The sequence below is a fragment of the Magnolia sinica genome, chromosome 19 (genome assembly GCF_029962835.1).
Source record: "Magnolia sinica isolate HGM2019 chromosome 19, MsV1, whole genome shotgun sequence".
Classification (NCBI taxonomy): domain Eukaryota; kingdom Viridiplantae; phylum Streptophyta; class Magnoliopsida; order Magnoliales; family Magnoliaceae; genus Magnolia; species Magnolia sinica.
Window position 1 is genome coordinate 60,642,223 of NC_080591.1, and position 72,089 is coordinate 60,714,311.

General features: G+C 40.4%; 1 protein-coding gene and 1 non-coding gene across 2 annotated transcripts; both read left to right on the forward strand.

Annotated features, from left to right (window-relative positions):
• The first annotated feature begins 32,558 nt into the window (after positions 1–32,558).
• Positions 32,559–33,478, forward strand: LOC131234703 (NDR1/HIN1-like protein 10). The gene has a single exon (XM_058231637.1). The coding sequence runs from the start codon at positions 32,625–32,627 to the stop codon at positions 33,303–33,305; it is 681 nt and encodes a 226-aa protein (XP_058087620.1). The 5' UTR covers positions 32,559–32,624; the 3' UTR covers positions 33,306–33,478.
• A 20,010-nt stretch (positions 33,479–53,488) lies between these two features.
• LOC131235825 (small nucleolar RNA R71) lies at positions 53,489–53,595 on the forward strand. Its single transcript, XR_009166345.1, has one exon. It is a non-coding gene; the product is annotated as a small nucleolar RNA R71 (small nucleolar RNA).
• Positions 53,596–72,089: the final 18,494 nt, after the last annotated feature.

Consider the following 72,089-nt stretch of genomic DNA (forward strand, 5'->3'; position numbering starts at 1 on the left):
ATCATCTTGATTAGAGCCTTCTGTGGCCTTAAGAAGTTTTCAACGGTAGTATCAATTCCTACTGTCTTCAATGGCGTGGTCCAATTTAGCTTTAAGTATGCATTGTTTTTGGGTTTATATAATAGAATGATATGAAAAAATGGATGGATGGTGTGGATCTAAGAAATAAATTGTCATGGGGCCCACATAAATTTCACACCCCAAGAAATTTCATTGCTCACTGTGTGGTGCAGGTGAGAGGAGCTCACTGTGTGGTGCAGGTGAGAGGATTAGGTGACACCCGGCCTCACCCACAATAGTGCAGACCTTACCATGGGTCCCACCTTGATTTTTGTATTCTGTATCCACTCTGTCCATCCATTTTTTCATATCATTTTAAAGCATTATACCAAAATTTAAGAAGATCCAATTATATGGTGAGCCATATTCAAGGAAACAATGGTGATTAAACACCCCACCATAAAACACTTCTTAGGGCTCACCTTAATGTTTTGATAGGTTTTATTTTCCATCTAATCTGTTGATAAGTTCATATAACCTTGGATGAAGAGGAAAAAAAATATCAGCTTGATACGAAACTTTTGTAGCCTATTAATGGTCAATCACTATTGTTTCCTGTAGTATGGTCCACCAAATAATTGTAGTTGCTTCATTTTTTTTCGATAATGCCTTGAAATTATTTGAAAAATGGATGGATGGGGTCAATATAGATTGCACACATCAAGGTGGGCATCATGGTAAGTGCCGCATTGTCTTGGGTGAGGCCGGGGTCTCATCGAATCTGCTTCTGTGGTGCAGTACATTCTAAGTCGAGAGAAGAAAACCGGAAGTGTTGACATGCAAAACTTCCATCACCGCATTATGATGTATATATCAGATCCACACTCTCCATCTATTTTCCATACCATTTTATGAAATGAGACAAAAAATGAGGTAGATCCAAAGCTCAAGTGGGCCACACTACAAAAACAATGGGAATTGGATGCCTATAGTTGAAAATTTCTTGGGGCCACAGAAGCTGCTGATGAAGTTGATATTTATGTTTTCCCTTCATCTAAGTCTCTGTGACTTTATGAAGAGGTTAGATGGCAAATAAACCTAACATTGGACCCTAGGAAGGTTTCAACAGTAGTGGTTCAATCCCCACTGCTTTCTTTAGCGCAGTCCACTTGAGCTTTGGATGTGCCTCATTTTTGGGCTCATGCTTTAGAATAATATTTAAAAATTGATGGTCATTGTGGATCTAAAATATAAGTCATTGTGGGGCTTAAATAAGTTCCATACATTAAAAGTTATGTGGTGTAACATGCAATCTATTTGGGATAGAGGAATCACATCTATCTTATTAGTTAGAGTCATCGGCAATGATGTGGACCAATGAGAAGAGACAACATTGAATTTACATATGCCTTCAACACAGAGGATATGCATTCCATATAAGGATGAGTTAGGATTTCAAGAGTGCACTTAGTATGGTTGTTCACCACCTTACAGTCTTCGGTATATCTTTTTTTTTTTTTTTAATCATATGCACTCATACACCCTATATATGCCTGCACACTCACACCACAATGGGTGCTTGAACCCATGACCTTATGTTGAAATTCTTGTGAGTCTACCATTGAGCCCCTATTGTACCTCAATTTGCCTGTAACATGCACATATCTATGATCTAATTCCTCCACTATCAGAGCCAACTCATTATAATTTAGATCTCATGCTAATCATGAAGTGGATCATCAAATCTGAGCCATTAAATCATCATCAAGTGCGATTAGTTGAGTTTAAATGGTTAAAGAAAACTCCAATGGTGGAAAACCTTTTAAAGTCAATTAAAACATTTTAAGTGCTATGCCCAGTGAAAAACCCACTTCATGAATTTTTGATTTAATCTAATCTTTCCTTAAACAAGTTCCATTGTAGAATTAGTGGATCCCTTGTTGGCTCATGTGAGAATTAGTGAATCTTAATAGATGTACCCAGTATTACTCACTTTCAGTGACCTCCAAAAAGCCTCGTAAATTAAGCCAAAACTGCCCAATAAAGATCGAAAGAATTATTAATAATTAATGTGCACGGTCAACTCTATGATCACATGCTCATGATTTAGGCTATTGAGCCCCTAAACCATTGACTTGAACATCCATCCATCAATAATGTGAGTAAGGGTCCATAGCAAGATTCTATATTCATGACATACTCGCACCCCTATCTAGAGTAAGATAAAAAGGTATGACCAACACAAAACTAATATCTAACAACCATAGTGGATAGAAGTAGATGAATGATCTCGATCTTGGATGGTTGGCTTCCAGTGTGATGGAAGACACAAGGACCATAATTTTACATAACAATCCAGATTATCAAATCAGTTTTCTAGAAGGAAGGTGGTACGGTAGACCCAAAAGGGAAGCGGATTGGCCAGTGTACCACACCACCAACCTATCTGGTGTGGGTACGTGTCACAACAAGACCTGCGCTGACTCTCCTCCATCTCAAGGTTGTATGAAATGTTCAAAGGAGATCAAAGTTACATGAACCCCACAATGATTTATTTATCATACACACACCATTCATTTATTTGTAGAGATCATTTTAGGTCTTGATTCTAAATTTGAGTAATTTCCAAGGCCCGAGTGGACCATGTTGGGGGAAAAACCTAACAAGTCAATAAGTCGGCTTACTAAATGGACCAACTCTACTAACATGGCCCGGATCCTTTAGGCGCCGAGCCTAAGCCAAAAGGTGAGACCTTTAAGGAGGCCAATGCACCTTTTAAGGACACTCAAAAGGTCCCTCAGAGGCCGCATAATACCAACTGAATCCATAGGTTGGTTATAGATCAGGTACAGACCGACCACACCTTGGCTTGACCCGAGCCCGACCTGGCCACTAGGTCGACCATCAGTTGGTGATAGGTCGACTACAGATCTACCATACCTCAGCCGATAGCTGTCACGCCCCAGACTCAGAAACCGCGCTCATAAGGAACCTGATAGCCGGTTCTAACCGCAACAGCCTCCATAATACCCCATTCTCGGCTCCTTAGGCAGGTTCCGATCCTAGGATCCCGCAAGGAGGATTTTCATAACCGTATAACTATTTCCAATATGAGCATACCCAAGATCACAACAAGTATATCTATGAATAACAAAGGCACACATCACAAAATCCACTATGAATTTGAACTTTTACAAGTACAAAGCAGAAAAGGAATACATCTAATAACAAAATAAGTAGGAAGAAGATCTGCCACACTGGGGGTCCTCAGCTCAACTCTAATCCAAACTCTGCCGCTACGATGCTAATCTAGGATCACTTGTACATATCAATTATTCATAAGCTTATAAAAGATTAGAGGGTGGTGAAGGTGTGTGACAATGGTGCACAGAAGAATAATAGGAGATACAGGAGGGAAAACATGATCAATGATAATATCACTTGCCTTACCGAGGCTAAACATGAATACAATACAATGAGTATTGGGCGCCTTACCAAGGCGATGCATAAGGGGGGCTTATACACCCGATGCGAATGCAATGTGATACGAGGTGATGTTAATACTCTTATCCAATCCACATATCAAGTACATTTCCAATTATAAGGAAATCACCAGGGTCCATTACACTACTTGATGACTACTGTTCTCCAGACCCACACAGTCAAATGAGCGTAAGAGACCTCACTACCTGCCTATGGACAGCCAATCACTAATAAGGATCAACGATAATGAACCCATTTACGAGCTGGTCATACTCAGCCTAGTAATGCCTTCTTCCACCAGGCGGGTAAGGCGACACCCCTACCCAACCGACTTCACGACAATTGGAGTCGTGGCCTAACAGTATAAGGCCCTCGTGTGTTCATAGTTTCCACTCGATCACAGCGTTGGGGCAGATCCTTAGTACCATGGAAGTTTTAAGAATTTCACCCATTGGCATCCTATGCACCCTGTATGCTCAAGTAACATTTCTGATGTCCACACATACGGCCATCCATGAATGTCCCTATGGAGGCAAGGCCCTGATGAAGTAAGGATGGATCATCATGAAATGTGATGCCAATGCATGAGTCACGCACATAGATTATGCACTAGCTTCAAGCACTCGATGTGCACAAGGGGAGAAACTCCATCCCTCTATCAAGTCAACTAACGACCACACACAATGTAATCCATTCATGCGGATGATGCATATGGGTCATAATGGTGTAAGTGTGCTACTCGGTGATGATGACGGGAATCATACTCCTCCTTCCCAAGGAGGGACAAGGCCTAGATACATAGACATGTGTTCTAAAGAGAAGTCCTCTAGTGGGGGCCCAATACTTTGGGGTAACCCACAAGCTAAGATAGTTATAAAGCCCAAGGGGAAGCAATCCTAATCAAGGCCCCAAGGTGGGCCTTCAACTACCTATAAGAACCCTATGGACCTACCTTAGGGCCACCAAGGAGGACATCCAACCTCAATTGGGTCCCAAAAGGTAGCCCGCTAACTACACGCATGAAAAACAAGGCCCAAGGCCTAAATAATCGGGGCCTAGTGGGCCGTACACAAGGCCCAACACTTAGGAAGCATGGTGGGCCCTAAGCAAGGTTTGGGCCCAACCATACAGATCATGAGTCCACTCATTGTGGTGGGCCTAATGGGCAGCCCATTATTCCAACATATGGGTGATCCTTATATTTAAAACAAGTAAGTTGGGCCTCACATCTTGGCCCAAGTATGGGTTTATTTTAATGGGCAAGCAAGGGTCTAACTACCTGAGTATTTTGGCCCATAAAACCCATCATAATGGCATGATAAATATAGGCCCCAAGGGTCCAATGGGCCTATCAAAAGTTTCAAGATAATGGGCCTAGGAAAACCCAACAAATAACTAAGAAGACTAGTCTAATAAAAACCTAATTGGAATGGGCCTTAAATATGCACTAATTAAGCCTAAAAATCTAACTAAAATGGGGCAAGATATGTGTAATAATGTCTCCAAATTTGGTGGACTATGCTGCCCCAAAATATTCATTTATGGGTAGCAACCATGGGCCTATTGCTGAAATTCCAGCCCACCCACAATCTGGCTTGCTGGAAATTTAAAAATTAATTAATTTATATATTCATTTTAGTTCCTAGTGACCCATACATGTCACAGGGGGTCCACCAAATGAAGGGAGTAGGTTAGACACATAAATCAAGTGGGCCAAGCTGCTGGACTGGACATCCAGCAGCAGCCCAATGGGCTAGGTAGCCCTATAGGCCTGAGTAATTAGCCCAAAACTCACTCAAATGGACCCCAAAAATGGAAATTACAAAGGGAGGTGGCCATGTCCCATATGGATCAAGATTTTATGGAAGTTGGGACAACAAAATTCATTAAGGTGGGCCCATAAGGTGGCCTGGACAACCAGGCCAAGGCTGGACGCCCCGGCCTGGGCGTCCCAGCCTAGTGGGCCACTCCAGGCCGCACCACGACAGTACAGGGGCCCGATGGCCCTGAAAATTTATAAGGTGGTCCTTTCATGGGTGGTCCATACCTCCACAAAATTTTGTGATTTTTGGACAATTAGAAGTATTTTATTTTAATTCAGGATTAAAATTTATTTAGAAAATCTGTTGGACCTAGGCGTCCCAGCCTGATGGGCCGGTCCAGCCCTTGCCATGGTGTGTACAGGGGTCCGTTGGCCCCAAAAATTGGTAGGTGGGTCCTACCATGTGTGGGCCATGCCATTGTAAATTTTTAGAATTTTTAGATACTCAAAAATATTTTAATTAAATTCAAGATGACAATCTATCCATAGTAAAATGTTGTTGTCCATGCAAAGTTTATCCAATAAGGTGGGCCCAAGCTTCATCTAAGAGGGGAGGGATGGATGATTAGTATTTTTCCCTTAAAATACAGCAAGGTGTGGTCCATAAAAGTCTCCCACCCCTCAAAGAAACTAAGCTGAAACTAAGCTAAAATTTATGTTTTCCCTCCATACATTTGGGCTGGACAGTGTAACAAGGTGGACTGCCCACCCCTATTTGGGCCCCCTTTTGGGTACCATTTCATGGCCCATCTGAGGTATGATCCACCACATTTCAAGGTGGGGTCCACACCTTCATATTACACCCTACAATCATCAAGAAAAATAGTAGATTCATAGACTAAATCCATACCAAACATCAGCTAAAGTAGTCCATGTAAATAGTCTAGACTTTTTTTTTTGGACAGCAATACATGGCTAGACATATCAGCCTATATATCAATAATCTCAGCAATTAACTCAGATCATGAACTAAGGTCAGGACACTTGCATGCATTAATTTAGGGTGTCCAAAAACCATGGAATAAGGTAGGGGCATCCCACCCTTGCTGAATTTTAGGACGTCCTAAGCCTACCAAGTGGGCTACATCCATCATCATCCACAATAATAAGACAAAGGAGAAGAAGAAATATAACCCGGCCATGGGGGTAGGGCCCCACCACTAATGGGCCCTCCCAAGATTTAATCTCATCCATACAACTATGTAGATTGTACATGCAACAATAAACCAATGCATACATGATCCATAACTAAAATGGGTGGTTGGGATGCCATCCCAACATGACTTATAGGGTCTAGATGCTCTTGGAATGAAGTAGATAATACAATACATCATCATGGGGTCCATAGAGAATGGCCCCATCATGTATCATAACATGCATGTAGGATGGGCCAAAGGGCCACATCCATGGGGTCAAATGGGATCCCCAACATGGATTGGTGGGTCCTATATGATCCATTTATAAAGAAAAGAGAAGATTAAAGGTCAAGAAAGAAATCAAAAATTTATATTCATCCACATGCAAAGCAAGCCTCCAAACTTCTACACCAAGAAGATCTTGAGCCTAAGAAGAGGTTTTAATGGTGGAGATCTATTTTTAATGGTGGGATTGGAAGTATGTTGGGGATTAGAGGGCTGGAGAAAAGAGGGAGAAATGGATGTTGGGAGAGGGAGAAGTTGCTAGCAAACGGAGGGAAATGGAGAGAAATGAGAAAGATAAAGAGAGAGAAAGGGGTCATGATGAGTTTGTAAGAGATGTTATCATTGCATAGGGAGGAGTTTACAATGCTTAGGCTTTAGGCTAGGCTTGCATAGTGTGTGTTGAGGTGGGTGGTGCTTTCCATAGAATTTGTGTGGTGTGTGTGTAGTGTGTATAGGGACTTGTGCCAAGGAGGTGGTTCACATGCATTGCACAAAAGTGGGCCACATGATTAAGGGTCATACTATGTAATGTTCATAACTTTTGATCCATAAGTCAGATGGATGCACAAAATGCATCATTGGAACCGAAATGATGATGCGAACATGATGGCATAGGTCTCAGGCTGATCCAAGTTGGGTCAACGTGACTGGACTCAAGGATGACCGCAAACGCTATCCAAGGGCCGCGGGTCACCGGGATTCGACCAATAAGACCGCGGGACCAAGAGAAATGAAATGCATACCTACACATACACATGCACATGCAGGAACTCGGGACGGCTCTTACAATAGCCGATTAAGGGTCAGCCACCATCGGTCGACCATAATATGATCAGTGCATAAATTGGCCAGCATGATCCATCCAGATATACTGACACTATAGAATCAGTCGACGATCAGAAGGTGAATCTTGATATGTCATACCGAGCGCTGTCAGTTATCTCCGTCTGGACATTTGCCACCATGTCCGACCCATTGTCGAGCCAAGGACTTGGCTCAATCTAAAGATCTATCTTCCGAGATCTTCGGAAGATAATCTTCGATCTTGGAAATCTAGGAGATCTAAAATCTGGGGATCATCTTGGATAACGATCTATCCCCCCAGAGAAGGATCTCGAAACCATGGGATCATATCTCCTCTATAAATAAGAGACACCTAAAGGTGAAAGGTATGCACACATTCTCACCCCTAAACCCCTTTACAAAATTATTAGACCTAGATTTTAGGCCTGACTTTAGCATTGGAGGGTCCCTTGCATTAGCCAGGTTCTCCTTTGTCTTCTTCCCGTGCAGGTGTTTGAGAGTAGCAAAAGGGGGTGAGCCAAAAACTACATCAACAGTTTGACGTCATCTGTGGGAACGACATTGCAAGTCATTTTTCGCTTTATCACAAATGCTACATAACTTGCCATGACGAGAGGGAAAAAGAAAGTCCAAACTCCTCCAAAGGTGGTCTCAGACACATCCCTGCTGGCAGCAGATCACGCCTTACGATCCATGGATCAACCGAAGCAACTGGAGAGTTGTCAGGACTCCCCAGCCCACTAGGCAACCTCTGGTTCGACCAGGCGTGCTCAATGGAACTGTGGGGGAATGGGAGGTTAGAGACATTAAGGTCGACCTAAATTATATGAGCCAAATGTTGGAGCAAATGCAACCTCAGCAAGTGCAGGAGCCCGACCAGAGGAAAAGATGGCCGATTGATGCTCGACAATTCACCAACCCTCAGCCTTCTGCCCCATGAGCTGCTCATCAGCTGAGCCAGCATTAGGACCCAGTCAAGCTAGATCCGACTCATGTTTCAGGGACTCTCCCACTACCTGCATCTGACTTGCGACATGAAATAGATCGGAGGAGGTGTAGCCTGCCTCTGACCGAAGGAACTACAGACAATGAGGAGCTGTGGAAGACCAAAATCTAGAACCTGCAGAGACAAATCGCAGATATAAAGCAAAATCATATAGTCAACCCTTCTGGAATGGAGGAGACAAAGTCCCCATTCGTGGATGATATAATGTAGGCTCGACTATTGGACAGGTTTCGCCTGCCTCAGATAACACCTTATACTGGGAAGGCCGACCCAACAGAACATATAGAGTCCTTCCGAACCTATATGGAATTACACAATGCCTCAAACGCGATAATGTGTCGAGCCTTCTCACTTACCCTAGCCAATGCTGCCTGACTTTGGTTCAAGCAACTGAAACCGAGGTCCATCAGTTCATTTGCCGAACTCAGCGAGGTGTTCATCATGAACTTCATTAGGGGAAAGAAGAGGCTTAAAGCATCGGCTCATCTAAACAACATAGTTTAGAAGGATGAGGAACTCCTCAAGGATTACATCAAATGCTTCAACCTAGAATCCCTATAGGTTTGAAAACACTCGAACGAGACAACACTGAATGCTATTATATCTGGGTTAAGAGATAAGTCATTTCTCTTCTCCCTGGACAAAACCCTCCATCCACATTGGCTGAGTTCATGAACCGATTGCAGAAGTACGCCAATGCTAAAGAATTCAAGATCTTGCAAGAAGTAGCCCAAAACAGGAATACCTCGACAAAGGAACCAACGAAGAAGGAAGCCAACTCGGCCAATACCAGTAGGAAGCGGAAGGACGACCGACCGAGGGATGAACGCAGGTCGAGTAAGCCACTAGACAGTAAGTTAACCACTTACACCCCACTCAATAAACCTTGGGGATAGGTCCTGATGGAGATCAAAGGTGAACGTTTCGTCCAGTGGCCGAATAAAATGCGAGCCAATCTTGACCGACAGAACAAAAACAAGTATTGTCACTTCCATCGAGATTAAGGGCATAATACAAGTGATTGCTATAATATGAAGTAGGAAATTGAAAGACTCATTCGCAAAGGTCACCTTGACAAGCACATGGACCAAGGAATTGATAAAACCATGACTATGGAAGAGCGCCTGATTGATAACCGACCAACGAAAGAAATTCGAACCATCGTCGGTGGTCACAAGGGCGAACGCAACTCAAACAATGCTAGGAAAACTCATGCAAGGAGCATTAGTTGCCCTGAATCCAAGATCATGGTCTTGGCCCGACCTTCAAAGGAAAAGAAATTGGAAAATTACAATGTGACGTTCACAGAAGAAGACGCACGAGGCATCCATCATCCACATGATGATGCCTTGGTCATCTCCGTCACTATAGCAAACTATAAGGTTTTCAGAGTCCTTTTTGACACAGGATCATCCGCAGATGTCCTATTCACTCAGGAATTTGACAAAATGAGCATCGAACGGTCCACATTGCGGCTCGTATAAACTCCTCTGAATGAATTTTTAGGCAGACAGATTATCCCTGAAGGAATCATTAACTCCCCCTTAGTGCCAGGACGTGCCGAACCAAGCGACAGTGATGGTCAAATTTTTGGTAGTTGACCAATCTTCAGTCTACAATGCTATTCTTTGTCGGCCTTCATTATGCCTTCTCCAAGCCATAGTTTCAACATATCATCTGTCCATGAAATTTTTGACTGACTCAGGGTCGGAATCATGAAAGGAGATCAGCACAACACTCGACGATGCCATGCTACAACACTAAAAGTTCCATCTGAAGTAGTGATGATCGAGTCCCTGGATCCTCACGACGAATCTCCTGAACGAGGCCAGCCTGTAGAAGACCTTGTCCAGATACTACTGTACGAATCCGATGTTTCTAAGACTATTCAGGTTGGCTCATCCTTAATTTAACCGTTGAAAAACAAGCTAGTAGCTCTGCTGTGATGATACACTGACATTTTTGCATGGTCTCATGAAGACATGTCAGGGGTTGACCCTTCGGTCATGACCCACCATCTCAACATCGACCCGACCTACAAGCCAATCTAGCAGAAGCGATGGGCCCTCTGCTCAGAAAGGTACACCATAATTGAGGAAGATGTCAGTAAACTCCTTAAGATAAAGTTCATCAAAGAAGTGTACTATCCTGACTGGGTGGCCAACATCGTGTTGGTTAAGAAAGCCAATGGGAAGTGGCGAGTCTGCGTAGACTATACCAACCTCAATAAAGCCTGCCCCAAGGATAGTTTTCCTCTCCCTAAGATCGACCAGTTGGTTAATAGCACCACCAGGCATGAATTACTTAGTTTTATGAATGCTTACTTAAGGTATTAGCAGATTGTAATACACCCATCTGATAAATCAAAAACTACCTTTATCACCAACAAAGGTCTTTATTGTTACCGAGTGATGCCATTTGGTTTAAAGAACGTAGGGGCGACCTATCAGAGGTTGGTCAACAAAATGTTCGCCCACCAAATAGGGCGAACGATGGAAGTTTACATCAATGATATGCACGTTAAGAGTGTTAAAGCTACCGATCACATGACGACCTTGAGGAAATGTTCCTTATCCTCCGAAAATATCAGATGAAACTGAACCCGAGCAAGAGCCCATTCGGTGTGAGCTCGGGCAAGTTTCTCAGTTTTTTGGTCAGTCAGCGAGAGATCAAGGTAAACCCCGAGAAGATCCAAGCTTTGCTCAACATGGACTCGCCAAAGACGATCAAAGATATTTAGAGGCTGACTAGAAGAGTCAAATCGCTTTGTGTCCTGAGCCATGGACAAATACCTCTCCCTTTTCAAGCAATTGAAGGGTTGGCAGATGGTAAAAAAGACAGAGGAATGTGAGGTAGCTTTCTAGCAGCTCAAGGTGTACTTAGGATTACCGCCCATGCTCTCCAAACCCGAGCCAAGTGAAACACTGCTAATCTACTTTAGCAATATCCAACGCAACTGTAAGCTCGACCCTGATCTGCGAACATGAAGGAAAGCAGTTCTCGGTCTACTATGTCAGCAAAACACTTGTCCCGACAGAAATGAGGTATCAAACCTTGGAAAAAGTGGCCCTAGCATTGGCCATCTCTTCCTAGCTCTGGCGGCCATACTTCTAAGCTCATTTGATCATCGTTTTGACCGATCGACCGTTGTGGCAAATACTCCAACAGCCGGAAGCCTCAAGACATCTCACTAAGTGGGCGATCGAACTGGGTGAGTTCGACATCTAAGATAAGCCCAGGGTCATGATCAAAGGCCAAGTCGTGGCTGACTTCATTGTTGAAGTCACACAGCAATCCAAGCCAGCCATAACCAACCTTAACCAAATCAACTCGCCTAAGGGGTCAGCCATTCAACAAAATCAGGAACAATCTGGCCCCGCTTCACTTCCCGACCCTCCCCATTGGTGACTTTATGTTGATGGCTCATCCAACTCTAAGGCAAGCAGGGCAGGGGTCATCTTGGAAACTCCTAATCACATGTACATGCAGTATGCCTTGAGATTTGGATTTCAAGCCTCCAACAACATAGTAGAATATGAAGCTTTGCTCCTCGGACTTCATCTAGCAGCTAGTTTGGGGGCCACTCATCTCGACGTATACAGTGATTCGCAACTAGTCATCAACCAGATAACCGATATCTATTAGACTAAAAAAGAGTGACTGAAAGCCTATATGTGCAAAGCTAAAGAGTTTAGGTTATAAGCTATAGGTTTAGGGAATTGAGAATAGGTTAAGGTTTAGGTTTAAGAAATTAGGTTCGGGTTCGGGATCGGGTTTAGGTTTGGGTTTTCAAGTTTAGATTTAGGTTGAGGTTAGGGAGTTGAGATTAGGATTAGGTGTAGGTTTAGGTTTAGGGATTTGAGAATACATTTAGGTTTTAGGTTTAGGTTTAGGTTATAGGTTATAGGTTTAGGTTTAGGTTTAGGTTATAAGCTATAGGTTTAAGGAATTGAGAAAAGGTTAAGGTTTAGGTTTAGGAAATCGGGATCGGGTTTAGGTTTGGGTTTTCAAGTTTAGGTTTAGGTTTAGGTTAGGGAGTTGAGATTAGGATTAGGTGTAGGTTTAAGTTTAGGGATTTGAGAATACATTAGGTTTTATGTTTAGGTTTAGGTTATAGGTTATAAGTTTAGGTTTAGGTTTAGGTTTCGGTTTAGGTTATAAGCTATAGGTTTAGGGAATTGAGAATAGGTTAAGGTTTAGGTTTAGGAAATCGGGTTCGGGTTCGGGATTGGGTTTAGCTTTGGGTTTTCAAGTTTAGGTTTAGGTTTAGGTTAGGGAGTTGAGATTCGGATTAGGTGTAGGTTTAGGTTTAGGGATTTGAGAATACATTAGGTTATAGGTTTAGGTTTAGGTTATTGGTTATAGGTTTAGGTTGAGGTTTAGGTTTCGGTTTAAGTTATAAGCTATACGTTTAGGGAATTGAGAATAGGTTAAGGTTTAGGTTTAGGAAATCGGGTTCAGGTTCGGGATCGGGTTTAGGTTTGGGTTTTCAAGTTTATGTTTAGGTTTAGGTTAGGGAGTTGAGATTAGGATTAGGTGTAGGTTTAGGTTTAGGGATTTGAGAATACATTAGGTTTTAGGTTTAGGTTTAGGTTATAGGTTATAGGTTTAGGTTTAGGTTTAGGTTAAGGTTTAGGTTATAAGCTATAGGTTTAGGGAATTGAGAATAGGTTAATGTTTAGGTTTAGGAAATCGGGTTCGGGTTCGAGATCGGGTTTAGGTTTGGGTTTTCAAGTTTAGGTTTAGGTTTAGGTTAGGGAGTTGAGATTAGAATTAGGTGTAGGTTTAGGTTTAGGGATTTGAGAATACATTTAGATTTTAGGTATAGGTTTAGATTATAGGTTATAGGTTTAGGTTTAGGTTTAGGTTAAGGTATAGGTTTAGGTTTCAGTTTAGGTTATAAGCTATAGGTTTAAGGAATTGAGAATAGGTTAAGGTTTAGGTTTAGGAAATTAGGTTCGGGTTCGGGATTAGGTTTAGGTTTGGGTTTTCAAGTTTATGTTTTGGTATAGGTTAGGGAGTTGAGATTAGGTTTAGGTGTAGGTTTAGGTTTAGGGATTTGAGAATACATTAGGTTTTAGGTTTAGGTTTAGGTTATAGGTTATATGTTACAAGTTTAGGTTTAAGTTTAGGTTAAAGTTTAGGTTTAGGTTATAAGCTATAAGTTTAGGGAATTGAGAATAGGTTAAGGTTTAGGTTTAGGAAATCGGGTTCGGGTTCGGGATCGAGTTTAGGTTTGGGTTTTCAAGTTTAGGTTTAGGTTTAGGTTAGGGAGTTGAGATTAGGATTAGGTGTAGGTTTAGGTTTAGGGATTTAAGAATACATTTAAGTTTTATGTTTAGGTTATAGGTTATAGGTTATTGGTTTAGGTTTATGTTTCGGTTTAGGTTATAAGCTATAGGTTTAGGGAATTAAGAATAGGTTAATGTTCAGGTTTAGGAAATCGGGTTTGGGTTCGGGATCGGGTTTAGGTTTGGGTTTGCAATTTTAGGTTTAAGTTTAGGTTAGGGAGTTGAGATTAGGATTAGGTGTAGGTTTAGGTTTTGGGATTTGAGAATACATTTAGGTTTTAGGTTTAGGTTATAAGCTATAGGTTTAGGGAATTGAGAATCGGTTAACATTTAGATTTAGGAAATCGGGTTCGGGTTCGGGTTCGGGATCGAGTTTAGGTTTGGGTTTTCAAGTTTAGGTTTAGGTTTAGGTTAGGGAGTTGAGATCAGGATTAGGCGTAGGTTTAGGTTTAGGGATTTGAGAATACATTGAGGTTTAGATTTAGGAAATTGGGTTCGGGTTCGAGATCGGGTTTACGTTTGGGTTTTAGGTTATAGGTTTAGGTTATAGGTTATAAGTATAGGTTTAGGTTTAGGTTTTAGGTTTAGGTTATAGGTTTAGTTTTAGGTTATAAGTTATTGGTTTAGGTTATAGGTTAAAGGTTTAGGGAGTTGAGAATAGGTTTAGGTTATAGGCTTAGGTTTAGGTTTAGGTTTAGGGATTTGAGAATAGGTTTAGGTTTAGGTTAAAGTTATATGTTAAGGTTAAGGTTATAGGTTTAGGTTTAGGTTACGTTATAGGTTTTTGGTTAAGGTTTAGGTTATAGTTATAGGTTTTTGGATTTGAGAATAGGTTTAGGTTATAAGTATAGGTTTAGGTTAGGTTATATGTTAAGGTTTAGGGAATTGAGTTTAGGTAATAGGTTCAGGTTATAGATTATGAGTTATAGGTTTAGGTTAAGGTATAGGTTATAGGTTTTGGGAATTGAGAATAGGTTTAGGTTATAAGTATAGGTTTAGGTTAGGTTGTCGGTTAAAGTTTAGGGAATTGAGTTTAGGTTATAAGTTTAGGTTATAGGTTTAGGTTGTAGTTATAGGTTTTGGGATTTGAGAATAGGTTTAGGTTATAGGTTAATGGTGTGGTCCTTGCAAATACAGATATAAACACGGCCTGCTCTAATTGGCCAGGCCCTTCCAATGCTGTCCATAAGAAATGGACAGCTTCATCATGGTCATAACAGCGGTTCCCATCTTCCAAGGACCCCCTCTTAACATCCGGATAGCTCCGACGCACATCTGGGTCTGCTCCATCAATTTCGAGTAAATACATAAACATTGCCTGTCCAAATGGCCAGGCCACTCCAATGTTGTCCATAAAAAATGAACAGCTTCATCATGGTCTTAACAGCGGTTCCCACCTTCAAGGGACCCCCGTTCAATATCCGGATAGCTTCGACGCACATCCGGGTCTGCTCCATCAATTTCGAGCTAATACATTTAAAAATAACATAATTATATCTAAAAGCATCTAGATACCTGGGGAAGGCCTCCCATATTCGTATTGTTGGTTACTCATCCCTTTGTCTACAAGGCACAATTGACCAACAATTTCTATCACTACCTGTACTCTGAAACCAACACAAATATAACTGGGAAACAATATAAGGAATAAGAAAAAATGAATTTACCTTTCAAAAAAAGGATAAAATAAATTTATAGAGCTTTAAGCAAATGGGAATTAACCATCATAACTATTTACACTTTTTAGGTCATGTTGGAAATGTGGAGTCCAAGGAAAAGAAAGGAACAAAATATATCTAGCAATGGTTTAGGTTTAGGTTATAGGTTTAGGTTTAAGTTAATGTTGTAGGTTATAGGTTTAGGTTATAAGTTTAACTTTGTGATTTTTGTGACTACAGCATGTCCCTAGTGATGAATGTTAATACATTAGTTAGAGTTATCAGTTTTACTTTGGATCAATACTAGTTCAATCACTGAATATCATGTGGGGACACAACAAATATTATTGATCATTGATGTTTTACATAATAACATAGAATACATGTCTTGGTATGCATGTATCTAAAAACAACAACACATGCACAAATATCCTTGGTAACTTGTGAATTTGAATACTATATCACCCTTATGGCACTAGGTCATCAGGTGTTTATCCTGGAATTGGAAAAATGCTTATGCAAAAGCATTCTTATATGCGAATTAAAATACTCATTAATCACTTCTTGAATAATGTAATTTCTACTTCAAAAGCATTAGCTGAATGCATTCTAGATCTTCCTTCAAAATTAATATGTAAAGGATTTTTTATTTTTATTTTTTGTAGTGATGAGTTGATTTTGGTAATCAATTTTTGATCTATCTAATTCTACTCTAAATAAAGCAGACCTTATGAGAAGCATTTACCTTGATTTTTCATTTTTGGTGCAGTTCTATGTTTCCACACCAAGATTCTGCTTTTGCAATTACAAGTGGTGGTTTATGCTTCTTGCCTTGTTTGGCTTGTGTATGTTTTTTGGCACCACCTCAGTGCCTTTCAATGAAAGTTTATTGTTATCTTTCAAAAGAAGTAGTGGCTTGCGTTGTAAATGATGTCAATGTGTGTCTCTACCATGGCTGGTCCCAAAGCCAAGGTAAAAGAGTAATAGTCATGTCAATTACAATTGCATGTCTTATCATGAATGAAACATCCTAATTAAATCTAAGATGAACAAAACATTGGAAAGCCATTTTCCAAAAAAAAAAAAAAAGAGGAAAGAAAGTCAAAGAAATAAATAATGGAAACTATATATAGAGTGGAAAATTGAACTTACCTGACACGCATGCCTTCTTCAATATCTGTTGGTGAAACTTTATCGCCCAAACCAACAACAAACTGCGAGTGCAGAAAGAATTAGGTCCATCAAAATGTGCCAAGATTCTTAAGTTATACCAACCTGAAATAACAAAACATCGCATAGAAAATATACCTTGGCAATTTGCTTAACATTTATTACATACTTTGCTTCCTCAGAATTCTGGTTTATTATTTTTGTGCATCTTGCAACCTTCTTAAAACATAAATAAACACATATGTAAGGTCAAACAACGTACCATGTAGTCATAATCACAACAACAGGCAGCCCTCATAAAGATTACTTGAAGAGGCTACTCCTCTTGCATCATTTGTTTATCAAAAACAAGATTCCACTAGCTGGGTGCAGCTAACCCAGTGTTGGAATCTTTTATTCCTGTTGTTTAAATGAAACAAAATCTTCCTATTCAAAAAGTTTTATAATGCAGATAGAGGAGCAGATGCTAAGAAAAGCCCATAAAAGGGTATTTTCCTGTAGTGCAAAGATAAATATTAACCATGTTGGAGACTGCACGGCTTTGTACTTGTTGTTATTGGAACTAGTTCCAAACCATCATTTAGTTGTGTTTAGCGTGGATGGGCTATGTTAGACAAGCTTAGACCCTGTTTGATAGATGCCTAAAAATGAGTTCATCTCATTTTACTTAGCAGTAATTATGTATTAGAGATCCTAATCTCTGACACATAATTTCTGTTAGCAACATATAAACAACATATCTGGTCCGTTTTGCACATCTAAGCTCTTTCCTTCCTCATGTGAAAAATCATGTTTATCAGCACTCAATTCCACTCCCATGCTATTCTTAGCTTCATGTGCCTCCACAGCATAATGAGCATCTCCATATCGTTGCACATAATGTGCTTCTGAATTTTGGGCAGCTTCTGTCAACCCAGTGGCAATGTTGAATCCTATTTCAATTGTGGAAACATTCTTTACATCTAAATCTGAATCCATATTGTTCCTCTTATCTTCATTCACACATGAGATATCCTATGTATCTGGTGGCGAAACCCTTACGGGGCTAACATCTTCTAGGATGTGCCTTTATCATCGTCAGCACTGTCATCAGAAGCATAATCCTGTATGAGTTTGAATGGACTCCCATCTTTAATAATTACCCTTGGTATCTCCTCACTATTGCCACCTCCAGCAGGCAGTGAAACCTTGACAGGACTTGAATATTCAATGAGACGCTTATTAGATGCCACCTCCTCACTATTTGAGTGAATTTTGATTTTAACATCTGAAGTTATTTACTCTTCATGTTCGGACTAATCAGATTGTCCAAAAACAGTTAAAGGTTGTTCATAATATCAAAAATATATAAATGAATAGAAAACACAAACATCAGCTTGATCCAAAACTTCTATGGCCTCCAAGAAATTTTAAATGGTAGAGGTTCAATCACACTATTTCCTGTGGTGTGGTTCACTTGAGCTTTGGATATGCTTCCTTTTTGTTCTTTAGACCTCAAATTATCCGTTAGCATGGATGAATGGAGTGGATAAAATAAATAAATAACGGTGAACCCCACAGAGTTTACTCTGGTAAAGGTAACGAGTAACTCACTTAAATGTAGTAGAGAAAGGTTTCCTTAAAACATTCATAATCAGTGTGGGAATTCCCATTGATTTCTGTAGAAACCAGTGTGGGAATTAAATTCATTGATTTCCATTATGCATAAACCCAAAAAAATAGACTTGGGTCAACTTGATCTTGTCAAAACATGAAAACCAAGAATTTAAGCAGAAAATGCACATAAATTGGTAAAAAGAGAAAATTTTAATCACTATAAAAACTAGGAAGTTGATATCGTTTACATGCAAACTAAACTGTGAAAAACATAAACACCAAAAATACAGAAAAATAGTCAACAAGTTCCTTTCTTGCATTGAAAGGAAAAGGAGAGGCTGCCATGCATGCTGTCCTGTTGAAAACCCAAGTTCCTTTCTTACATTAAATTGGAAAGAGTTGGGGCATAAGCTACCACCAGCAAGACCTTTCCAAAGGCTCCTAATCTTTTTTTATTAAATAGGTGCAAACAAACAGCAAAAAAATGCATTTCCATTTAGGTCTTGTTCAGTTAGTACAAATCAAGGAAGCAAAGCAAAACAAACATGCAACATAGGCAAGAGGCAAACTACATCATCCAAACCCTTTGCATTTGTTTGTTTTGCAAAATTTAAGTCTTAGAAAATGCTTTCCCTTTGTATTTGAAACTGTTTGGATTGCAATCTCACAAAATAAAACATTTTTCCTCCAAAATTGTCATTGAAAACATTACATCAAAAACAAACTCGTTTCCTTCATTTGAGCATTTGAAATATATATATATATATCTATATATATATATATATATATATATATATATATATATATATATATAGGGGTAAACCTTATCGAGGGAAATGCAAAGGCAAACAGTTTGCCACAACATCATCCACTTCCCAAGCAAGTGTAAACATATTGTCAACATAAATTGAATGCCTCTCCTATTTTAGGGGTCATTTGGATGGTGGTTAATGATTTACTAACAAATCATTTACAATATTTGAATAGCCTGCAATTGGTATTAAAAAAAATAATAATAAATAAATAAATAATTGAAATCTACCTCATATGTTTTCATTCAAAAAAATAAAGCCACTGCCCTCTCCTTATTTACTAGTAAATGGAAACTCACCTTTTTGGTGGTAAATGAGAAGTGGGCTTCGTTAATAAATCATTTACAAGTAGAGAATGATTGCAAAGATCAAAGCAAAACCAATCTAATGAAAGAGATAATATGACATTCAACAAAAAATGCACAACATAGTCAAATTTTCAATACACAAATCATTGCACAATCAATGGATTCTAAACAATGCCAGCCATCTAAATGATTGGACTTCTTATCCAAACAGATGCACACATTCTTCACACCACAGCCCATTGACAGTGAGGCCTGCCAAACAGACAGTCTAGATCATTAAATATGCCCTCTAAATATAGCAATACTTGCCAAACCAAAACGCAGATGCATGCATGCAAATGCAGTTTACCATATTATCAAGACTTCTCTAAATTCCTCATCCATAAATTAATAATTAAAAAAAACTTTAAAGTTAAAAACATTTTACAAAAGAGAAATGAAATAGCAGGATACCTCAAATGCGTAAACGAAGAAGCAGCTACTATCCTTGATTTTGGAAACTGCTAACCTGACCATGCCCTCAACGAAACCCTAACCACACATCATGATGGGGCCCACAATCTCCAAGCACTTGTTGCCCACCAATGCATGCACCTAATCTATCACACTCAAACTCCCCTGCCCAGGCACCGCCCCCCGCCTTCTCTTCCGTGACGAAGAACCGCTGCGGCATTCCCCATGAAGGCCCTTCATCTCTCCAGTAACCGCCTCTTCCAGATCAATCTCCATCGTTCGATTATTGCAGGCCGCAATTAGCAAGAGGAGGACGCCGGATTCGGTACAGAAGTTGACGACATCCGAGCCGGAGGGAGAGGGGAGGGTTCGAGAGTGGAGATGGAGAGAGAGAGAGAGATTGAGCGGAGAGAGAGGGAGAGGCGTAGACAGAGAGAGGGAGAGGCGCAAAGAGAGAAGGAGAGATGGAGGGAGAGCAAGTGGTTAAGGCAGGCGCCCTAACCCCTCTTTGTATCAGACTCGGATCAGTTACTTACAGGTGAGTAGTGAGACTTGCTACTGAAGTGACATCACCAAGTTATGTGGGCCCCACCATGATGTATGTTTTGTATCCACACCGTTCATACATTTTTAGAGATCATTTTAGGGTATTAACCAAAGAATGATGCAGATCTAAGGCTGGAGTGGACCCCACCACAGAAAACAGTGGGGAGAGTGATGCCTATCATTGACCTTCCAAAGGTCCATCATGATGTTTTTTTCTGAGATCCAACCTGTTCATATGTTAGTGAAGACATGGAAGAAGGGAAAACACAAATATCAGCTTGATCTGAAACTTTTGTGGACCTTAGAACTTTTTAATGGTGGGCGTCACTCTCCCCACTGTTTTCTATGGTGGGGTCCACTCAAGATTTTGATCTGACTCATTCTTTGGATCATCCCCTAATATGATCTCTCCAAGTAGATGGACGGTGTGGATACAAAACATACAACATGGTTGGGCCCACAGAACTTAGTGACGTCACTTAAGTAGCAAGTCTTTGTACTCAACCTGTCAGTAGCTAATCCATGTCCCCATGGAAATGGGGTGGGTGACGTTAGCAAGTCTTGTGGGTCCCATCATGAGGTATGTGTTATATCCAAACCGTTCGTCCATATGAGGAGCTCGTCGTAATGCTTGAGATGAAAAATAAGACAAATCTAACTATCAAGTGGACCACACGATCAAAAGCAGTGAGGGATTGAATGTGTACCATTGAAACCCTTTTGGGGGTGACAAAAGTTTTGGATCAATAAGAAATTTGTTATGGTCGGCCTTACGAATTTTTTAACGGTGGATCTGCCTAATTTTTGGGACCACGTCCTAAAATGAGCTGAAAAAAAGGATGGACAGGATGGATATTTATCAAATCGTCAAGGTGGGCTCCAACGTAAGGGTAACACTTAAAATACCGCGGGAATACATCCATAATTTTTATTTGAAATCCAACCTATTCAAAAGTTTAAAAAAACATAAAGTTAAAACACAAATATCAGCTTGATCTAAAACTTTCGTGGCCCTTAAACAATTTTTAATGGTGGGTGTCACTATCCCCACTGTTTTCTGTGCTGGGGTCCACTGGAGCTTTGGATTTATCTTTGGATATTGCCCTAAAATGATCTCTCCAAATGGATGGAACATGTGGATATAAAACATACATCATGGTGGGGCCCAAAATTGAGAGGTATATAAATATTAGGTGGACCACACCACATGAAAACAATAGTGATTGGATATCCATCATTAAAATCCTATGTAAGGTCCACTGTACTCTTTATTTGGCATCCAATCTGTTCATTAGGTCATACAGGCTTAGATGAAGGGCAAAAACAAAAATCATCTCAATTCAAAACTTTTATGACTCCCAGAATGTTTTAAATGGTTGATGATCATTCAACACTATTTCTTGTAATGTGGTCGATTTCAAATTGGGATATGCCTCATTTTTGGTCTCATGCCATAAGGTGATCTTTAAAAATAGATGGACGGCATGGATTAAACACATACATCATGGTTGGGCCCACAAGCCATTGGATTGGGGGGGGGGGGGGGGGAGCCAATTTGTTCCCCTTATTTGTGGTGTGGTCCATTTAATCTTTGGATATGATTCATTTTTTGGATAATTCTATAAAATGATCTCGAAAAATGGATGAACGGTGTGGGTTGATCCTAAATTTTCGGTAAATCCAAAACCCAAGAGGACCATGCCACACAAAACGATGTCGAATAATGATTTCCACCGTTGATACCTTCCTTGGGCCGACAGTAATGTTTATTTGTCATCCAACATGTTCATAATATCAAAAAAATATGAATGAAGGGAAAACACAAACATCAGCCTAAATGTGGGCCACACCACATAATATAATGGAGGGGTTTCCTTAGAACATTCATAATCATATATTAGGCCTGCCTAAATGTGATTCACATATCCAACCCATTCATTATGTGTGTCCCACTTGGATGAGGGGTCAGACTAATTTTCAATTGCATCCATATCTGTATTAAATTATAAACAGGTTGGATCTTAAATAAATATCGCGGCGGGCCTTAAGAAGGTTTCAATGGTGGGTGTCACTATCCCACTCTTTTCTATGGTGGGTCCACTTGAACTTTGGATTTGCCCCGTCAGTCAGATGCACCATTCCATGGTGGGCCACGAGCTTAAAAATAAAGTCAATGCATGACTTGGGTGGGCCACACCACATACTATAGTTGAGAGGGTTACCCTCCCATTAAAACATTTCATAATTATTTATTGGGCCCACCTATATGTGGTTCATAGTTCCAGCCCATTCGTTATGTGTGTCTCACTTGGATGAGGAGTCAAACCAAGTTTCATACATATCCAAACTCATGTGGGACCCACCAAATGCTTTTATATGTGGGGCACACACAGATTAACCTCATGAAAAGTTCCCATGAGGAGACCTTATAGTACCATTTCACTATTTAGGTAACTCCTTCATGGGTGTTACTCTAACCGTGTAGGGCCCACCTTGATATATTTTATGTATATCAACACCGTCCATATATTTTCCATCATATTTTAGGATGTGATTTCAAATCATAAGAACTCAATAATCTCAGGTGGGCCATACCAATCAAAACAATGATGAATAACTATTAAAAACCTTTTAAAAGCCACAAAAGTTTTGAATCAATTTGATCTTTGTAGTTTACCTTCATCTAGATCTTCTTTACATTATCAACAAGTTGGATTGCAAATAAACATTACTAAAACCATACGATGGGCTCTTTATAATTTTTAATGGCAATGTACTATATTATCATTCTTTCCAGTGGTGTGGCCCACTTAAGATTTAAATCTACACAATTTTTTATACCTGGCCCAAAAATGGGTTGGAGAAACATGGAGTCGGCAAGAATATACAACACATCATCAAAATCTCACTTTTGTTATCTAAACTTTCAATTTTTCTTATAAAAATACAAAATCTAGTTTTCTTTTTTAAAATATATATTTTTCTCTACAATTTGTCAATTTTTTCACAATTTTTTTAATTTTTTTAATTTTCTTTTTCAATTCAAAATATCATTTTTTACTCTCACTTTTGTTATATAACTTTTTAATTTTTCTTGTCAAAATACAAAATCTAGTTTTCTTTTTTTTTAAATATATTTAAATTTGTCAAATTTTTCACAATTTTGTTTAATTTTTAAAATTTTCTTTTTCATAATATCATGTTTTTTTTCGAAATCTTGTTATATAACTTTTTAATTTTTCTTATCAAAATACAAAATCTAGTTGTCTTTTTAAAAAATATTTTTTTTACAATTTGTCAATTTTTTCACAATTTTGTTTAATTTTTTAAATTTTCTTTTTCAAAATATCATTTTTTTATTGATTTTTTTTCTTTTCAAAATTATCAACATTATTTAAAGTTCTTAATTTTTTTTTTTTTAAAATCTAGATTTTTATAAAATCATAGTTTTTTTTTTCAAAGTTTAAATTTTTCGTAAACATTATTAATTATTTTTCTAAGCTTCTCAACTATTTCTTTTTTCGAAATTCATAATTTTTTTGAGCTTCTTAATTTTTGACCTGAACATTAGAGACGGTCTTTGACAGTCTCAGATTATAAGTCAAAGACGGCCAATGACCGTCTCAGATGACCGCATATAAGACAGTCAAAGACCGTCTCTAATGCAGACGACCAATGACCGTCTCAGATGACCGCATATAAGATGGTCAACGACCGTCTTAAATGATTTGTGGACGTTCAAATTTTTAAGACAATATTAAGGATGGTCGGAGGCTGTCTAAAATTTTAGAGACGGTTTACAGCTGTCTCTAAACCGTCTTTAAACCAAACAATTTTAGAGACGGTCCAGAACCGTCTCGAAATCTGTCATTTTTTTCCATTTTTCATGTAGTGACTATTGTGATGGGTCTTATGGGCCAAATACTCAAGTAGTTGGGCCCTTGCTTACCCATTTAAAATAAATCCATGCTTGGGCCTAGATGTGAGGCCTAACTTACTTGTTTTAAATGTAAGGAGTACTCATATGTTTGAAATAATGGGCTACCCATTAGGCCCACCACAATGAGTGGACTCATGACCATTATGGTTGGGCCCAAACCTTGTTTAAGGGCCCACCATGATACCTAAGTATTGGGCTTAGTGTATGGCCCATTAGACCATGGATTGCTTAGGCCTTACTTTATATGCGTAGCGGGCTACCTTTCGGGACCCAGTTGAGGTTGGATGTCCTCCATGGTGGCCCTAAGGTAGGCTCATAGGGTTCTTGTAGGTGGTTGAAGGCTCACCTTGGACCTTGTTAAGACCGTTTTCTTCTTGAGGCTTTATGAGTCTCTTAGCTTGTGGGTCATCCCAAAGTATTGGGCTCCCACTAGAGGACTTCACTTCTCTTTAGAGTACCCGTTTAGGTATCTACACCTTGTCCCTCCTTGAGAAGGAGGAATATATTGTGCAGGTAGCACACTTACTTCATTGTGATCCATATGCATCATCTATGCAAATTGATTGCATTGTGTGGTTGTCATTGAGGGATAGAGTTTTTCCTCCTGTGCAAATTGAGTGCATGAAGCTTGTGCATGATCTGTATGTGTGATTTATGCATTAGTATTGCATTTCATGATGATACCGCCCTTGCTTCACCAGGGCCTTGCCTCCACAGGGACGTTCGTGGATGGTTATATGTGTGGACACCGAAAATATTATTTAAGCATACTGGGTGTATAGGATGCCCGTGGGTGAAATTTTCAAAACTTCCATGGTACCAAGGATTTGCCCCAACGCTGTGACCGAGTGGAAACTATGAGCGCATGAGAGCCTTATACCTTTAAGCCACAACTCCCACTGTCGTGTAGTCAGTTGGGTAGGGGTGTGGCCTTACTCGCCTGATGTAAGGAGGCATTACTAGGCTAAGTCTGACCAGCTCATATTGAAAATGATTATACTATTATGGAAATCCTCCTTGTAGGATCCTAGGATCGGAACCTGCCTCAGGAGCCGAGAATGGGGTACTACGGAGGCTGTTGCGGCCAGAACCGCCTATCGGGTTCCTTATGAGTCCAGTTACCGAGTCTATGGTGTGACAATGGCCTCCAGAATTTTCTTTTCAGAATTTTCATTAAATGCTCCATATGATAAGCGGCTCCAGTTCTTTTTTATTGGAACCGCCCGAATGGTTGTACATCAATAAACATATAAATGGTCATGATCATACATAGATGTGGTACGTATATAGACCAATGTCCGTAATGTCCATCTATCGATGTTGATCTCGTAAACGTGTGGAACTTTTCTAAGTCCCACAATGACTTTTTCGTTAGATCTAAACTGCCCATCAATTTTTCCAGATAAATCTAGAGCATGATCCAAAAAATGAGGTACATTCAAAGCTCAAGTGGATCACGCCACAAAAGGCAATGGGGATTGAACAAACTACCATTGAAACTGTCCTGAGGCCAACCGTGAGGCTTATTTTCCATCTGACCTTTTCATAAGATCACACATACCCGGATGAAGTTAAAATACAAATATCATCTTGACCAGAGCCTTCTGTGGCCCCAAGAAGTTTTCAACGATAGCATCAATTCCTACTGTCTTTAGTGGCGTGGTCCACTTTAGCTTTGAGTTTGCATTGTTTTTGGGTTTGTACAATACAATGATATGAAAAAATGGATGGATGGTGTGGATCTAAGAAATAAATGTCATGGGGTGCATGTAAATTTCAAACCCTAAGAAATTTCATTACTCACTATGTGGTGCAGGTGAGAGGATTAGGTGAGATCACACCTCACACATGATAGTGCAGATCTTACCAGGGGGCGCACCTTGATTTTTGTATTCTGTATCCACTCCATCTATCCATTTTTTTAGATCATTTTAAAGCATGATACCAAATTTTAAGAAGATCCAATTATCTGCTGGTCCATATTCAAGGAAACAGTGGTGATTGAACACCCTACCATTAAACACTTCTTAGGGCTCAACCATTTTAAAAAAAAAAAGGAAAGTGGACCGTGGCCATCATGTATATATAAAAAGGGGGAGATGTACAGCCATTCAGGCGGTTCCAATAAAAAAGAACCGGAGCCAGGAAACAGTGGTGATTGAACACCCTACCATTAAACACTTCTTATGGCTCATCTTAATGTTTCGGTAGGTTTTATTTTCCATCTAATCTGTTGATGTGTTCATATAATCTTGGATGAAGAGGAAAAAAAATCGGCTTGATACAAAATTTTTTTGGCCTATTAATGGTCAGCCATTGTTTCCTATAGTATGGTCCACCTGATAACTGTATTTACTTCATTTTTTTCGATAATGCCTGAAAAATGGATGGATGGAGTCAATATAGATTACACACATCAAGGTGGGTATCATGGTAAGTGTCGCACTATCTTAGGTGAGGTCGGGGTCTCACCGAATCTGCTCCTGTGGTGCAGCACATTCCAGGTTGAGAGAAGAAAACCGGAAGTGTTGACATGTGAAACTTCCATGGGCGTCATTATGATGTATATATCAGATCCACACTATCCATCTATTTTTCCATACCATTTTATGAAATGAGAAAAAAAATGAGGTAGATCCAAAGCTCAAGTGGGCCACACTATAGAAATAGTGGGAATTAGATGGCTATAGTTGAAATTTTCTTGGGGCCACAGAAGGCACTAATCAAGCTGATATTTATGTTTTCCCTTCATTCAGGTCTCTGTGAATTTATGAAGAGGTTAGATGGCAAATAAACCTAGCATCGGACCCTAGGAAGGTTTCAACGCTAGTGGTTTAATCCCCCTTGCTTTCTTGTGCGCGGTTCACTTGAGCTTTGAATGTGCCTAATTTTTGAACTCATGCTCTAGCATAATGTGTAAAAATTGATAGTAGTTGTGGATCTAAAATATAAATCAATGTGGAGCTCAAAGAAGTTCCATACATTAAAAGTCATTTGGTGTAGCATGTAATCTATTTGGAATAAAGAAATCCTATCTATCTTGTTAGCCAGAGTCGTCGGCGATGATGTGGACCAATGAGAAGCGATGACATTGAATTTACTTGTGTCTTCAACATAGAAGATCTGCACTCCATATAAGGAAGGGTTAGGATTTCAAGAGTGCACTTAGTATGGTGCTCCACCACCTTACGGTCTTCGGTGTGCCTTTTTATTTTTATTTTTTTCAAATTCATATACACTCACACACCCTATAAATTCCTGCACGCTCACACCACAATGGGTGCTTGAACCTATGACCTCATGTTGTAATTCTTGTGAGTCTACCACTAAGCCCCTATTGTACCTCAATCTGCCTTTAACATGCACATATCTATGATTTAATTCCTCCGCTATCAGAGCCAACATATTATGATTTAGATGTCATGCTAATCATGAAGTGGACCATCAGATCTGAGCCATCAAATCATCATCAAGTGCGAACGAAAATTTTAATGGTTAAAGAAAACTCCAATGGTGGAAAACCTTTTAAAAGTCAATTAAAATATTTTAAGTGCTATGCCCAGTGAAAAACCCACTTAATGAATTTATGACTTAATCAAATCTTGACCTAAACAAGTTCCATTATAGAATTAGTGGATCCCTTGTTAGCTCATGTGAGAATTAGTGAATCTTGATAGACATACCCAGCATTACTTACTTTCAGTGACCTCCAAAAAGCCTCGTAAATTAAGCTAAAACTGCTCAATAAATATCCAAGACCCTCACATGTCTTAAAGTTAAAGGATTATTAATAATTAATGTGCATAGTCAACTCTATGATCACATGCTCACATTTTAGGCTAATGAGCCCCTAAACTATTGACTTGAACATAGATCTATCAATATTGTGAGTGTATAAGGGTCCATGTCAAGATTCTATATTCATGACATACTCACAAGAGGAGGGCTGCCTATCATATGATTAGGCATGTACAAGATAAAAATCTCTAATTGAACTCCTAGACTGACTTTCTAACTAATCCAAGCCCAACTTTGTCAAGCTAATAACCCTCCAATCTGAACTGGGAGCTCATCCAAACTCTCGAAGAAGTTCCCCAGAGAGGCACTACCAAGGCAGGCTAAAGCATCCGCAGGAGCATTTACTTCCCTCGAAATATGACAAAAGGAGAAAGAGCCTCTAGACATAATGCCCTCAATTCTCCTTAACCAGTGCCTCCAAGACCAACTCTTTTGGGAGCAGCCATAAATGAGATCAATCACAACCTTAGAATCTGACTCCAACTCTACCTTGGAAAGGCCCTGAGCTAGGCAATTAAAGAGGCCGTTCCAAACAACATGCAACTCCGCTCTGTTGCTAGACCCTTCTTCAAAGCCCATCACAAATGCAAAAATGAGATTCCCATCTAAGTCGCTGCATATCCCTCCACCCCCTGATAGACCTAGGTTCCCACATGCTGAGCCATCAACATTTAGCTTGACCTAGCCAAACCTCGGCATCTTCCACCTCACAACCTCAAAGCGAGCTTCATTCGACGACCCCTGCTCATATGGAAACAGCAGCCTCAACCACCATTTAACCCGAGCCACCGTGGCAACGCTAGACCTGACCTTACCATCCATCTTAATGGAGTTCTTGGATTGCCAGATCTCCCAGAGGATAATGCTATGGACCACCTTAATGCGCTAGATATTACTGTCTCTAGAAATCGCCAGCCACCACTGCTTTAATCTAGCTTCCACAGAGAGGGCCATCAAGGAGGGGATCTTGAACATGGCTCCAAAACACACTCTAGACTTTAGATGCCAGCACTCCATGGAGGAAGACATGAGGAAGAGTTTCCACCTGTGGATGACAAACTGCGTCCTCGTAGCAGCACACACACCTTAACGCCAGAAGAATGCCCCTGGATTGAACTCTATCCTCCACAGCTACAACCTCCTGTAATAACCTCCAGACAAAGGTTTGCTAACTTTGGAGGAAGCTTCCCCTGCTAGACCCCTTTGGCCTAGCTCTTTCGCTGGGCTGAGGACCTGCAGAGGTCCCACGCTGATTTCGTTGAAAAGTTGCTTGAGGGATCAAGGGGCCAGAAGCAGTGGTTCGCATCGTCCGACGTCGCAAAACCACCCTGAAAAATAAAATCCAACACGAGCTGCGGCAGAAAATTGAAGGCAGATGAAGGAGGAAGAAGCGCTTCCTTACTCAACATATATATCTTTCACTTGAAGCCCACCAATAGCTTTAGGAATTTGCGCTTCTGCCAGTAAGTTCAGTGGCCCTAACCCAGTCCAATTATCAGACCACAAATTCCTATCCCCACTACCAATCTGCCACTGAGTGTTGTCTTCCAACAAAGGGAATAACTTCCTGACAGATTTCCAGAAGGGAGAGGTAACCGCCAACGCCCCTGCCCTGCCAAGAGGCAGGAAGTCTTGGGGGTGCTTCGCCGTCATCAACGCTGCCCACTAGCTAACAAGCTGCCCGGATTTCGCTGACCATGCCAACTTCAACCTGAAGACCTTCATGACTTCCTTTAAGGCTCTGATCCCTAGCCCCACCCCTCCACTGTAGTCTTGCAAATCTTCTTCTAATTGATCCAATGGTGCTTCCTCTTACTGTCAGCCCATCCCCAAAGAAAATTGGAGATCTCTCGGGACAGCTACAGGCACCTTGGACGCTCCTAGGACATGGATTGGGATACTCCCTAGGGCATGTTTGATCAGGCTAACTCTCACAGCTTGCGATAAAAATCTCGCAGTCCAACCATTTATTCTATTATGGATCTTATCCAGTGAGAATTGGAAATCAGCTCTCTTCAATCTAACCTTTGAGATGGGCACTCCCAGATCCTCAAACCCAGACCTGGCCATCTTGACCCAAAATAAAGTCTCTCACACAAGATGACCGCAAACTTATAAGATCATTTAGACCCAAGTCAATTTTCACTCCGTGGGGGCTAATCACAGGATTTAAAAAAAAAAAAAAAACCACTAAGTATAAGATGAGATTGTTCAATTAGTTGATGCTAGCACCGTGGGCCAACCATAGTGGACATAAGTAGATGAACCGTCACAATCTTAGATGGAAGGCTTCCAGTGTGATGGAAGACACCGGGACCGCAATTTTACATAATAATCCAAACTATCAAATCAATTTTCTAGAAGGAAGCTCCAGGACCAGTGCTGACGCTCCTCCAGCTCTTGCATGAACGGTTCAAAGGAGATCAAAGTTACATGAACCCACAATGATGTATTTATCATACACACACCCCGTTCATCCATTTGTAGACATCATTTTAGATCTTGATCCTAAAAATGAGTAATTTTCAAGGCTCGAGTGGACCACATCATAAATACCAGTGCGGATAATGATTCTCACTGTTAAAACATTCATAGGGCCCACCATAACGTTTACTTTCCATCTAATCTGTTCATAAGGTCAACACAGACCTGAATGAAGAGAAAAAACAAATATCATACTGTTCCAAAATTTCTGTGACTCCATGAGGGTTTCAATGGCAGGCGTTCAATCCCTCCTGATTTTTACAGTGTGGTCCGCTTGATTTTTCGATAACTTATTTGTCGGTTCAAGCACTGCAAGAAGCTCATACATCATGATGGGACCATAGAACTTGGTGGCGTCAACACACTAGCCACATCGGTGTAACCTTCAGAGGGACTACAGTAATGTTTATTTGTCATCCAACCCCTTCGTAATGTCAAAATATCTTGGATGAAGGGAAAACATAAATAGCAACTTGATCCAAACCTTCCACAGCACCACAAAGTTTTCAACGTTAGGATTTGCGTTTAATCCCTACTCTCTCCTTTGGTGTGGTCCACTTAGCTGTGGATATGCTTCAACGCTGGTTTCATGCCTTCAAATGATATGGATTAACAGATGGATAAGGTGGATTTTTTTTTAAAAAATAAAATAAAATAAAATAAAATAAAACATACATCATGGTGGGCCGACAAAGTCGTCACACGCGGTGTTGGGACACGACGTAATCCTCGTCGTGGAAAGTCGCCACCGTACTTTGTTGAATCTGTATTCTTTGGGCTTAATCCTCGGACCGGAACCGCTGGAACACCGGTTTTATGCAGTTCACAGACCACTCAAGCTCTTTTTTTGGAGCCCACTATGTTCTAAATGTGGAATCAATTCCGTTCATCAGGTTCGATCCCCCTGCAATGAGTTAAAAAATTCACTGAGATCCAAAAGGATTCAGGTGGCCCACACAACAGGTAACAACGTGGATGGGACCCAACGATAGAGTTGTGTGTGGGGCCACCATGATGTCTATCTTCCATCAAACCCGATCATCAGATGTGGTTCGATGAGAGAAAGATACAAAATAATCCTGATCCATGACGCTGGGACCTCGCCACGTGGAAGTTTTATACTCAATTTTGCATTTTCCTATTGGGATTTTTATTGGGTCGATATTTTGTATGTATGGTGAAAATAATGATTCTCACCTTGTGGACGGAGTAGATATAATATATGATTTCGAAAGAGCATGGGTACATGAAACAGGGTGCGGATTCAGTCCCATCCAGACCTGACGAGAGTTCGATCGTAACTGTAGGGCTCACTTTGCTATATGTGTTGTGTATCTATGCCGTTCATCCATTTTTGCAGATCATTTTAATGACACAATCCCAAAACCGAAGCATATCCAAACCTCAGGTGGACCATACCACAGGAAATAGTGGTTATTGAACGCCAACCGTTAAAAACTTCTCAGGGTACACCGTATTGTTTATTTGACATCCAATCTGTTTATAAGTTCAAAGAGAACTAGATGAATGGAAAATATAAATATAATCTTGATATAACATTTTTATGACCCACAATAAACTTTTAATGGTCAATCACCTCTTTTCTCTATAGTGTGTTCCATCTGATATTTGAATCTGCTTCGATTTTGGGCCCACATTGTAAAATGATGCGGAAAAACGGATGGACGGCGTGGATATATAACAAATACATCAAGGTAGGCCCACAGTCATGACCTTACCGAAGTCGACCAGGTCCCGCTCTGACTGTATACGCGCCAGGTAAAACGCGTCCTATAGATGACTCCGGTCCTCTTTAGCCGATTGCTCCTTTTGCACGACGTGTATATTAGATTACCACGACGGGCCGAAGTAAGAAAACGCGGGCCCGAAATTTCTTTGAAAGCGAACGTCTCAGACACATATTAAAGGAGCCACCCCATTTCTTCTTCTCCACACCCGACCCCTCTCTCTCTCTCTCTCTCAGCCTCCTCGTTTCTTCTTTTCTCCACACCCAACCTTTCTCTCTCACCCCATGGCTGAGGCAAAGCAAGTCCCTTTGAATGGAGCTTACTATGGTCCACCTATCCCTCCCCAACAAACCCATCACCGGCGCGAGCGAGGGAGCGGATGTTGTGGCCCATGCTGCCTACTGAGTACCTTGTTCAAGCTCATCGTCACCATCATCGTGGTTTTGGGCATCGCCACCCTCGTTTTCTGGCTCATTTTCCGCCCTTCCAAGATGAAAGTGTATGTCGAGAGTGCCACGCTTACTGAATTCAATCTCACCGACAACAATATTCTCCATTACAATCTTGCACTAGATGTTGCTATAAGGAACCCCAACAAGCGGATCGGCATTTACTACGATAGGCTTGCAGCTAGAGCTTACTACGAAGGAGAGCGGTTTGGTTACAACCCTTTGCCGGCTTTTTATCAAGGGCATAAGAACACTACCAATCTCCATCCAGTTTTCTCTGGGCAAATTCCCATTTCACTGGGGAACTCTGATGTTGTGGATTTCAATAGGGAGAAAGGACAAGGGTTCTTCTCCATTGATGTTAAGATCTATGCAAGGCTTAGATTTAAGATCGGATCAGTCAAGACTAGACGCTTCAAGCCAGATTTTGAGTGCGAGTTGAAGGTCCCTTTAACCACAATTGGCAGATCCTCGGCCATTGGATTTATTGGGACAAAGTGCGACGTTGATTTCTGATCACCACCGCATGTTTCTTTTTTTATTGATTCTGTTTATTCATTGATTATGCATTTTTACTTTCTATTTTATCCCATGTTTTGAATGTTTATTCCTTTATTGTTTCCCTTAATAATACTAGACCTCATTTGCATTGGGGCCCACCATCCTGATGGTTTGGTTTGTACATTCAATTTCGATTGTGGATGAGTGCATGTTTGTGGTCATCATCTATTCTCTGCAACAAAGGTTGCATATAATTCTATTTAAATGAAAACCTAAACGGAATGGGAAGATTACTTTAAATATGAAGCCGGAATGTGGTTCCAAACAATCCAAATTCACCCAATTTTCGTTGGATATAGCACGTGAGGCTCATTGGTGGGCAACTACTAGTCGGTGTGTCCCACGTGAGTTTTCTTCTGATTATTCTTTTAGCTTTATTTTTTGGACTCATCCAAACTCTAATATTCCTCCCTTATAATTATAAGGGAGAGGAATCCTTCGTTGATCCATTTTAGAAACAAAAGGATTGTTTGGACTCATAGAAAAACTCACGAGTATAATCAAGTAATTACTATCATATAAATAAACTCAAGAAGAAGCCAATTCAAATTTTATGTGGAAAAACTCTTGCTAAAAAAATCACCGCACAAAGTGACAAGTAATGTACTATATATGAAAGCAAAATTACAAGAGATAATAAATCTTACCGATTCGAACAACCCTCGAATCTCATTTGAAATCCTAACTATGCCCTTAAAGAACACCTTAGAAAATCTTAATCCTCTCCCTAATCCCGATTACAATTGGTATATATACTACCCGACTAGAATAGAAAACAAATTGCGCACTTACACAAAATTATGCACGCCTTCGATGAGACCTTCGATGTCATCGAGTAGCAACTTCCAAAACTATCTAGCAATCAATTAGGATTTTTTCAGATTTTCTTGATGGGATTAAGCATATGTCGATGGCATCGACATTTGCTCGATGGGATCGAGAGGTTTGTTGATAACATCGACAGGCCTTGTAACTGACAAATTTAAGATATTACACAACAATCTCTACCATTTCTTTAATCTTTATACTTCATTGCTCATTTGTCATCACTATCTCTAATTGCCTTCCATCATAACTTCATTATCACTTCTCGTGCATACTCTATTCTCATTAAGACTTCGCCAAGCCCAGAAAAGTTGTACAAAACTTAAACATTTCTATGGGAGCCACCTTTATATGTATGTCAGATGGATTCACGCTTGTATGTATCTTCTCAAGGGCACGCCTCCTTCATCAAGCACTTGTTGGATAAAATGATGATGCACATTAATATGTTTAGTACATGAGTGATAAATAGAGTTCTTTACCAAATTAACCACGCTTCACTATCATAATTAACTGCATGGCCTCCTACTTAAGCCCTAATTGATTTATCATCCCCCTTAACTAAACATCTTCTTTGAATTCTTTTTCCATATCCATATACTCAACTTCGGTTGTAGAAAATGCCACCAGAAACTGAAGCTTTGACATTCAACGACCTCTTCAGCCTGCAAACATTGTTCCCTGCCCCTTGTATTTTGAAACCTTTTGGCTTCTTCATGTAAATTTGTTATTCCCAATTCCCCACATAGGAAAGTTTTATTCACATCCATTTATTATAGCTAGAGATTATATTGGGCAACTAGTGTCAATACGAATTTGATGGATACTTACTTCACCACGGGCGCGAATATCTTAGTGAAGTCAACACATTTTCTCTGAGTGTATCCCTTTGCTACCAGTCTTGCCTTGTACTTATCATATTTCTAGTTGAAGATCCACTTACACCTTATCGCTTTACGGCTGACAGGAAACTCGATAAGTTCTCACGTCTCATTTCTATATAGGGAATCCATCTTGTCATGCATCATTGCTTTCCACTTTTTGGCATCTACATTATTACAAGCCTCCTGAAAAGTATACGGATCTCCCTCATTGATTATGAGGGCAAATGTAATATTTAAGTCATCCTTGTATCTCGCTAGTAACCTACAATCTCTTGGAAGATTCCTTCTCATATATGGCTGCTTCACTTACTCATGTACCTCTCCATATATGTCTCAGTATTAGCTTGTGTTCATATTTGTCTATCTAAACATTCACAATTGACTTTTTGTCCTCCTCGTGTTCATCCTTACAGAATAAGGATCCTTTGTCAAATCTAATATCACGCTTAAGGATGATTTTTCATGTGACCCAGTAATATAGCTTGTACCCTTTCATACCATTTCTATAGCCAACAAAGACATACTTTTTAACCCTTTAGTCCAGCTTATCTCTCTTAATTGACGATATATGAGAGTAAGCATCGCAACTAAATACTTACAACCCTAGGTAGTCTACTTGTTGACCACTCTATACTTTCTCAAGAATTTTACAATTTATAGCCATAGAAGAGGACCGATTCACTAAGTAGCAAGTCGTGTTAACGGCCTTAATCCAGATTTCCTTGCCTAACCCAGCATTACTCATTGTGCGTCAGGCCCTCTCTAAGAGAGTCTGATTTATCCGCTCAGCCGTATCAATCTTCTCAGGTGCGTGGCACACTATGTTGTATCTCATGATCTCTTCATCCTTATAAAATCAATTGAATTCCCCATCGTTATTTGTCCTCAGCACTTTCACATGTTGCTTTTACTATTTTTTTACAATTGCCTTTCATTACTTGAAGTTGGTGAAAACCTCAAATTAACTTTTCATTAAATAGAGCCAAGCTTTTCTACAGTTGTCGTTAATGAATGTAACAAAACATGATGATACTCCATTAGAAACTCTGGGCGATGGCTCCCATACAATAAAATACACATAATTTAGAACCCCCTTATATACATGTTTCCCAAATTTAAAAAATAACATTGACAATTTACCATATATACAAAGCTACTAATATTAATGTTTGTAAAAACTAGAATTAAACAACGATCAAAAAGTACCTTCATGCTCTGCTCACTCATGTGGCCTAGGTATGCTTACCACATACGTACAGAAGTGGAATCCACTGTAGCTACTGCAACTCCTGTGCCTTCATGACTACGAGTGCCTCCTTTGAAACTTTAAGGACACAATTGAACTTAATGAATTTGCACCTAACTGCATCGAGTGCTCTGAGAGATATCAGACACTTCCTTAACTAAGGAATATGTCTCACATCTGTTAAGATATGCTCGATTCCATCAAACATATTGATGCACACTGATCTAACACCAACCACATTACATGCATTATCATTCCCCATAAATACGTGGCCACCATCACACTCATTGTAGCTGGTGAACCACTCCTATGAGGGGTCATGTAATATAAAGTTCTTGTATCTAAAATCCATTCATCGCTGAAATATCTAAATTTTGATGTGGGCAACATGTCACTACCACCCGCCTCCTCACTAGATTCAACAATGTTGGCCTCTCTAAAAGAACTTTATGATATTTCCTTCATTGACTTAAGATTTTGACAATTCTTCTTCATGTGCCCTGTCATGTCACAGTTTCAGTATTTCTGCTTACCTTTGCCCTTGCCCTTAGATTTGGATCTTAATCGCAAAGATTTATTATCTCACTTAGAATTCTTGCCCCTCGTAACCAGTGCATCTGTAGAAGCACTCATGTCACCGCTTTTTTTTCATCGCTTAAGATTGAAGTGTTGAGATAACAGTCTTAACGCTAATGGTCATCCTACCGGTGTACAAAGAGTCTTTAAACAACCCATATGATTCTGAAAGAAAATTCAACAAAATACATGCCTCATCTTCTTCTTTCATCATCTCATCCCCATCTAATAATTTATAAACAAGACTATTGAAATTATTAATGTGGGTTTTAACATCAACCCCCTTGGCCATCTTCAAATTAAACAACTACAGCTTCAGATACAAACAATTTTTAAGAGACTTCTTCACATTGATGTTCTTTAACTTCCCCCATATATCAGCTACAGTCTTCTCTCTCATAATTGTAACGTGTCGAAAAAGTCTATACAAAGACTCGAGTACCACCTCAGGCAGAAATCACTAAGGACTAATCCTTTAGAAATTAGACGAAAATTAATTAAGTATTAAACTAAATAATCAGTGGAATTAGCTTGAACCACTTTCTATATGAATTGCAAGACCCAAAACTATTAGAATCACTAGCCCAACATTACCTAGAAACCTAGGATCAATCTCAAAACCCAGTTGCTCTCAAGAGCACATTGAAACTCCGTATCGGACCTGGACCACGCGTCGAAAGTTTGATTACCGCGAAACTATAAGGTTATGACTACCTTACCGGGCTTAACAACCATCTTCGGAGTCGAGCCCGAATAGTACCCAGAAACGCACAACTAGAGCCCTGAGCAAAATGTGTGAGAAACGCGAATATCTTTAGAAAAGGAACTCAAACTTAAGTAAATTGGACCATTCACTTGCGGGCAAAATTGAAGACTTTAGACCATCAGATTCTGACTGAATTATACCCTTGGATTAGAAAATTTTCCCTACACATGTCAGTATACTTGTGGTCCTGATCGAGTGTCGATGACTGTTGAACTAATCAAACAGGTCCTCCACGATCGATCTACAAATTCGATCGGACCGAAACCTTAACCTGACTTAAATCCATGGTCAGAGAACTTACTCCATGCCGTATGTGAGTAATGGACCTCCAGATGAGTCCTGTTTGCCCGAAACAAACATCCTTTAGCTATAACCTAAGTATACCATGGCCTTGGGGACATTTACATCACTTCTGGGCCTATATAATGCCCTTAACCCACCCCTCTCTCATTTCATCCGAATTTTCTCTAACCCTATGAGAGAGAAGAGAGAAAAGAGGAGATAAGAATGGAGATCGAAGGGAAACCTTTGGGGTTTGTTGTAGTACTCCCGTTCTGCTACTCCACTCATCGAATCGCCTTTACGTCTAGCTACTTAACTCATTTCAACTCCATTTTTGAGTAAGAAATCCTAACCCTAATCTGTTTTAGGAATCCAAATAGAGAAATCGGTAAAATAGCTAACTTATTTCAATGTTTAGGTAGTCGTTGTGCCGTAGACAAAGATGTGGTGTATGAACTGAGTTTGTAACGAGTGTACCGACGAAAGGTACAAACTATAAACGTTTAGGTTATAGTTTTTAAGGCTTTTAATGTCAGTAATGATTTATATCTGACTTGATTGCTGCCATATGATCAATTACGACTTTTTCGATATATCATGTATGTGTAAACTAGGTTGAGTACAAAATGCATTCCATGTGTTTGTTGAAATGTTTGAATGAATAGAAAATTATGATTTATGCTTGCCATGACTATTAATCTAGAATTCATGTTTATTGTACTTATGACAACCCCTTTGTGAAAGGATTTGCCATAATATATGTTATAACTAATTCATTACATGTACGTTGAAATGTATAGTCTAAGAGTTTGATAAAATGTCTGAATGAGAAATTGCTTGTTGAAATATATTTAATGAGGGTGTTGAGATAGGATTCTCAATTACCTTATCTATAGTTACAGTTTCCTTCATGTAACCTATCTTGCTACTATGTGATTTATGGATGAAATGCCTATGTATGATAACATGTGCAATATTGTTGTTAAAATGCCCAAATGAGAATTGTATTTGAATTGGTTGTTAAATTTTGTTTTAACTATCACATATGAATGCCTATTATATTTGAGTATGACTAGGACTAATACGTAGTCCAGGCAATCGGTAACAGTTTCCGATCAAGTGGCCGAACTAGTTACGCCACAACGGATACGTACGATGAATCCAACTCATACGGTGATTATCGGCAGTGGTTAGGCCACGAAGAGTGCGTATGCACTCCATGTTGATTAATTTAGTGTGCGTTCATACCAATCAAACTTGTTAAGTAACCCAATTGGCCTAATGTGTGTTTACCATGTATAGACGCTACTGCTTGAATCTAAGGTACCACTTACCTATGTAAAGCCCATTTAACCTTGGAACCATGATTAGCTAAGACTCATGAGCCAAGCATGGTGGTATGAGACGCTGTGGTTGAGCTGTCGGCCTACGCTGGGGTGACGAGCCTCCCCGTAGTGACTAATGAGCAACCCAAACTCATGAGCCGAATATAGTGGTATAGGACACTGTATTCAAGTTGTCAGTCTACGATCAGGTGACGAGCCTCTCGTAGTGACCTCGAGTATAAAATAGGCCTACATGGATGGTGACAAGCCACCCGTAATGACCTCGAGTGTAAACTCATGAACTTACATATCCACTACCTTTAAATTAGGGGTGATGTTGCCCTATAACTTGCCTATCGTGTGTGTTTACTAGGATTGACGACCTTAGATGGATTATCGTTTGGGTAAGTGATATAAAGGGAGGTACCTTAGCTTCCTGAATATGCTATATGAATAAGCTTAATTAAGTACTCAGCTAACATGATCATGCACCGCACTGCATGTGCTTCGGCGATGTAAGCATAGTGGGAGTAGCATGCACGACCGTGAGATGGTATCACTGAGGGAGTACAGGCGAGGGCATGCATCATTACAATATACCATCCTTACATTAACCAGAGTAGTTAGGGAATGTTTGTTGTATTGATTTATCATTACTGCTTGACTGAATTAATAACATGTTAACTTTTGCCTTATAGTACCACTGAGTTGATCACTCACTCTCACTTTGGGATGGTGTTTTAAAACACCAACCAGACTCTATTGTAGATACAGGTGGCGACGATGTCTACACTACTGATTGGGATTTCATAAACGAGGAGGAAGAATTCTCCTATGTTTAGCATCAGGCAGGTCTATGTAAACCATGTATTGATCAATGGGATTACAGGGACTATAAGGATTAGTTGGACATTTATATTTTTGTATTTGTAAATTTTAGATTAACACATGTATATATTCAGCATGGTAACATACTCATACTCTGGGGATTGAGAAACACTTCTATACATTATATACCTATCTCATTCTTCCGCTTGCTTAACTTAATTATCTCTGGAGTATGATATGCTATTTTAGTATAATCTCACTCATGTTTAATGCACTAATATGGACAATATTTAAACATCATTGTCTATGTTACATAAGTGATGCGTTGGAACTCGAGAGTTGAGCTTCTACTCGACCTCCGATTTTTGGGGGTTTACAAGTTGGTATCAGATCATGATTTAGATTAAACTGGACCTGGGTTATGGTAACACGATGCACACTGATGTACTTTGATTTAGGAGGGGGCGATAAAATGTAGAAACAGTCGTAGGATCCAAAGTTTCACCAATGGGCGAAAAGTGACCGTTGCATATAGCCCATACGCGACCGAGACCATGTAAAATGATCTCAATTCCTCCTTAGGCCATTAAACGATGGGTTTAGACTATTACCCGATACATCCCCAACTTGAAACACGCCAAAAGGCGTGAATATGTGCGAGATGGGGCAAGAAAACACACTTCACGGCCGTAGGGGCCTAAACCACAAAATACGTTGGGGGGGGGGGGCGCACCACGCCGAACACGATGCATCGCGGTCGGGTCCAGTAGGCTGCTGCGGGCTAGCAAGTCCGGCAGCCTGTCGCCTCTCCCACACACATGTGGGGCCCGTTTGCATGTGGGTCCACCCTATTTATGGTCCATTTACCCTCATTTGCTCATTTCACCCTTCCCCTAGCTTTCAAACCCCTCCAAATTTGTAATTTCTCTTTCAAATCTCTCCTCCATACATCACAACCTTCATCTTCTTCCTTTTCTTGCGCCCACCTCCACCATTCTCTCAAACCCATCTCCTACTACCTTCAATCTCCTTTATTTCTTCTCATTTGAGTACACAAACCCACCTTCATGTCTCAGAAACTTCAACATCTACCAACCCATCTTATCCTTCAATCTTGCTTTACTATCATGGCTCTTTTTGAGCTAGTGGCTGCCATCTTTTCCCTTTCCACACTCATTTCCCTTATAAGAAAGAAGAGGGCGCCCACAGATGAAGTCGGGCCTAGCTGCCCTACCCGTCCAAGGAAGCAAAAAGGCATCGAGGCTAGCACTAATATTGAGCAGGAGCGAAGAATGAAGTGGGATCTCGATCCCTAAATTCCTCTCCAAGGAGCTCTATCGGCGGGCGTCGAACATAGTAGGTTTCAAGGCCGTAGAGTTATCTTTGAAGTACATGTGGATGGAAGACTATTTGAGCTTTATCCGGTGATGGACCTCCTGTTGGACACCGGGTGGGGTCCCATATTTGAAGGCAAGTCACGTGCATATGAGAGCACTGTCCGAGCCTTCTACGCCCACATACAAGATCTACTGTTGGAGCCTCTATAGTTCACTATCCTCGTGGAAAGGCGGGAAGCCATTGTCGATGTGGACGTGATAGCCCAAATTATGGGGATTCAACGTGGAGAGATACATGCTAGCGAGAAGAGTCTCAAGAGTATGCGTGAAAGAGATCGCCGCACGTGATTTCTTTATGGCCAACTGGTTCATTGGAAGCGAGGCAATTACCTCCCAGTGAACAAGATGACTTATGACTTCCACCTACTCTACTACATATTTACATACAATGTGTATCCTAGGTGAAGCAACTGCACCAAATGCACACATTTGATGGTGGACTTCTTATACAGTGCTGGGTAGGGAGACAAGCTGTACCTGCCTACGTACGTACTACTACAGATAATCCAGATTGCACGCGTCGTTAGGACGTATATTTTACTCCCATTCGGCCGACTTATATGTAAGCTTGCTCATGAATTCGGCTACAGACTTAACGTGGATGAGCTTGCGCCGATCCATTTCATCAATGACATCACACTCAATAACATGGGCATTGGGTCACAACAATGTCAAGCTCGACTTGATGAGTACAGTGATGTGATAAAGGAAGAGTTAGGAAACAATGAAGAGGAGGAGGAAGAAGAATTTGAAGAAGGAAGTGTGGGAGAAGGAAGTGACGAAGGGCGAAATGATGATGAGGAAGAGCAGGAAGAGGAACAAGAGGAGGCCCAAGACTCTGATGGGGGCCCTTCTCCTATTACACATGAGCACCACCGTGATCGAGTTGCCTTAAAAGCCCGCTTGACTCAGATTAAGGAGAGTCACACCGCCCTGAGGCAGGAGGTTAGAGAGACCCAGGCCAAAGTGAAGCGAGAGCTTGAGGAGAATAAGGCCTATATGAAACAAAAGTTCAAGAAGATGTCCTGCACTCTGAAGACTCTCCTGTGTTTCATGCAGGACAAGGGTGCTCCTCCTCCATCACTAGAGTCGGACGACTAGTCATATGTTGTAGTCATCTTTGGGTTTTCTTTGTGATAGCCTTGATAGGCTTGGTAGTATGTTAGAGTTGTTGATGTGTTTGAGTGTTTAAAGCTTTGTTTAGATTAGCTCACATGCATCTGCTGTTATGATCCATGTAAGACTACATCTCATGTATTGTGATGATTTTAGTTAAATGAAATGCATGAAGCTCCTTTGTTTGTGGAATGTGTAGAATTCTTGACAAATTAAGTGTTATTATGCTAAATCTTACACGTGTTGCACCCTATGTTGTGTATAGGGAATGCCTCCGAAAGTCACTCGGAATACAACACGTCTTGCACTTGGTGGATCGTTTGACGGGGCACCTCCCCTAAGCAATAGCCACATAGACCCCAAATTGGGCCCTGACAGTGACACTATGCCGGATTCACAGACGGCCACTGGCCCTACCAATGGGCCAACACCTTTTACACCACCGGTTCCAGAACAGAACCATGTGTCTACCTCGACACCACACATGCCTCAGGCAGCTTCTCCTCCTGATAAGTTGGAGCAGATGATGCTCGTTATGCAGCAGCGGAAGTAAATTTGAACCACCATTGAGGGGGCACTTGCCCAGAACATGAGCGTGGCCCTGCCTATACCACCCGCGCACCCTGCTAGAAACATGAATGCCAGCTGTTTATTTGAGCGATTCCAGCGCTTCAGACCTCCCACCTTTGTGGGTACTCATAGACCCGAAGAGGCCGAGTACTAGCTTGACCACATCTCTATGGTGGGACAGCATCCTACGGACAGTTGCTGCTGGGTATGTATGGACGTGGGAAGCTTTTGAGACTTACTTCCATGGGAAGTACTTCCCCCTCACTTACCGCAATAAAAAGGAGTGAGAGTTTCTTTACCTTCGACAGGGATGGATGACCGTGTCGGAATATGAGAACAAGTTCACAGAGCTGGCCAAATATGCTCCTTTGATACTAGCAGACGAGCCAATGCGAATGCAACAATTTTCTGAAGGTCTGCGGCCTGAAATACGTATGAAGATGTGTTGCGCTAGCATTCCCAACTATGCTAAGCTAGTGAACATGTCCTTATGAGCTAAACAGGATGGGGATAGACTATCCCGTACACGTGTACTCATGGGTCCGATGCCTCGACCTGATTTACTGAGCAGACCGTTCCTTGGTAAGAGGCCACCTGCAAATTCGCCTCCCAAACTTACTGCTCCACCAGCCCAGCTGAGGCGATCAAATGTGTGGTGCACCTACTACAAGAGGTTGGGTCATATTGACACTTACTGCTTTACCAGAATGAGGGACAATGGCTTCACCCCTCCTCAGAAGATTAACCGTTAGATGCCACGATCTAGCTCAGCTCCACCTCTACGATCAGTACCGCCTGCACAGCCATCTCACCGACCACCTGCACCTCGATTTAGGCCACCTCAATGACCTATGGCAGTGCAGCTGAATCGTCCTCAATAAGCTCGAGTGTACTCACTTGCAGTTGAGGCTTCCGAGACAGCAACCACAACACCATTGGCTTTCGAAGTCACAACACATATCCAAGGTATACCAGTCTTCCTATTGGTGGACACCGGGTCCACTATTTCAATAATATCATGCGCAGTAGTCAAGTGACTAGTATTGGAAACTACTCCTATGGTTGGGATGAGACTCCTTACATCCACAGGGACCTTCTCAGACATTACCAAGATTTGTAAGGGTTGCTCGATAGACTTAGGAAGCAGAACAATACTCATTGACCTAATTGTCACCCTACTATGTCAATACGATGTCATCCTCGGTATAGATTGGCTCATCGAGATGAAGGTAGAGATCGATTGTGATACTAGAATGGTGACAGCCCATGGACCTAAGGGCATGACCTTTACTTTCCTAGTTCAGGTCAGTTGGTACTACCGCATTAGTTGTTATACTACCTTACTAAAGAATGTTGATGGGCTGACACTTGGGAACACGCCTGAAGTCTGAGATTTTACAGACGTGTTCAGGATGATACCTGGACTACCTCCTTAGCACGAGATCGACTTTACTATCGACCTTATGCCTGGTGCGACACTCATTTCGCTACCGGTGTATCACACGCCTCCATGTGAAATGGAGGAATTGAGGAGACAGATCGACAGTCTGTTGGAATCAGGCTTCATACGACCGAGTGTATCTCCTTGGGGAGCACCTGTGTTGTTTGTGAAGAAGAAGAATGGATCACTGCGATTGTGTATTGATTATCGCAGGTTGAACCAAGTAACAGTGAAGAATAAGTATCCTTTACCCAGGATTGATGATTTGTTCGACCAGTTGAAAGGGGCACAGTATTTTTCAAAGATCGACTTACAATCAAGATATCACCAGTTACGTGTCAAGGATGAGGACGTGTAGAAAATAGCATTCAGAACCAGCTTTGGGTACTACGAGTTCCTTGTGATGTTGTTTGGACTCATAAACAAACCAGCCGTGTTCATGGACCTTATGAACCGGGTGTTTCGGCCGTATCTGTACTGATTCATCATCGTATTTATAGATGACATCCTGATATACTTGTTCACTCCCCAAGTATAGGGTTGTGATGTAGTAATAAACTCAGTGAGACCGAGATCGAATCCCAAGGGACTGAAACCTGTACGTACTTTGAAACCAAGTAGAAATAGAACTAGACCAAGATGAAATCTAAATCGATTGAATTTGAGGAATAATAATGAAATACTAATCTAAAACTTAAAGAATTCAAGGAAAGGAAACTAGGGATTCAGAGGATCCACTTGTAGAGATCAGGGAGATCTTATACCTGTTTCAAGAATTCAATTGGACTTAGAGTCCCATCCTCATGAAAATCAAGACTGAACTTCCTTTGATATAGTTTTTAAGAGATGAAAGATATAGGAATTAGAATGGATTCCATCACCAAACCATGCCTAGGAGACATAGTAAATAACAAAATTAAACTAGTTAACAATCAATCAGATGATTATGAAGGTTAGGAAGGGTAGACGACATCCAACCATGCCCAAGAGACGATGGCGAACAACAAGGCTTCCTGATGTCATAATCAAAATAAGAAAAAAGAAATACTCAAAGCCATCGCAGACCTATTGTAATTTTAGTCACAACAGACCATTAAAAACTAAAAATATTCCCATAATAAAATTAAATCAAAATCCCTTCAATCTAAACAAAAGGCACACGCATAAATTCTCCCATCACGCTACAAGCTTCACCTCTTAGCCCTAGCTAAGAGGATTAGCCTGACATAGTCATGCTAACATATCTACAAAGGAAAGACATAAATACATGAAGATAGAAGAAAAGGAAGAAAGAATCCGAGCTCGAGCCGTCCACCCTTCTCTCTCTCTCTCTTGCTTTCTCACGTCCAAACTTCCCAGCTCCTCTGATGCCTCCTCTTCTGTGGTCGGCCAGGTTTTTTTATAAGGTGCAGCGCACCTTCCAAAACGCTCTACGCACTCTGTTTCTTTTGTGCAGCAATTTCCCAAAACGAACTTGCACCGGAACTGAAATCCATACTTGTGCCGACCAAATCTACTAATCAGCTTTCTTGGGAGTGGTCAGTCCCCTCCCTGCTCAGGGTTGAATGGCCTTGATCGGCCTGAATCTCCATTTATGACCCATCTTACAATGTGGAGTTAAATCTGCCCCAGCCCCTATCGACCCATCTTATGGGTGAAGATACAACTTGCTCGACGGTGGAAAGCCTGGGGATCTGATCGAAATCATCCCAGTAGCATGATGGACGGTCTAGATTGCTAATCCGATCACCGCCAAGATCGAATAATGCCCCACCGACGTCAGTTTTCATGGACGTAGAGGCTTGCGCAATTTCTTGCATTGTGTTGGTGGTGGGGCCCACTTCAGCTGACTTTTAGGAAATCCACACCGGCCACCAGATTGATCTTGGAATTTCGGTTAGAAATATGTGTTTTTGGCCTTCTATTGATGAGGACCACAGGATTTTCTTAAAACCGTCAATCTTCCGTTTGGAGAGTTGGATTTTCTCCTTCTGCGTTTCTTTTGGATTTTCCTCCTGTTCTTGGCTCAGACGACCCGTTGGGATTCGATGGACGGGTCAGATTAAGCTTATAGGTCCACATGGTCGCCCACAGGGATCATGCAGCGATCCTCTGTTCTCCGTTCGCAGCAACAGACACGGGATCGGGCGAAAATTTTGGTCAAACGTAGTTTGACTGCTTTGTTGACTCGGTGCAATGTGAGTGCACCGACAATTTGCACTCACACACGTGAACTGGGTCCCACCTTGATGTTTTTGTGAAATCCGCTCCGTCCATCCATTTTGTCATATCATTTAAACCGTCAAGACTAACTTTGAAGCATATCTAGATAACAGGTGGGCCCCATATCACTGTTTTGGTGGCTGATCTGTCAGTTGGGCCACTTTCACAGTGATCCAGGAGCTGAAATTAGACGTGTACGGTTCATTTATGGTCCTCAGGCCACGTATGGAGTTTCAAGCCGATCAGATGGTGGGAACCCTATGATCTTGCATTATGGACGTCTTTTAGGCCTGTTTAAGATGAGTGGCTGGAATTTCTCTGATCTCTGGCATGTAAATCCTTGATCTTGGTCCTATGGAGCCCCGTCTAATGCCTTGGTGATGCCTGAGCGTTAAATCCATGCTTTTAACATCCTTTCCAGTCCACGCTCCTAGATTCACCTTGCATCACAAACATGATTAAAATAAACCGTTAAGCGGTGTTATGTTCGTAAATCCAGGTAGTAATTGGGGTCTAGTATGCAATATTCGACCCTCAACACAACCCCCAACCAGCATTTTGCTAGTCCCAAGCAAAGTATGTGAAAAATAAGTTGAGAATTACAGGACAATTCATATGAACTCGAGTGATTTTTGAAAAACAAATCAGATACTAGAATTTTGAGATTCATGAATGTTGGGCATTACTCTCTCCTTGCCTCACACGCACAATAAATTTCATAGTTAAGATCAAAGTATTAATCCACCAGTTAGAAAAAATTCTAAACATTAGGATCCATGTGTGTATAGTCTAATCTCGGCTTATCATCATTAAAATTCACTTCTCGATCTCAGGATATCATTGGTAACCAACACGAGAATTACCAAAACTTGCCTCACAAATCATCTTTTCAATTTTTATTTATTTATTTATTTATTTTTATTTTTTTGCTTTTGATTTTGATTTTTTGATTTTTTATTTTTTATAGTAAGAGTAACGCCAAGAAGGGGAATCAAATCCTCACCTATAGGGAGCAAACCTATGATGAAGACTGTACACCCAAATTTTTTCACATATCATTCATGGGGAATTAAGTCTACACCTATAGGGAGCAAACCTATGGTGTAGACCATTCGCCCAATCCTTTCAATTTCTCAGGTTGGTTTCTTTCAAGCTTAGTGATCACCAAATTAATCCTTCAATATCGAATGAAACCTTAATGTGTAAGTGAGATGTGACATGTAAAATTATGATTCAATCAATGTTTAAAACTTCTAATCATGGATTAATAGTTCGAACTTAACTGTGAAATCTAACAAATAGTTGAATCCAAGAGTCATAAATTCCAACATCACTTATCTTATAATTCTAAATCCAAGATGGCCGTCAAAATCGCTTCGAATTCATACGAAATTCCAGAAAAATTTAAAAATTTTCACAATTTCTGCTCAAGACCAAGAAAACACTGATTAGGAAACCTAATCTCCTACCCCCAACCTAAAATCTATATTGTCCTCAATGTAAAAGAAATAAGCATGCAATGCACATGGGACAACGAAAATATAAGAGGAGTGATGGAAAGATAGTACCTGGAAGAAAGAATCAAGAGGTTTTCCAAAGATATCTACGTAAGAGCGGGTCAACACAAGAAAGAGACCAACAGAAGTAAAATAAAAATAACAAAAATAAAATCCTACCTACACCACTTTCGCAGGTGCTCTCGATTGCATTTAGCGTATGCAACAAGCCTTTAAACCCCTAGGTTGCCCCTAGTGGACGAGTTGTAGTCTCATGAGGGTTTGCAGCAATGTTACCCATAAACATTGAACTAACTAACTAGGAAAGTGAAATGAAATGAAAAGCTAGGTTGGTTCCCAGGAGCGCTAAGTTTACCGTCTATCCTAAACATCATAAAGGAAACTTCCTAGTGCTATGAAAACAGGAAACCTACCTATAACTCCATCAGATTAGGAGATCAATACTGGTAAACAGGATCGGTCAGAGGTATGAACATGTCCTCTGAATCAAATTTCTCGACAAATGGCTTTAAGCGATGTCTATTTACTTTAAACTCCTTGCCATTGTCAGGATCTCTTATCTCAACGGCCCCATGAGGATACGTAGTGACCACAATATAAGGGTCAGTCCAACGAGATCGAAGCTTACCTGGAAAAAGATGTAATCGAGAATTATACAAAAAGACTTTTTGACCAGGTGTGAATGATTTCCGTAGAATACGTTGGTCATGAAACGCCTTCATTCTGTCTTTGTAAATTCTCGAGTTCTCGTACGCATCATTCCAGATTTCTTCAAGTTCATTTAATTGAAGTTTACGTAGCGAGCCAGCATTGTCCATATTGAAATTCAGATTTTTGATCGCCCAGTACGCTTTATGTTCCAACTCCACAGGCAAGTGACAAGCTTTCCCATAGACAAGTCTAAAGAGAGACGTTCCAATAGGGGTTTTAAAAGCAGTACGGTATGCCCATAAGGCATCGGACAATCGGATTGACCAATCCTTACGATCAGGGTTAACCGTTTTCTCTAGGATATGTTTGATCTCCCTATTGGAAATCTCAGCTTGTCCACTTGTCTGTGGATGGTATGGGGTGCTCACCTTGTGAGAGATACCGTATTTCTTCATTAAGCTCTCGAATGGTCAATTACAAAAGTGTGAGCCCCCATCACTAATAATGGCTCAAGGTGTCCCGAACCGTGAAAGGATGCTCTCTTTTAAGAATTTAATGACCGTGCGATGGTCATTATTTCGGCATGGGATTGCTTCGACCCATTTAGTGACATAATCTACGGTGAGCAAAATATACAAATTTCCAAATGATTGGGGGAATGGTCCCATGAAATCGATGCCCCAGCAGTCAAATGCTTCTATGATAAGGATGTGATTCAAAGGCATCATATTTCGACGGGACAATGCTCTCAATTTTTGACAACGCTCACAAGCCTTGCAAAACTCATGAGTGTCCCTGAACATAGTGGGCCAATAAAAGCCACACTGTAAAATCTTAGTCGTGGTCTTTTTAGCAGAAAAGTGACCACCACAGGCCTGTGAATGACAGAAGGAGATAACACTCTGATACTTATCGTCTGACACACATCTCCTCAAGATTTGGTCTAAGCAATATTTAAATAAATATGGATCGTCCTAGAAAAAGTTGCGCACCTTGATAAAGAATTTCTTCTTATCTTGTGCAGTCCAATGCGTCGGTATGGAACCTGTGACAAGATAATTGGCAATATCAGCGAACCAAGGTGAATGGGAGACTCTGAACAATTGTTCATCAGGGAACATGTCATTTATATGGGTCACCTCAGGGGAATCAGAGGTATTAAGGCGAGACAGATGATCGGCCACTACGTTCTCTACTCCCTTTTTATCTTTAATCTCCAAATCAAACTCTTGGAGTAGAAGAATCCATCGTATCAGGCGAGGCTTAGAATCATTCTTAGAAAGAAGATACTTAAGTGTCGCATGATCTGTGTAGATAATGATCTTGGATCCGATCAAGTAGGACCTAAATTTGTCCAAGGCGAACACTATGGCTAAAAGTTCCTTTTCTGTAGTCGAGTAGTTCACTTGGGCAGGATTTAAAGTCCTACTCGCGTAATGAATGATGTAGGGCCTCTTATCTTTTCTCTGACCTAGAACCGCTCCAAGAGTATAATCAGAGGCGTCGCACATAAGTTCAAAAGGAATGCTCTAGTCGGGTGGTTATATGATGGGTGCACTAGTCAACATGCCCTTAAGCTTAGTGAAAGCTTCCTGACATGGCTCAGTCCACTCGTATGATGCATCCTTTTGAAGTAGATTACATAAAGGACGAGAGATGAGACTAAAGTCCTTTATGAATCTTCTGTAAAACCCAGCATGTCCTAAGAAGGATCGCACGTCCTGTATGTTCTTGGGTGGAGGTAGGTTAGAGATAAGATCAATTTTTGCTTTATCCACCTCGATTCCTTTGGACGAGATAATATGTCCAAGGATAATTCCCTTATGAACCATGAAATGGCACTTCTCCCAATTAAGTACCAAGTTCTTTTCTTCACATCTTTTCAGCACACATTTAAGACTCTCTAAGCACTTGCTGAAAGATGAACCGAAAATAGAGAAATCGTCCATGAAGACCTCTAGATATTTTCCCACCATGTCAGAAAAGATACTCATCATACATCGCTGAAAGGTGGCAGGGGCATTACATAATTCGAATGACATCCTTTTGTAGGCAAAGGTGTCGTAGGGACATGTAAATGTAGTCTTTTCCTGGTCCTCAGGGGCGATTTCAATCTGATTGTAGCCCGAATACCCATCAAGGAAACAATAATAGGAATGACTAGCTAGCCTTTTCAAGATTTGATCAATGAAGGGTAAAGGAAATTGGTCCTTCCTCGTGACGGTATTCAACTTCCTGTAGTCAATGCACATTCTCCAACCAGTAGTAACTCTAGCTGGCACGAGTTCATTATTGGCATTGGTTATGATGGTGATCCCGGACTTCTTAGGAACCACCTGAGTTGGACTCACCCATTGACTATCGGATATGGGGTATATGATACCCACATCCAATAGTTTAAGAACCTCGGCCTTAACTACTTCCCTCATGTTCGGATTTAGTCTACGTTGTGATTGCTGAGCAGTCTTAGCATTATCCTCAAGATAAATGCGGTGAGTACAAATCGAGGGGTTGATTCCCTAAAAGTCCGCTATCGTCCATCTAATGGCTCCCTTATGCTTAATGAGAGTAGATATGAGCATACTCTCCTATTCTTTCTCCAGGTGGGCAGAGAATACCACCGGGTATGTCTCATCTTGACCTAAATAGACATATTTCAAATCAGAGGGCAAAGGTTTTAGGTCAAGCTTCGGTGGCTTGAGGTTAGGCGGTAGAGGCACTACATTAGTTTGGGGTAACTCTTCAAATTGTGGCTTACACCAGTTAGCTTCAAGTACCAGTGCAGTATCAAGCAAGGCACACGTCTCCCTAATCATGTCATCATCAAAATCATGAGAGTGGGCCAGGCACGTCTCTAAAGGGTCAGAGGATAAGGTCAGAGGTGTCCTATCTTCCACTAAAGAGTCAATCATGTTAATGTCATGGAAATCGTCATCATCCTCTAAGTTTCTGCCGTTATTGAAAAAGATGTTTGACTCCAATGTCATATTCCCAAAAGACATAGTCATGACACCATTCCTGCAATTGATACTTGCGTTTGAAGTGGCAAGGAATGGACGACCAAGAATGACGGGAATCTGAGTGCTCACGTTATTGATGGGTTCGGTGTCCAGGATGATAAAATCTACAAGGTAGTAAAATCTATCGACTTGGACCAACACATCCTCAATTATCCCTCTTGGTATACGAACAGAGCAATCAGCAAGTTGTAGTGTGGTTAGGGTGAGTTTTAATTCACCCAAACCTAACTGTTTGTATACCGATTAGGGAATCAAATTGACGCTCGCTCCTAAGTCAAGAAGTGCATGATCAATTCGATGGTCCCTGATTACACATGATATGGTTGGGCTACCGGGATCTTTGAATTTCTGTGGCACATCTTGCTTTAGGATGACACTCACTTTCTCGGTCAAGAAGATCTTCTTTTGAATACTCTGCCGTTGTTTGGTTGTGCATAAGTCTTTTAGGAATTTGGCATATGAAGGAATCTGTTTTACGACATCAAGTAAAGGAATGTTGACTTTCACTTGTTTCAACACCTCTAGGATATCCTGAGAGTTAGAGAGAGGTTTTGATGCAACCAATCGTTGAGGAAATGGAGCAACTGGCTTTTCTAGAAGTTCCGGTTCTAATTTTTGTGGGGCATCGCTAGATCCATCATTGTTGTCCTCTTCGGGTTCTTGAGGCTTTTTGGGCCTAATCGGAAGAGTTTTATCAATGATCTTCCCACTCCTAAGAGTGGTGATGGATTTAGCGTGCCCCATTGGATTTGAAGAGCTAGGATCACTTATCTCGTATTGCGGTTTAGGATTGGGGAGCGGTTGTGCAGGAAGCATCCCCTTTTCTATAACCGTCATACGTGAATCCATCTTTTGCATAAAATCTTGCATTGCCTGGGTCAGCTCTTCCATGGAATTTTGAACCGGTTCTTCTAGAGGTTTCCCTTGATTTGGATTTTGATTGAAGAAACTTTGAGGGGTAGCAGTTTGTCCATTTCTCCAACTAAAGTTTGGATGATTTTTCCAACCAGGATTGTACGTATTAGAGGTTGGTCCATTGAAAGGTCTTTGATAATTATTTACAGCATTGGATTGTTCATTCAACACTTCTCAAAAGGCAGGTATTGCAGGACAATTTTCAGTTGTATGAATGTTGCAATCACAGATGCCGCAAACACTTTCATTAACCTTATCCTTCTTTCCTTCGATGGCCTCAACTTTCCTTATGAGCGTAGTCACTTTACACTTGAGATCATCCTCTTCTTTCAAGAGATACAATCCACCTTTCTCCTTTAATTGAGTCGGCCTAGACGTGGTGTTCGACTTTGAGTAATAGTCCCATGATTGTGTTTTTTCAGTAAGACTATCGAGGTAATCCCATACCTCATCAACATTTTTATTAATGAATTCTCCATTACACATTGTCTCGACCATTTGGCGCATGGAAGATTTCAGTCCATTGTAGAAAAAATTTGTAATGCGCCACGTTTCAAAGCCGTGTTGTGGGCATGAACTGACCAAATCCTTGAACCTTTCCCAACATTGGTAAAATGTTTCATCCTCCTTTTAGGTGAAGTTCATGATTGCTTTTCTAAGGGTAATCGTTTTATGATGTGGAAAGAATTTCTTTATAAATTCCCTTTGCATATCATTCCATGTGCCAAGGGATCTAGGACGCAGTGAATGTAACCACGTCTTAGCCTTCTCTTTTAAGGAAAAAGGAAAGAGTCTCAGCCTAACTGTGTCCTCAGACACATTTTGAAAATATAAAGTGGCTCTGATCTCATCAAACTCTTTCAAATGTAGATATGGTTCTTCAGATTCAAGCCCATGGAACTTAGGAAGGAGTTGGATAACCCCTGGCTTGATGTTCATATGTCTTGTATTTTCAGGAAAAATCATGCATGAGGGCATACTCACCCCCGCTGGTTGTAAATAATCTCGTAAAGTACGTGGCGGGGGTACTTGATGCACCTCATTCTCATCCTGAATGTCCCCCACCCTAGGTTGGGGTAGAAGAGGTTGGTTTTCAGCCATCACTTCAATTAACTCAGGGGATTTCGAGTGGTGTCTAGTCCTGCAATGGATAATCAACCCCTCAACCAATCCTCCTTCAGTCAAGAGATGTCGAGTGTTGTCACTGGCCCACTTGGGCATGAAACACTCGCAGCCCTCAATCAAATTCGAAACCTAATCCTAAGAAAGGAAAAGAAAATCTAAAAAGAAAGAGAGGGTTGGAAAGAAGTTACTAATTTGGAGTCCCTCAGTTAAAAACCTGCAAAAGAAAATAAAACAAGTCAGTTTCTAAAGAGAAGGTTTAGAATTAGAAAATCCTTAAAAAGAAAGATAGAAGTAAACTAGTTTCTAAAAGAAGAAATTCCTAAAAGAAAATTGAAAATTTCTAAAATAAATTAGGAAAGTCCTAAACTAGAAAGTAGGTTACTAAAAGATATCTGGAAAATAGAAAGTAGAGAAGGAGCTTACTGAATTAGAAATTTCTATCTTAAAAGCCTATAAAATAGGAAAGTTAGTTTCTAAACAAAAATTCTATAAGTAGAAAATTAGGAAACAAAATTAGATTCTAAAAGAGATAGAATTAGAAAGTTACTAAAAAAATGAAAATAGAAAGTTAATTTCTAAAAAGGAAAATAACTAACCTAGTTTCTAAAAACAAAAGAGGAAAGTTTCTAAAAATAAACTATTTCCTACAAATAGGAAAATACTAGAATTAGAAAATTTCTAAAATTCAAATCCTAATGTTAAAAGTAGAAAAAGTAGAGAAATTAGGAAGGAATTACCAATTTAGAAACTTATGTCAGGATCCTACAAAACAGGAAAACAAGTTAGTTCTAGAAATCAAATAAAAATCTACAACCAAAGTTAGTCAAATTCTAATCTTAAACTAATTCTAAAACTAATTAGTTTCAAAGAATCGTAACCGTCAATCCCCGGCAACGGCGCCAAAAACTTGTTCACTCCCTAAGTATAGGGTTGTGATGTAGTAATAAACTCGGTGAGACAGAGATCGAATCCCAAGGGACTGAAACCTGTACGTACTTTGAAACCAAGTAGAAATAGAACTAGACCAAGATGAAATCTAAATCGATTGAATTGAGGAATAATGATGAAATACTAATCAAAACTTAAAGAATTCAAGGAAAGAAAACTAGGGATTCAGAGGATCCACTTGTAGAGATCAGAGAGATCTTATGCCTGTTTCAAGAACTCAATTGGACTTAGAGTCCCATCCTCATGAAAATCAAGACTGAACTTCCTTTGATATAGTTTTTAAGAGATGAAAGATATAGGAATTAGAATGGATTCCATCACCAAACCATTCCTAGGAGACACAGTAAACAACAGAATTAAACTAATTAACAATCAATAAGATGATTATGAAGGTTAGGAAGGGTAGACGACATCCAACCATGCCTAAGAGATGATGGCGAACAATACGGCTTCCTGACGTCATAATCAAAATAAGGAAAAAGAAATACTCAAAGCCATCGCAGACCCATTGTAATTTCAGTCACAACAGACCATTAAAAACTAAAAATATTCCCATAATAAAATTAAATCAAAATCCCTTTAATCTAAACAAAAGGCACACGCATAAATTCTCCCATCACGCTACAAGCTTCACCTCTTAGCCCTAGCTAAGAGGATTAGCTTGACATAGTCATGCTAACATATCTGCAAAGGAAAGACATAAATACATGAAGAAAGAAGAAAAGGAAGAAAGAATCCAAGCCCGAGCCGTCCACCCTTCTCTCTCTCTCTCTTGCTTTCTCACTTCCAAACTTCCCAGCTCCTCTGATGCCTCCTCTTCTGTGGTCGGCCAGGTTTTTTTATAAGGTGTAGCGCACCTTCCAAAACGCTCTACGCACTCTGTTTCTTTTACGTAGCAATTTCCCGAAAGGAACTTGCGCCGAAACTGAAATCCATACTTGTGTCGACTAAATCTACTAATCAGCTTTCTTGGGAGTGGTTAGTCCCCTCCCTGCTCAGGGTTGAACGGCCTTGATCGGCCTGAATCTCCATTTACGACCCATCTTACAACGTGGAGTTAAATCTGCCCCAGCCCCTGTCGACCCATCTTATGGGTGAAGATATAACCTGCTCGATGGTGGAAAGCCTGGGGATCCGATCGAAATCATCCCAGTAGCATGATGGACGGTCTAGATTGCTAATCCGATCACCACCAAGATCGAATAATGCCCCACCGACGTCAGTTTTCACGGACGTAGAGGCTTGCGCAATTTCTTGCGCTGTGTTGATGGTGGGGCCCACTTCAGCTGACTTTTAGGAAATCCACACCGGCCATCAGATTCATCTCGGAATTTCGGTTAGAAATATGTGTTTTTGGCCTTTTGTTGATAAGGACCACGGGATTTTCTTAAAACCGTCAATCTTTTGTTTGAAGAGTTGGATTTTCTCCTTCTGTGTTTCTTTTGGATTTTCCTCCTGTTCTTGGCTCAGACGACCCGTTGGGATTTGATGGACGGCTCAGATTAAGCTTATAGGTCCACATAGTGGCCCACAGGGATCATGCGGCGATCCTCTATTCTCCGTTCGTAGCAACAGACACGAGATCGGGCGAAAATTTTGGTCAAACATAGTTTGACTACTTTGTTGACTCGGTGCAATGTGAGTGCACCGACAGTTTGCACTCTCACTCACGTGAACTGGGTCCCACCTTAATGTTTTTGTGAAATCTGCTCCGTCCATCCATTCTGTTATATCATTTAAACCGTCAAGACTAACTTTGAAGCATATCCAGATAACAGGTGGGCCTCATATCACTGTTTTGGTGGCTGATTTGTCAGTTGGGCCACTTTCACAGTGATCCAGGAGCTGAAATTAGACGTGTACGGTTCATTTATGGTCCTCAGGCCAGGTATGGAGTTTCAAGCCGAGCAGATGGTGGGAACCCTCTGATCTTGCATTCTGGATGTCTTTTAGGCCTATTTAAGATGAGTGGCTGGAATTTCTCTGATCTCTGGTGTGTAAATCCTCGATCTTAGTCCTATGGAGCCCCATCCATTGCCTTGGTGATGCCTGAGTGTTAAATCCATGCTTTTAACATCCTTTCCAGTCCACGCTCCTAGATTCACCTTGCATCACAAACACGATTAAAATAAACCATTAAGCGGTGTTGTGTTCGTAAATCCAGGTAGTAATTGGGGTCTAGTATGTAATATTCGACCCTCAACAATACTCTAAGAGTTGGAAAGATCATGAGGAGCACTTGCGAGCAGTCTTTGATACTCTCAAGAAGAACCAGTTGTTTGCTCAATATAAGAAATGCGATTTCTGAAAAGAAGAAGTCAAGTTTCTGGGACATGTGGTGTCCAAGGAAGGAATAGTTGTGGACCTTGCTAAGGTAACTGCAGTTTAGGACTAGGAGCAACTTGGTTCGGTTATTGAAGTGAGGAGTTTCCTCGGCCTGGTAGGTTACTATCATCGATTCATTAAAGACTTTTCCAAGATAGTCAGACCGTTGTCTCAGCTCACTCGGAAAGATATTAAGTTCACCTGGAACGAGAAGGCAGAAGCAGCCTTTCAGGAATTAAAGGACAAGCTGACGTCCACCCTTGTGCTGGTATTGCCAAAGCAAGGGGTCAGATATACCATATACACCGACATCTCTCGTGTCGGTTTGGGTTGTGTTCTTATACAAAAGGACAAAGTGATTGCTTATGCATTGCGACAGTTAAGGAAACATAAGGAGAACTACCCTACACATGACCTGGAGTTGGCAGCCACCATCTTTGTATTAAAGTTCTAGAGACATTACCTCCAGGAGGAAGAGTTTGAGTTCTTTTACAACCACAAAAGCCTCAGGTACATATTCACGCAAAGAGACCTAAATATGAGGCAACGACGATGGATGGAAACCTTGAAGGACTTTAAGTTTGAGGTCTCCTACCATTCCAGCAAGGCCAACCTTGTGGCAGACGTGTTGAGCCGCAAGAAGACGATAGTATTTGTAGCTCCACTGATGATACAAGAATGGAATATGGTTGAGTTTGTGCGAGACTTCGAACAGAAGCTTACAATAGAAGATCCGTTCGTGAGCATCGCACACATTCACATCCAGCCACTTATTGATGACCGAATCATTATGGCTCAGAGGGAAGATGAATGGTTGCTAGAGTTATGAAAATGAGCTAAGGACGATGAAGACTCTGAAAGGAGAGTTGGTTCGGATGGGGGTTTACGTTATCGTGGCCGCCTATGCGTCTCAAATCTTCATGACTTGAGAAAGGAAGTTCTTGAAGCTGCTCACAATTCGAAGATGGCGATGCATCCTGGTAGTACAAAGATGTATCGAGATATGAAGCATTCGTACTGGTGGGACAACATGAAGGCCCACATAGCAGATTTTGTATCCCGTTGTCTCACATGCTAGTAAGTCAAAGACTAGCATCGTCGACCTCCTGGTTTACTTCAGCCCATGCCCATAGTTGAATGGAAGTGGGATTTCATATCTATGGATTTCATTATCGGGTTACCGAAGATAAGGAAGGGACACGACTCCATTTGGGTGATTGTGGACCGATTGATGAAATCGGCTCATTTCCTCCCAATTAAAGTTTCAAACTCGGCAAATGTTTTAGCCAAGCTGTACATCAAGGAGATAATATGTCTGCATGGAGTGCCTATGGAGATTGTGTCGAATTGAGACACGCGATTTACATCTATCTTCTGGACTCATATCCAGGAAGTAATGGGGGTAAAACTAAAGTTCAGTACCGCGTTCCACCCACAGACTGACGAGCAGACGGAACGGGTAAATCAGGTGTTAAAAGACATGTTGTGGGCATGTGTGCTCAATTTCAAAGACAGTTGGGATGACTGTCTTCTCTATGCAGAGTTCACTTATAACAACAGTTTTTAAGCGAGCATTGGCATGGCTCCCTATGAGGTATTGTATGGGCATCCGTGTCGAGTACCACATTATTGGGCAAAAGTGGGCGAGAGAAGCCTAATTGGCCTAAATTTAGTACAGGCGACCTCTGAAAAGATTGACATTATCAGGCGTCGACTTCTTGCAGCACAGAGAAGACAGAAGAGTTACACCGATACACGACGACGAAAAGTAGAGTTTAAGGTTGGGGACCACGTATTTCTAAAAGTTTTCCCAATGAAGGGAGTCCTTCTCTTTGGTAAGAAAGGAAAGTTTACACCGAGATTCATTAGCCCATTCCAGATACTAGACCGAGTGGGTGTGGTTGCATATCGTCTCGCTTTGCCCACACTACTCGCAAGCGTGCACAACGTATTTCATGTATCGATGCTAAAGAAATATGTTCCCGATCCTTCCCATATTATTAAATGGGAGCAAGTAAAGTTGAGTGAAGATGCTACTTATGTACTGCAACTAACACATATCTTCGATAGGAAGGAACAAGTGCTACATAGAAAAGTTATTCCGCTCGTGAAAGTATTGTGGACTCACTACACTGAGGAAGAGGCGACTTGGGAAATAGAAGCCGAGATCTTTAAGAACTACCCTCAGATTCTCGAGGAGTACGAAAAGCTACTAATTTTGAGGATGAAATTTTTCTTTAAGGGGGGTAGATTATAATGTCTCGAAAAAATTCGTACAAAGACCCGAGTACCACCTCAGGCAGAAATTACTAAGGACTGAATCCTTTAGAAATTAGACGAAAATTAAGTATTAAACTAAATAATTAGTGAAATTAGCTTGAACCACTTTCTATACGAACTGTAAGACCTAAAACTATTAGAATCGCTAACCTAACATTACCTAGAAACCTAGGATCAATCTCAAAACCTAGTTGCTCTCAAGAGCATATTAAAACTCCGTATTGGACCTGGACCGCGCGTCAAAAGTCCGATTACCGTGAAACTATAAGGTTATGACCACCTTACTAGGCTTGACAACCATCGCGGGAATCGAGTCTGAATAGTACCTAGAAACGCACAACTAAAACCCTAAGCAAAATGTGTGAGAAACGCGAATATCTTTAAAAAAGGAACTCAAACTTAAGTAAATTGGATCATTCACTTGTAGGCCATATTGAAGACTTCAGACCGTCAGATTTTGACCAAATTATATCATTCGATCAGAAAAATTTCCCTACACATGTCAGTAAACTTGTGGCCCTGATCGAGTGTCGATGACCGTTGAACTAAAACAAGTCCTCCACGGTCGATCTACAAATCCGATCAGACTGAAACCTTAACCTGGCTTAGATCCATGGTCAAGGAACTTACTCCATGCCATATGTGAGTAATGGATCTTTAGATGAGTCATGTTTGCCCGAAACAGACATCCTTGGGCTATAACCTAAGTATACCATGGCCTCAGGGCCATTTACATCACTTCTGAGCCTATATAATGCCCTTAACCCACCCATCTCTCATTCCATACGAATTTTCTCTAACCCTAGGAGAGAGAAGAGAGAAAAGAGGAGATAAGAGTGGAGATCGAAGGGAAACCTTTGGGGTTTGCTGCAGTACTCCTGTTCTGCTACTCTACTCATCGAATCGCCTTTATGTCTAGCTACTCAACTCATTTCAACTCCATTTTTAGGTAAGAAATCCTAACCCTAATCTGTTTTAGGAATCCAAATAGAGAAACCGATGAAATAACTAACCTATTTCAATGTTTAGGTAGTCGTTGTGCCGTAGACAAAGACGTGGTGTACGAACCGAGTTCGTAACGAGTGTACCGATGAAAGGTACATACTATAAACGTTTAGATTATGGTTTTCAAGGCTTTCAATGTCAGAAATAATTTATGTCTGACTTGATTGCTACCATATGATCTTGGTTACGACTTTTTCGATATATCATGTATGTGTAAACTAGGTTGTATGCTAAATGCATTTCATGTGTTTGTTGAAACATTTGAATGAATAGGAAATTATGATTTATTATTACCTTGATTATTAATCTAGAATCCATGTTTGTTGTACGTATGAAAACCCTTTTGTGAAAGGATTTGTCATAATATATGTTATAACTAATTCATTACATGTTATTGAAATGTGTAGTCTAAGTGTTTGATTAAATGTCTGAATGAGAAATTTCTTGTTGAAATGTATTTAATGAGGTTGTTGAGATAGGATTCTCAATTACCTTATCTATAGTTACAGTTTCCTTCATGTAACCTATCTTGCTACTATGTGATTTATGGATGAAACGCCTATGTATGATAACATGTGCAATATGGTTGTTAAAATGTCTGAATGAGAATTGTAATTGAATTGGTTGTTAAATGTTGTTTTGACTATCACATATGAATGTCTATTGTATTTGAGTATGACTGGAACTAACACATAGTCCAGGTAATTGATAACAGTTTCTGATCAAGTGGTCAAACTAGTTTCGCCACAACAGATACGTTCGATAAATCTGAGTCGTACGGTGATTATCGGCAGCGTATGCACTCCATGTTGATTAATTTAGCATGCGCTCATACCAATTAAACTTATCAAGTAACCCGATTGGCCTAATATGTGTTTACCATGTATAGACGCTACCGCTTGAATCTAAGGTACCACTTACCAATGTAAAACCTGTTTAACCTTGGTACCACGATCCGCTAAGACTCATGAGTTAGGCGTGGTGGTATAGGACACCGTGGTCAAGCTATCGGCTTACGCTGAGGCGACCAGCCTCCCCGTAGTGACCAGTGAGCAACCCAAACTCATGAGCCGAATACTGTGGTATAGGATACTGTATTTGAGCTGTCGGTCTACGATCAGGTGACGAGCCTCTCGTAGTGACCTTGAGTATAAAATAGGCCTACGCAGATGGTGACGAGCCACCCGTAGTGACCTTAAGCATAAACTCATGAACTTTCCTGTCCACTGCTTTTAAATTAGGTGTGATATTGCCCTATAACTTGCCCATCGTATGTGATTACTAGGATTGACGACTCTAGATGGATCATCATTTGGGTAAGTGATATAAAGGGAGGTACCTTAACTTCCCGAATATGTTGTATGAATAGGCCTAATCAAGTACTTGGCTAACACGATCATGCACCGCACTGCATGTGTTTAGGTGATGAAGGCACAATGGGAGTTGCATGTGCGACCGTGAGATGGTGTCGCTGAGGGAGTGCAGGTGAGGGCATGCAACATTACCACATATAATCCTTGCATTAACTAGAGTAGTTAGGGAAAGTTTGTTGTATTTCTTTATCATTACTGCTTTACTGAATTGATAACATGTTAACCTTTGCCTTATAGTACCACTGAGTTGATCACTCACTCTCACTCTGGGACAATGTTGTAAAACACCAACCAAACTCTGCTGTAGATGCAGGTGGTGACGATGTCTACATTGATGATTGAGATTTCATAGACAAGGAGGAAGAATTCTCCTTCGTTCAGCTATCAGGCAAGTCTATGTAGACTATGTACTGATCGATGGGATTACAGGGACTATAATGTCACGCCCCAAACTCGAAAAATGGGCTCACAAAATTCCCTATTGCAAAATCCGGTGCCGACAGCCTCCGTAGTACCCCATTCTCAGCTCCCAATGCCCATACGCTAGATTTCCAATCTTGGGATCCTACAAGGAGAATTTTCAGTATGATTTTTTTTTAAATGGAGCATAACCACAAGCATAACCAAGTCACAAAACAACAATACCACATATCCACTATATCAAAAACTTTAAGTACAATGCATATGAAAGGGAAATACAATATAATGAAAGTAACAGAAGCTCCAGAAGTAATAGAAGCTCCAGAAGCTCGGCTGCATGCTTCAAGCTTAATGCTGCTGCAACTTAACGCCACCTACACGCATCCATCATGCATAAGCTTATAGAAAGCTTAGAGGGTGGTGAAAGTGTGTGTAAGGTGAGTGCCAAGTGTACAATATCAAAGTAATGTGAAAATATGCGATAAGTCCATGAATGCTATCAGTTATACCAAAATTATGTGATGCAAGGCATGAATGCTATTAGCCATACCAAGGCTATGCGATGCGAGGCCTATGTAGCCAAATGTCATATGCGAGATACAAAGTAAGTGTGTAAGTACTCATCAAGTACACATATCAGTATAGTTCCTCTCTAGATATCACCGGGGTCTAGTACACCTCACACTGACTGCTTTTCCCTAGCTGCACAGTCAAGCAAGTGGAAGAGACCACACTATCCGCCTGACCAGTAGTCTGCCAATACCTACCCAGCTCATCGATAGCGGACTCATTTGCGAGCTGGTCAAACTCAGCCTAGCTTATAGCCCCCTCACTCTGGCAGATAAGGCCAACCCCCTTCCAACCGACTACGTCACAGTGAAAGACGCGGCCTACTGGTATTCGGCACTAGGGCGCTCGTATATCCACTCGGTCTAGATGTTGGAGCATCTCCTCGTACCAAAAAGGTTCTGGGATTGTCACCCAAGGACATCCTAAGTGCATACAATGCTAGAACCAATATTTCTGGTATCCGATACGACCATCCACGATGTGCCTGTGGAGGCCACGGCCCTGATGTCGCTAGGGCGTGTAGTGAATCACGACACACAATGCGAAATGCCTGAGTCAAACCATCAGTCATGCAGCCATCTCACACATACCACATGCTCATGTGGGGCACTCCGTCTCATAAAGAGTCCCGTAAATGTCTCTGCCCAATGGCTTATACTATGATCAAACATTCCTCATATCAAGCATACATATGATGCGTATGGGCATGAATCATAGAGATATACTAAGCATGTTACAAAGTGGTGAACCATCAACAAGTATGGGCCTACCAATGTGCCCTAGGGAGAGTTATAATGCGGACATTTAACCAACATTATTCTTACAACGTGGACGTCAAACCAACATTGCTTCCAAGGCATGGCCCGCCATAAAACATCATTACACAAACCATGGAGGAATCACACATTGCAATGGACCTATATACATCTCATTGGGCCTTGACCCATAGGCCTCAAATACATCAAATGGGTCGTATCATATGGGCGTTATATAATCAAGTGGGCCACATCAATGGGCCGCACCAATGGGCCTTATGTACATTGCAATGGGCCATAACCCATGGGCCTTAGAATACATCACAATGGGCCTTATAACATGGGCCTTATACCCATATCAAGGTGGGCCTCAACAATGGGCCACAATTACATCAAGATGGGCCTAATAACATGGCCATTTATATTAAATGGGCCGCCCCAACTGGGCCCTATGCATATCAAATGGGCCATACACAAGATAAGTGGTGATAATGAATTCCACCATTTAAAATTCCTAAGGCCCACCATAAAATATGTTTCCCATCCAACCTAATCATACATTAACATAGTGATAGATGAAGTGGAAACAACTATCAGCTTAATAGGAAACTCCTATGGCCCTTAGAAATTTTGAATGGTGGACGTCATTGTTCCCTACCTTAAATGGTGGGGTCCACTTGAGCTATAAATCTGACTCAATCTTTAGCTCATGCCCAAAAATGAGCTTTAGAAATGGATGGACGGTTTGGATGCAGTAAATGCATCATGGTGGGTCCCACTGTCCAGGCATGGACGGTGTGGATAGAACACATACATCAAGGGTCCATTAGCCGCAAACGACTAGACGGCATGGCAAAACACATACATTTAGGTGGGTTCCACCGTCCACCTGGACGGTGTGAATAAGGCACATACTTCACTGTGGGTCCCACGTGGGGCCCACCATAATATTTATTTGCAATCCAACCTGCTGGTAAGGTCACACAGACCTTCATGAAAAGGAAAAACAAATTTCATCTTGATCCAAAACTTCTGTGATCCCAAAAATGGGTTCCAATGGCAGACGTTAAAGCCTCACTGTTTCCTACTATGTGGGCCACCTGAGCCATATGTCTGCCTGATTTTTGGAGGGGGACCACTTCAAGAAGGGGCCCACCATCTGAATGGAGTGGATGTTGAACACACACCATGGTGGGGTCCACAGCTGGACCGTGGGTCCCTGGCCCATCAGCCCAGAGCGCAGGATGCCTGCGCGTCCTCTCCCTGTCAGCAACAGCAACAACGCTACTGTTGTTGTTGTTTTTTTTGAAAAAAATGAATTTTTGTGGTTTTTCAGAGGTAGGGCCCACATCAGCTGAATCCAGCCTGTCCATTGCACTCTATGGTTCAAGACTGTTCTAACGAGCCCAATATCCGATGTTTTTCGACGCATAAAAAATGTCAGGGTGACTTTCAATGGTAAAAACCAATGTTTTACATGTTATGGCCCACCCGAAGATCAGATGGACTTCATTTTTCGGCTCAATGCCTAAAACGATCCTCTGAATGGGATGGATGACATGGATTGAATACATCCATCAAGGTGGGGCCTACACAATTAGCCCACCCAATAAGCTTGAAATCAAGCTCAAATTTGATTTCACATACGTTCTGGTGCATAGGAACGTTTAAGGTGGGCCCTGCTCAGGTGGGCCACCACATTGCTAGGTGGTGTGGAACAACACATGTAAAATGGGCCTCACCTACCAATGACTTGGATCCAATACATGCTTCGTGGTGGGGTCCATCCAAGTGGGCCACACGACCATATCATCACACACAAAAATAAATAACTAAAAAGAGAGGGAGAAAGAGAGAAGATAGAGGGACACGCGTGATGGAGGGACCCCGGCATTATGGGCCCTCCGTTTCAAGCATCTAATCATACATCAAGTGGGTCCCATTACTCGTGGGCCCATCAAACCGAAGATCAACGGTGGAGATCCTTCTCCACCCAAAATGGATGGTCTAGATGACCTCTTATAATGCGAGGAAAAATAAATATCATGATGGGGTCCATGGAGAATGGCCACATCATGGAATGATCATGAGTATTAAAGTGGGCCATCGGCCACACCTAGGGTCCAAAGTGAGATCCATACCATCAATTGGTAGGCCTCACTTGTCCCATCATCAAAACATGAAAAATCTAGCCTAATGAGCACCCACCGTTCGATCTTCTCAGTCCGTTGGAATGTCAATCTCATTGTGCTTCACTTTGATGGAGAGGATGAGAAGTGAAGGGCTAGGATGAAGGTTAAAGGGATGGGAAAGTGGGCCACCAAAAATCACTTTCTCTCACATGGAAGAGCTTGGACGTGAGCTCATTTGGTCGCTGGGAATTTATGAAGAGATAGAGAGAGAGAGGGTTGTTGAAAGAGAAGTGATGGGAGATGGGTGATGGATGTGAGTGATGGGTGAGGTGATGGATTGGTTGACTTTGCGTTTACTTGACTTGTGGAGAAAGAAAGCATGGGTTGTTATGTACTTGACATGAGGTGATTGATGGGATTGATTTGACATGTTGTAGAGATTCTCTTGGCATTGCAAACGCACAGCATTTTCTTCAAAATAAACGCCGGCCCACATCTTCCGGCCAGGGTATCGCATCGGTGTATAAGTCACGGCTTGGAACCGCGGCGACGGTGCGATTGCAATGATACAAGTCTTGGATTAAACTGACTTAATTTTACAGGATATGACTTAGGGTCGCGCGCAAACGTCGATTACAGATCGCGGATTGTCGGAATTCGACGAGAAGGATCGTGGGAGTCGACGGAACAGTACGGACTACGATACGGGTCTTACATATTAGGATAAGTTGGACATTTACATTTCTGTATTTGTAAATTTTGGATCAACACATGCATATATTCAGCCTAGTAACATACTCATACTTTGGGGATTGAGAAACACTTCTATACATTATATACCTATCTCAGTCTTCTGCTTGCTTAACTTAATTATCTTTGGAGTATAATATGCTGTTTTAGTATAATCTCACTCATGTTTAATGCACTAATATGGATAACATTTAAACACATTATCTATGTTGCATAAGTGATGCGTTGGAACTCGGGAGTTGAGCTTCTGCTCGACCCCCGATTTTCGGGGCGTTACAATAACATTGTAAAGGAACTTATGGGTTAGGCTTTATCGGATTGAGACATTCATCCTATCTAACGTATTCCATTCTTCTTCTTTCATGGTTTCTAGACGCTTTCCAAGGAATGCATCTTCCAATCTTTGCTGAACTAAGATGTCATTCATCCTAACTTTACATAATTTAAAATTATTTTTATCAAAATACTTCTCTATGTCAAACTTCATGTTAGATGTCATTGATAACTTACTTTCAGATTTAATTTGCTTCCAAACATTAACATTGATACCACTTATTGGGACTCATGAAAATACAGAGTATAATCAAGCAAAGTAATCACAATCACACAAATAAACCCAACAAGAAGGCAATCCAAATTTTACATGGAAAAACCACAACCCAAAGTGATGAGTAATGCACTATGAAAGAAAAATTATAAGAGATGGTAGATCTTACTAATTCAAACAACTCTTGAATCTCCTTTGAAACCCTAGTTATGCCCTTGAGCCCTTTAGAACACTTTAGAAAGCCCAAATCCACTCCTTAATACTGATTACACTTGGTATATATACTACCTAACCGGTATAGGAAATAAATCACGCACTTATCCAAAATTATGCGTGCCTTCGATGTGACCTTTGATGGCATTGACGGACATCGAATACTAGTCATCAAGTAGCAACTTCTAAAACTGTCTAACAATCAACTGGGATTTTTTTGGATTTTCTCGATAGATCGAGCATCTATCGATAACATCAACATCTGCTCGATGAGATCGAGTGGTCTATTGATGACATTGACAAATCCTGTTATGGACATATTTAAGACATTATACAGTAAGGGTATCCATAGAGAATGAGTGATCATATCCATTAGTTTATCAGGCCATCTTAACTGTAAAATTGTTGATCATAGTTCAAGGCCATCTTAACTGCAAAATAAAGGGGTAATAAGATTTTCTTTACTCTTGTAGTGGTTAGGTAGAACACTAAATGCATACCATCCATCTTCGATTTTGTATAAAGGTTCCAAGATCTTGTAGACCATTAGATCCCGGGGGCTCACCCATCTACTCCATCTTCAGTGGTATCAAAGCATGATCATACTGTTCTCCAATTTACATGAAAAAAAAATCACATCAAGGTGTTTACCCAAAATCTAAAATTTTATTATTTTTAATTAATGCTTTTTATTTAACAAATATATTAATTATGATAGTCTTCTTTTTCTAATTATAACTCGATTAACCACTAAGTCTGGTGATAGTAACTGAAGCATCTAGCTGAAAAATTAAATATAAAAAAAAGGAAAAGGCAATAAGGCATTAAAATTGGAGAGGAATCTACCGCTAATTAAGAGAAACAAGGGAAGAAACAAAGGGAGAATTAGAGATTGCGAGGCTGGCCTAGCCTCTACTCACAACCACAATAATAATATCAACAGTGGGAAATCACCTCCAATCATCGAAGAAACAGTGACAAGGCAACCACCATGTCTAGCTTAAGGGCTTCAATCATCATAAGCATGAAAAATAGTACCGAATAGACCAGGTGTTACACAAGACCATCGCAATTGTCAACAACCATGGCCCTCGCAATCGGCAACTGCAGTAGTTGCACCTGTTGTCGTTCTCTCTTAATATCTTTTTGTTCTCTCTATAACCTAGGCAATGGTAGCCATGGCCATTACTACTAGAGCTATCGTTATAGAAACACTTAAATAAATGAAAAAAAATATTGGAAAATAACCCAAAGATGATGGGGTTCGACTTTGGCCAATTCCCATGTGGTTTAAGAGGAGATGATAGTGGTGACTACCCTAAGAAATTGAAAGATGAGTTTTCTGTTGAAACTTGAGAGAGAGAGAGAGAGAGAGAGAGAGAGAGAGAGAGAGAAGAAGAAGAAGAAGAAGAAGAAGAAAAAGAAGAGTGGGAGATGGGCCTCCAAATGGGCTTGGTGGGTATGACTTTTTTTAGGGCATGAGAAGTGATCCTTTAACCCATTGTTTAGTGCAAACCGGAAGACATCATGGTTCAATGAGGAAGAGAAAGAGGTAACTAAGAGGGATAGTAGGTCTTAGGCGTGGATGATGGGCTTAGTGAGCCTGAATCAAATTTGGGCATCAAGAAGTGGGTTATGGACCTATTATTTGGCCCAAACTAATACACTTCATGGGTTGTATGATGATAAATATATGGAGAACAATAAATTATTATTTATATAGTCTCTCAACTTGATTGGGCCCAAATACAAAGCTTGGGCCCATTAACATTCAACATGGCATTTTGATGGCCTTTATGATCACCATTTGATCCCATTCTTCGTGTCTTAATCAGGTACAATCCTAAGTTGTCCACAAGCATCTAGATAGAATAAATGGGCCCCAACATGTCCAAATATAAAGCTTGGGCCCATTAAAATTCCTAATGATGCATGCATCCATAATGAAAGGTTACATACATTATACAAATAGATTTTCGTAGAAATATTTTTTTTATCTGCTTTAAATAACTTGATTAATTTGCAACACTTATTTAGTTATGTGGACTTTCATATCTCATCTAAGATGAATTAATCACTTTTGTAACTTGAAGATTTGCATAACGTGTGCAATCTGATGATTATTGTTAATACCTGAAGATCATAGCTTATTATATTTTTGTAATGTAGAGATGGCCACTAAAGTATTAAATGCTAAACAAGTCAAGAGTCAGAAATTTGTGATAATAACTATGAAGATCGGTCGTACTATGAGATGCCTTTTAGAAGAAGATGACATTTCACACACTCTGATGTGGTTTAAGAAGAACTAATTTTGGTAGAAAATGAAAACTTAGCAGAACATAGGGCAGGGATGAAGAATTATAATATATAAGTGATATAAGTAGAATTGTTCAACATGTAATGTCCTAATAAGCACATCGCATGTTGAGTTCGAAATATTACATATTTCTCCCTATTTATACCTTGGTTTTATAAACATGATAGTGCTTAATCGATCTAATTATACATGCTTTCCTATGCGAGGTGATTTCGAGAGCTTAAGGTGAAATTGATGCCAAAAGGAAGATTTATGCTTAAAAGATTACTAAATGAAGAATTAGAGATTTGGAAGTCATTAATGAAGAATTCACATGCTAAAGATCTAAGGAAACCAAGTGAGGAATGAAGAGAATTAAAGATTTGAAGTGAAGAAAAAGAAAAGAAATCCTAAAAATTGTCTTAAAAAATCATATTCCTTAAAATTGTCCTGAAAAAATATATTCTGAAAATCCAAGTTTAAAAAGACAAGTTCTAAAAGTCCATTTTGAAAAATTACGCAAAGTGCGTAAATTTAAGGCATTTTAGATTTTTCCAACTTGGTGCCAAAGTTGGAGTTTCACAACTATAAATTATAAATAGGACTCCATACGATGCTTCAAAGTATCTTCTAGGGTTTGGAAAGGTCTCAAGGAACATAACACAAGGGTGGAAAAGCTACCAAAATATTTTTCCTCTTCCCTAGTTTATTTTTCATACTTAGTTTAAGAGATTTAATTTCAATCATGTTTATGGTTGGCTAAACCTCTTAGGTAGGGCTAAGAGGTGACGGTTGTAGTGTGTTTGGATGATTATCTTACTTTGATTTTTGTTCTTATTGGACCTCATTAATTTCTAATTTGATATTAAAGAAATATTTTCAGTTTTCTATGATTTATTATAACTCAAATTATATAATAAATGCTATGATCGCTTTAGATATCTTCTTTTCCTATTTTGAGATTGTGAGATTTGTAAATCCTGTTGTTCACCATCGTCTCGTGGGCATGGTAGGGTGCTAATCATTACAATTCTCCTCCATTAAGAATTAGGTTAATGAAAAGTTTAAATTTGATTTTAATTGCTTTATCTTCCAATTGGATAGGATAGGACCCTAATTCTAATTGTGTTCCTTGAATCAAGTAAGGTAGCATCTTGATAACTACAAATGGATTATTGGCACCCTAGTTCCCACCTTTAAATTCATAAGTTTTAATCAATATTATTATTCATCATTACTCACAATTATTTAGATTTCAATTTAGATCTTTTTCTAGTTCTAGTTCTAGTTACTTTTAGAATACTTACATGTTTAATCCCTGTGAATTCGACCTCAGTCATACCGAGTTATTACTACATCGCGACCCTACACTTGGGGTTATGAACAATGTACAAAGTATAACATCATGAATTTTTGTGGCCCGAATATATACTCGTGCTTGAGAATTCTAAGTGCTAATAATGTAAAAATTAGATGCTTCAAAATCGCATCTTATTTTTTTTAGATTACATCCAGTTACATTCAAGAATGTAAACATTCACAAGAGTAAAATCAATTGTATTATTATTAGAGTAAAAAGCGTCCAACTAATCTTCAAAAGTCCTCTCAATGGGAGCTTATTACATCATTTTAAGGTAAACAACAAAAACATATAAACCAATAACTTTCAGTGACATTCTTCTTATTTATTCAAATGTATCATTCACATATTAATTATCATCTGTATCGTCAACCTGTAATTCACCTGCAACATCTGTATGGTTGGAGAGGGTCAATGCCCTATTCATAGTGATGGTTATCCTTTAAGATTAACTATAATTCATGAGATTCATAAGAATAATGTGAGGGTTCTGATACGTTTCGTACTCCACCACGACGAATGGTATCGATATGCGCAACCAATCTACATGAATGCATGCCTAGCATAGTGTGTGCGGTCCTTCATATGTAGTGGTAATCACAATGTGGAATATAGCTAATAAAATACCTGATTCACCTCGCATCCCATACTACGGATATTCGTTGACGTGTCCAACATTATCGTAGATTTAAATGAACACCTCAAGATGGCACAACACACGAATCAAATAAATTACATGACACAATTTGTTCATGGAGCAAGTATTTGTGACATCCAATCCCGGAAGTGATGTAACATGCATTGTGGCTTACTTACATCGATTTGTGCACTACTACCCAAAATCCATGAAATTACGTGTCAACTAAGAGGGTTATTACTTAGAGCACATTACATCCACGATAAAATATATGAACCACTATATATAAGGCCTATAACACATCACTTACATTGATAAATAAATAAATCGAACCATGGTGGTTTTGAAATTCCAAGACACATGCTCAAGCCATAAAGGGAGGTAGCATAACGCTAACCTAATAAAGGAGAAGAATAGC

Coding starts and splice junctions, on each gene's coding strand:
- LOC131234703 (XM_058231637.1), top strand. CDS start 32,625: ATGGCTGAGGCAAAGCAAGTCCCTTTGAATGGAGCTTACTATGGTCCA.